The 59,963-nt window shown below is 32.5% G+C and overlaps 2 protein-coding genes and 2 long non-coding RNA genes across 5 annotated transcripts; 3 read left to right on the top strand and 1 right to left on the bottom strand.

The window, feature by feature from the left end:
• Positions 1-6,891: 6,891 nt before the first annotated feature.
• Positions 6,892-11,983, bottom strand: LOC128178380 (uncharacterized). Its single transcript, XR_008242948.1, has 3 exons — positions 11,915-11,983; positions 7,867-7,974; positions 6,892-7,545 (listed from the first exon to the last, which is right to left on the bottom strand). It is a non-coding gene; the product is annotated as an uncharacterized LOC128178380 (long non-coding RNA).
• LOC128178379 (insulinoma-associated protein 1a-like) lies at positions 8,992-11,576 on the top strand. Its single transcript, XM_052845498.1, has one exon. It carries the CDS (start codon positions 9,380-9,382, stop codon positions 10,601-10,603), a length of 1,224 nt encoding a protein of 407 aa, XP_052701458.1. The 5' UTR covers positions 8,992-9,379; the 3' UTR covers positions 10,604-11,576.
• A 183-nt stretch (positions 11,984-12,166) lies between the features above and the next one.
• On the top strand, positions 12,167-20,288 carry LOC128175351 (uncharacterized). Its single transcript, XR_008242669.1, has 3 exons — positions 12,167-13,274; positions 13,777-13,859; positions 18,175-20,288. It is a non-coding gene; the product is annotated as an uncharacterized LOC128175351 (long non-coding RNA).
• A 16,804-nt stretch (positions 20,289-37,092) lies between these two features.
• Positions 37,093-58,463, top strand: LOC128176506 (usherin-like). 2 transcript variants are annotated; one of them, XM_052842902.1, is made up of 11 exons: positions 37,093-37,287; positions 51,296-51,412; positions 52,256-52,321; positions 52,473-52,586; positions 52,751-52,855; positions 53,008-53,163; positions 53,512-53,853; positions 54,063-54,224; positions 54,656-55,046; positions 57,040-57,122; positions 57,401-58,463. In XM_052842902.1, exons 1-11 carry the CDS (start codon positions 37,221-37,223, stop codon positions 57,625-57,627), a joined length of 1,830 nt encoding a protein of 609 aa, XP_052698862.1. In that variant the 5' UTR covers positions 37,093-37,220; the 3' UTR covers positions 57,628-58,463. The 2 variants fall into 2 exon arrangements, with proteins under 2 accessions (XP_052698862.1, XP_052698861.1); XM_052842901.1 differs by having other exon boundaries at positions 37,097-37,287; positions 57,034-57,122.
• The last annotated feature ends 1,500 nt before the right edge of the window (positions 58,464-59,963 follow it).

Here is a 59,963-nt window from a genome sequence, read left to right on the forward strand (position 1 = left end):
GAAAGAAAAAGTATTTAAGATTATAATTGATTTTATTGTTTATTGGTAAAACTTAAACTAATAACTGACTTTAGAAAGAAAAATTATTTAAGATTATATTTGATTTTATTGCTTATTTCGATAGTACAAATATGTAGGTGTCCCATACCACCTTAATGCGCATGGACGTACAAAAATCATGTGATGCAAAATTAGTGGTATTTGCTGTTTTGTAGTTTATACTGAATCGTCATTTTAACGTCCTATAGGCTTTAGAGTAATTCTTACGAGATATGCTTCAAAAGGCGAGCTATGTGCCCAGAGGCAAGATTTTTCTCACTGCATATGTGTTTCTCATTGCAAAATCTGCACTTTTGGATTTTCTGTATACTCTGACTCATTATATACAGCACTGGAAACGAGGATAGTTATTGGTCGGTGCATATTACGTCATCGCTAGTCCTTTATTACGGCAGTAATACAGGGGATTAGAGGTTTTGGGTGATTGGAATTAGGATGTTGTCAATGCAACTACAAACTGGAAAAATAGGATTTAAATGTACTTTTAACTTGGCATGATAAACGCGTAGAACCGTTAAATGTCTTGGTCAAATATCGACAAAATATTGGAAAACAGTTTCGCTGTGCTACAATTTTCCTTTTAAAGACAAGGATTGTATTTTAAGTTTTACCCAAAGCTATTTTGCTAGAAATATGATTACAACTATTTGTTTCGCTTAAAATACGTTTACTTAAAAAACAGCCGTCATGGGTTGGGTTTTTATAACATTTTTTGTTTGAGAAGAGACTAAATTATAACCATTTTCAATTGGACATTGCAATTATTTCTTATAATATTGTCCAATTTATTGAAACGACGAACATCTGCATACTGAGAGAGGTGTTCCGAAGAGAGATCACCTATTCTCTTCACATAACGCACTCCACATAACGAGATGGATTGACGATTCGGTTAATAGAAAACGAAAATTTCAATATTATGGACACACAGGAATCGCAATGCATGTAATAAGGGATTAACCCTTAGATCTTTCAGAGTGCGATGTCCTCTTGTAGAATGAAAGCCACATATGTCGAAGAAATCGAGGTTCAAACGTTTACGCTTTAAAAACCGTTCGACGGAGAAGACAGCGGAGAGATAAGATATAACGTTTACTTTACTTTTTGCGCTTCATTTCGATGTGGATGAAAATTTGACAAACATCTGCCTGAATGGCCGTTTTTTAATTGTCTCACCATCTCTTTAAAAGATCGCCTTGAAGATTATTTTAATTATGCAAACACATGCAGTCGAGGCCAGGTAACTGCATGAGTGCACTCAGTTTGGGAGCAGTTTATTGATTATTTAACATTTAATTTATTATATAACTCAATTTCTTTTTATTATTGGCTTATTTTGTTGACGGGGGTGGGGGATGGGGTTAGGAAAAGAGAATGTTTGTTGGAAATTGACAATTTATAAAAGACTCGCTAATTTATTCACTAAACTTGTTAGCTATGCTAAACTAAGCCTTAAAATCTACTACTTTTTTAAAGAAGTTGTCTCTTATTAAAACGTTTTCAAATTCCTTAAATTTTGTAAAATTCAATATACATGTACTAGTAATAAACTCAACGATTGAATACTTTGAGCGTCTGATGTTGAGTTTTCAATTTCAATTTTAATTTTTTTTTCAAAAACCCAAATCAAAAAAAAAACAACAACAAGTGATATGAAAATCTGCGCTATATTAAGAAATGCAGAAACTATCCAAGTTGTCCATTGACGGAAGTCTTGTTTTTATACTTTCCAATTCGAAGTTCCATTCAAGTTCCATTCAAGTTTCATTCAAGTTTCGTGTCGTTACTCGGGACCAGTCAAATTTTCCACTTGGCCCTGCACTTTATCGCTGGAGAGGGGATGAAATGTTTTCCCTGTTTGGCGGATTCATTCCTTATCTGTCCCGGAGCGCTTGGCTTCCCGACATCTTGCACCATCTGTGGGGCATTAGCGCCTAATGGACCCGGAGCTTCTCGTTACACGTTATACGACCAACATCCCAGATACTCTCAGACACCAGCAATCTATCCAGCGCGGATTAAAAAAATACAGATGCAACTTTCATGATGTTATTTGCCACTTAGTCCTGATTTCCTTAATTGGCTTTTTTTTTAAATGAATAATAAAAAACATAAAGATTTGCTCGTATTGGTATCATGAGTCTTTAATATAGAAGATCAATTAAAGTGAAAATTAACGAAAAAGCTTAACAAATAAATTTCGAGATATTTAATGCACAATTCCTAACATGATGCTTTGTATCATTTTGATGATCTTTAAAGTGCCTTCACAAGAGTTGTGTTGTATAGTAATAAATTGCGCCATTACATGCAAGCTACGATGCCAGGGAAACCAGTATTTCAAGGGGTTGTTTGGACAGATGCCTGGGACAGAACTATATGACATTACCTGTATACAATAGATGCAGGTGTGGCACTGTCGTATTGATCAAAGTCAGGAATGAGATGTCGGCGGGAGGCAGCTTCTGTTACACGAAATGTACTTTAAACTGGAACAAATGACATGTTAATCTTCCTCAGAAACTTTGAGGTTTTTTGATGATAAAAAATAATATTTTAGGTAACTTTTTGTTTCGTTTAGTAATTAAGATTTTAGGTAATTAAAATATTTGTAATTTTTGTGTTTTGATATTATAGTTGTAAGTTTATTTCAAGAGAATAAAATTCTGCTAATGCAAAGTTTTATTTGTATTTTGTGCGTTTAGGCGTTAAATTCAAGAGAATAAAATAATCTCCAAAGCCCTTTTCATTAAATACGTGAATATGATAGATATATGTTCGTTCATTTTATTTTTCATTTATTAAAAATTTTTTCAGTTGCTGTACTTTGGGAGATCTAGATCATTAGCACAAAAGGAATAAAATGATCTCTAATTCTCTTTTCTGTTTTTTTTTTCAAACTAAAGTTTAGGAATTATAACTAATTGTTTTGAGCGTTTCAGTGCAATTATATTTTTACAATTTAATTGATAGATAGAACATCAGCTTGTATTTTATATGATAATTACTGCGTTATCCTATAGTAGTTTCCATTGCGATACAATTTTAATTTTTGTTGTTGTTTTAAATTATCTTGGTTGTACAACATATATTACACAGAGGAATTGAAAGATTTCTTTGGCCGCGTGAATCAGTCTCTGCAGAAATTTGTTTTCCATTAATTTTGAATTTTTTTTCGGGTATCTTGTTGTGGAATAAGTCCAAATTTAGAAAAAGAAATCGATCGACTCATGGCGAAAAATAGAAAATTCTTCGTTGAATCAAAGAATTCCTTCGAAGTCTGATAATTTACTGGAAGGGATCTTTTGTTTTTCTCCAACATCTGCCTCAAAACCAAGTTCTTCTAAACAAAAGAGAGTCGAGCAGACAATGGGCACACGCGATTCATATTGCACGCGTTCCCACCTGCACGGCCGATCGATCGGGGTAGGGTTTGAAAGCTCGCGCCATTTCGTTTGATAGGACAGATGTCTGATTAGATGGGGTGATCTCTTTCACTCTTACTGTGGGTCTACCGCTATCTTCTGTTTGTATTTCAGATAAATCACCACAATCACTCAAATAAAAAAAAAAATCAAATAAAAATCAAATATTGATCAATTTCAGATTTGTCAGAATTTTTATCACATTCAACAAAAAATTAAATCTTAAAGATTTGATGTTTGTTAAAAAATAAAATGGCTGAAGTCTATATCAGTTTGTTCGATTTAGACGAAAGGTTTCAAGAATAGCGACTTTGTTTTTCTTTAAAAAATCTGCTTTCGTGTTTTTTTTCACTGTGTCATTTTGTTACAATAAAAGTTGAAAATCGATTTCAGCTTATAGTGTAATAAGTTAAGAACTCTTGGATTTTAAAATTCTAATTAATTTTTTTGAATTTATATGGTTTTTGTAAATTTGTAAGATGTAATTTTGTCATTAATATAATATTTACACTCGCCCAGTAAATTTAAAATTTAGATTATAACGACAAAGTAAATAATAAAAGTGAATAATGTTTTTTAGTGAATGCTGTATTTCAAATGTACCAATAAATCACATAATTTGTCCATTATTTGGTAATTTCAAAAAGATACTTCAAAATTAAGACAGCAAAATTTACGGCGAGGGATTGAAAACAAAGAGACAGAAAGAATGTTCATGTCGTGTTGGGAAACCATTTACAAAGTGTTAAAAATGGTGTTTGGTTTCCTGAGTAATCTGGAGATGTAACGTTTAGGAGGGAGAGAGATCGCATCAGTAACGAGGGTCTTAATTAAATGTATAACACCCAACTCTGTGAAATTCTATGACAAAGGCTTCTTCTCCTGGGAAAGTCCCTGTTCGTGTCTGGAGACTCTGTAGAGTCTCTCCAAACACCAGCGCACGCTCTGCAGGATGAAAGTCAAAATTACCGACATTTTTAATTGATTTTTTTTTCTCTCCATATATGAAAAGTGCGAGCCGACGCACGCGTCTTTATATTTGAACAAAAATATAATGAAAAACAGTTTTGTGGATTCATTGTGTATTTATTCAGAATTATTTCTCCTGTGGGAAAATTTCAAACCAGAGAGATTGAACTTTTATTCTTTCATGCGAAAGCGTGTCGGTCGCGCGACCGCTTTAATCTAATTACATATGTTAATTCTCGTTTGAGCAAAATATATCGAGCATTAGTATGCTTCAAATTTTATTACAGATTTTGAAGAGTTTGAAGCGGAATAAAATGGCGTAGATTTGTATTTTTCCTTATTTAATAATATTATATGATCTTTTTTGTTGGTTGTTCGCTTCATTAAATCCCAATAAGCTCTTATATTCTAATAGCGGAGCGCGGGCACGCGCGCCAAACACCGTATCCCTCCGCCGGCGAACACCTGCCCCCGAATTTCATCTCCAGTAAAGAACTAACCGCCTCCTGCACGCGCGCATAATGACGGGGCAGGTGATGCCAAATTAAGCACAATACTGTTTGTCTGAAAATCTTATTCAATCGGGATTTTATATAACCGTAGCCCATTTCACCCTACTAGTCCTAAATTAAACCCATAAGTGTCTGGATTTTGAATAGATCCACTGATGGCTCGTTTCTATCCGATTCCTGCGGCAGACTTTTACTGCTAAAATGTTGGAAAGCGATTTCAAGTTTGGATTTTTCACATGCAGTTATTAATATATTTGAAATATCAAACTACAGCAAAAACCTATAAACTTCCAAATATTTGCATTTTTTTTTTTGAGATTTTAAAATATTAAAAAAAAATAATTAAGAAAATAGAATAAGACTAATCTAATCTGGTTATATTTAAATATTTTTTCAACATTAAATTAAATTTTTTTTCATTTGCGTTCTATAATATTTAGTTAACAATGTTGTATCAATATATATCTTTATTAAATCTAGTATTCCTTAGAACAATTAGTCAATGATATTTTGGTATATTGTCATTTTTATTTTATTTACAGAAATAATATCCTTTAAACCGATACTCTTGTCAGAAACCTCGGTGATAATTCTTGGCGCGCACCCTTTTCTTCATCGGCTTCCAGTGGATAAAGCCGCTGTTGCAATCGCGACAGGCCGCACTTAGAAGTCTGCCAGGAAACGGCGGCAGAAAATGAAATCTCGCACTGCGAGAATTGCTACAAATATTTGCCCATTTTTGACACTCGCGGCGGAATTTTGCTACTAATCATGTCGCGGTACTTGTTGGTTGAGACGAAGACCCGAGAACTGTTACTGATTGCCGGGAAATGACAAAGAACCAGTGACAGTGCTTTACTAGTGTTAGTATTCGATTAGTCCCTGCACAATCAGACATCCCTCCTCTTTGATAAATCACCGAGAGCTCTACAAGAACGCCGCGGATAACGCGGGTTTTCCGCTGATAGAGATTTTTTTCTGCCGGTGTTCCTTAGCTCTTTTATCGTCCCTGTTTCCTGTCCTTTGGAGCCCAGATGTTACAGAGCTACGCTCAACAACTGCTACCCCGGAACTTCAAGGACAATTGCAAACCTTTTGATCAGGAAAAAGTAAAATTATGTCGATAGCTACCTTTACAAACATCACCCATTATCAAGGCGTTTTTATTCAATCTTAGCGTTGCCCGTTATTACACGACATGTCAATATTATGATCATAATTTACATGCAGTCACATATTTGTTGGTTTTGGAGGCTTGGTCTTTATTTTCGGGAGTTGGATCTTTTTGGATGTAGTTTGTTTTATTTTATTTTCTTGTTCTCGTTTTGTTTCCAGAAATCTTGCCAAATGCCGTCCGCTGTATAATGTTATGATAAAATTGAAAAATCGAAAATATTTAATAATATTTCATACATTAAGCGTTGTGATAAATAGTCGTATTATGTAATTACAGTTCTGATTTGTTGCAAAAAGTGCAAAGTCGTTAAAAAGGAATTATTGTAATTAGTTAATTAAGTAGGAAAGATACAGATGGTAGTAAAGGTTTGTTTGTTGTTTTTTTGTTTGTTTTTTTGCTAAGACTAAGTCATTTCAAAAATTAGTTGTCAAGATTCTAACAAATGCTGTTTGTATAAAAGTAAAAAAGAAGTAAAGGGTTTTTTGAATTATTACAAATAAGAGCAATAATGAAATAGTATTATTTTATAAAATTGACTTAACTTTTAGTTAGGTAATGGTTATAACGAGAATTGAGTTGAAAGTCGTAATGCATATCCATGTACATGTAAATAAATACGAAACCGTAATAACGAACGATCAGTTTCTTATCATTGAATTACAATGTGAAACCATAATGAAAAAGTAAAGGATAATGACTATAATAATGTATTTGTGTACAAGTCGCAGAAAACAAATGTCGGCTCAGACGGGTGTAATTTTGGAACTACAGCATATTTAGATTTGAATTCCACAACTAACGTTTTTAACTCTAGGAGTTTTGATCAACAAAAAGTCAACAGCTGTCGATTTGTGTTTATTTTCACTTTTTAATGAATTTGTACCGCTATACGTGTCAATATTGTTAATGTATGATCTTTGGTGTTGAGATTAAACAAATTCGGTGTATTATATAGCTTTGTTCCCAGACGAAAATTCCACAAGTGTTGGGAATGGCGACATCGCAACCGCTAACTCCGTCACAATGGCCACCTTTATTCAAAGTCTTATGTACTTTACTGGTTTTGGGGAACGGTATCGCTTTATTTTCAAAAATCGCGGTGTGAATGAGGGGTAACAAGCCGTCTGTATGTACCCCCCTGAACTTTTTGTTTGTAGCTGGGAGAAAGTTTCGGGGCGGCACGTGCTCTCGACATCTGTCGCGTGCTTTTGGAGTTGTATCGTCTGCCGGCGATCTCCCGATTTGGGGTTACTATCCTCATCAGGAGAAATCTTCCTTTATCTTGTATTCACTTTTTTCTCTTTTATTGTCTCTCGGATGAACGCGGGGTTAACGAATTGGAATCTCATATAATGGAGGGATTCCAACGACACAGGCTCAGTCCTATATCTTTACAAGAGTCCTATAAAAATACTCTAATTAGTATTTAACAATTATTCTCATTTTCCAGTTTTAGAAGACAATAATTGAGAAATTATTGTCAACATAAACTTGGGATTCTAAGTAACCAAGGCCAATACATGTTCAGCAATATTAATTTTAAAAAAAGTTAGCTAATGAATTATCAAGCGCAAATTGAACTGATAACAATGAAAACATTACACTCATTTATGAACGTAATAAATAATTGAATTTGATCGTTTAATATTTATCAGAAATTCATTAAAGATGATCTGGCGGTCGGTACAGTACTAGGGGTATTATGACGGATTGTCAACTTTACATCTCGGCCTTCAATGATCGATCTCCGGATAGCGCCCCTCGACAACAGGTGGCAGAGCGAGCCTCTTCTGCGGGCGACACTAATCAAATATTGATGACAATTCCTTGTCTGAAAGAAAAAGTGCAAAATGGACAACTCAAGGCATCCGTGTAGTAAAATGCTTGCATGGCTTGTTTGCACATCAATTTTTGCGATAATTTGATATTTATTATTTAGTTTTCTTTCGAGATGAAAAAAAAATGAACTAGTTAACGAATTACATGTATTTCCTGTCATGAGAAGAAGAAAAATTTAAGGATAGAAAAAAGTCGCATGCATATAATTATATTTAAAAGAAACATAATAATTCTCTTAAAAGACAGATGTTTTATTTTGTTCATAACTCCAGTTTAAGAACTTTCAAACATTTGATTATTGAATTAAAAGTAATGAATTTAATATTTTTTAATTATAACTTATAGAGAATTGGTTTGAAAAGAAAATCGATTTATAAAATTTCTTTTTTTTACAATAAATTAAAGTTAAAGAATTAATATTGAACAGCCGGTACACAGTGTCGCGTGCGAGCTCCCTCCCAGCTCAGCTGTATGCAAATTAGCGCGCGCGATTTTATTTCCAAATTTTCTTGTAATTTTTGATATTTTTGGTGTAAAAGAAGTTATGGAAAATTGGCAAATAATTCTTTCGTTAATGATTGCACATATGTCTATGCTAAAAAAGTACATTCTTTCAGTTAGTTTAATTAGTAAGATATGCAGCTTTCAAAAATTAATGAAAGTAAAAGGAATTTGTTGTAGAGAAAAATTCTTTAAAAAAGCACAAAATGGCTTTTTTTTTAATGAATGAGTAATAATATCGACATAATCAAATTGCGTGTAGTTGATATCATTAAAGGACAGTTAGTCAATCTAGTCTCTATTGATTGCCCTTGTTCTGTAGAAGAATTTTACCGAGTTCTACAAACAGAAAAAGTTTACCGTTCATAACTGTTTTGATTAGAGAGATTCCTTTTTATTGATTCTTCTATAACTTTAATCATCGCCGCTTCACCTGTGCAAGTAAAACGCACACGCTATGGAACAATCGCAAGAGTCGTCTGTAGCGCCGTGAGAGGAAAAGCAGCGCACAATTAACAAAGAAAATTGGTATCAGAATTTGTGAAAAGAGAGCGCTTCAAAACAAAGAGGGTACCGCTCAATGGCTGGGTTTCGTTGGGGGCGTGTCTGGTGTATGAATATTCAGAGAAATTCTCTTGGTCTTAGCGTGCCTATAAAAGGCAATGTGATGCTATTTCTGCGGGTTTGGTCAATAACTATACAGACTGAGATGAACTGTAGTGATTTACATTACAGAACTTGAGAACAAAGCAAACAATATTTTTAACTTTTTGATACAACAAAGTTAAATTGGCCAAATCCCCCTTTCGATAACTTTTTTTCGCAATCAAACTTTGATGGTAACTTTGGAATTTTGAGGACTGTGAAGAAATAAGCCTCCTTCTCAGTTTCTCATCATGCCCCGGGGATTTCTCGTCAAAAGGACTAGCCATGGAGGAGCAGCATCGTACCGGGAGAGGAGAACGTCCGAGGAGGACCGGTTGGACCTGGAGGCGGACATGACAAGGTTCGGATCTCCGGACTCCGGATATTGCGCAAGTCCTATAAACTTCTCCAAGGATATAGAAAACAATAATTACGAGAAGCCGCGGTCCTCTCCCCTCTCTGTGAGTACTCAGCAACTTTATTTTTCAAGTTTTGAGCAACTGAGTGTTAATTCTCCAAATAACGAGAATTCGGCACCCAAACCTGTAGACCAAAGCAGTCCAAACAAGAGAAGAAACGAAAACAAGAACAAACCTATGAAAAAACCAAAGGCGGCCCGAAAAATCAACTTTGATGAGGACACGACGTCCCCTGTCTCGGGCTGTATCATTAAGCACGTTTCTCCCGAGGACGAGGGTACGGTTATTTACCACGGGGACATAGACAGCACGTACAACTTCGTAGAAGCAACTCCAGAGGCGCGAGCCGAGCTGGAAAGAATCGAGAACAAGATTGGCGACTACATCTGCCAGTTGTGCAAAGAATTTTACGAGGACGCGTTTCAGCTGGCCCAGCATCGGTGTTCCCGCATAGTGCACGTGGAGTACCGGTGTCCAGAGTGTGGCAAGGTGTTCAACTGCCCGGCAAATCTTGCGTCCCACCGAAGATGGCACAAACCGAGACCAAGCCCGGCAAGTTCCAGGCCGAGCGCTCCTGCCAAAATTCTTCCCTCAAACCAGAATGAAAACAACGCAAACACGATGGAACCCAAGAACGACAACTCCATGTTCTTGGTCCCGACGGATCTCAGTGTCTCCAACGCTGAGGGACAGTTCAAGTGTGAAACGTGCGGCAAAAAGTTCCGCCGCCAGGCTTACCTGAGGAAACACAGACAAGTTCACAACGATTCCGGACAGATCGCACGCAACGACAATTCTACACGACCCGAAATCCTGCACATTAGCAACATGAACGAGTTGTCCAACAAAGAGTCGCTGCGTCGCGATGTCGTCTCGCCACAGAACGCCTTTGAGAGTTTGCAGACGAGAGTTGCCGACATGTACGTGTGTAAGTACTGCGAGAGTTCGTTCAGCAGTTCCCCCGGGCTGACCCGTCACATCAACAAATGCCACCCCTCCGAGAACCGCCAGGTCATCCTACTCCAAATGCCCTCCACCCTCCCCCGCCACATGTAGATTAGGACCACGCGGTGCCTTGACTCACCGTCCGTGCCTGACCGCTAGAAAACGTATATATTTTTGATGATGATCTTTTGAATTGAACGTTTATGTGCAGATGTGCCTTCTTAAACGTTAAATGTGTGAGTGCTGGTTAAAACATTATTTTTTTAAAGAGAGATTTTTTTTATTTACAGGTATATGAATTTCTTGACAATTCTGCCATTTTAAAGCATTTAGATGTACTTATATTATACATTATAGTAATATTTTCCTTTATTATGCGAGTTTTTAATTTTATCCATTTTATTTCAGATATTTTATTTTTACACAAAGGTGTTTTGATTTGTGCAATGTTATATAAGAAGTGCAATATATAAGTGCAATATCTTATTTTCATGTCTTATAAGTGCAATAACCCTACAAGTGCAATATTACAGAGATACCTATTTTATTACATATTGAATGTTGTAATGAATTGTGATAGATTTATCTGGCTTGGCCGGGCAAGTGCAATATAACTTATTTATTTATTTCTGTCGTGTTTAGGTTTAGTTTTATTTATCATTTTAATGCTGTTTTCTCTAGACAAAAATAATTTCTGGCTTCAGACGGAGTTCGGACTATTTTTTTGTTGTTGAGATTATCGGCTTTTTGTGTTGTGATTTACTTTTGATTTGCTTTTATAATTTTATAGTCATTTTTATTTATTTACAAAGCAACCATTTTGGCATGTGATAACAGTTCAAGATTATATATTATTTTCTGTTATATTGAGTTCATATTATTTATTTTCTTGCCATACCTAAGATTACAGTTTATGTTTAGCTTTGTTATTTTGTGAGTTTTTTGTTTATAATTTAAAAAAAATGATTTTGAGAGAGAGAGAGAGAGAGAGAGAGAGATTGATTGCTTTTCATAATCATCCATTGTGACCTTTGTACCTTGTCAATGATGCGTTGTTACTTAATAAAGATTGATACTGACGAAAGTTACGGCTTTAGAATTAAAACGACCCATCGTCACTTTGTGGTTCATGGCGCGTGCCAGATTAAGGTTTACCTGAGTCGCGCGCCAGGTGAGACGACACACCTGATCCACAGCTCAGGATTATTTACACTCAATTTCTATAAATGTTTGCAACCAAGTACTGTTAAATTTGATTTAAGGCAGCCGGTTGTTCTGGAACACTGCAGGCTATTCAAGTGGGGCGACAATATACGGTACTTTTGTTCCCTTTCCTAGTTTCTTTGTTCGGGGGCCATTAACAACAGTAAAAACCGTAGGCCCCTTTCACTGATCTTACCCCTAGATATCAATGTGACGTACCGTCGATGATGGAGTTTAATTTCCACCTGGACCATGTGTCGCCTTTGACAGGACCCCGCCCACAGCGAGTTTGCAATCAAATGTAAATGTGTCGTCATACACTGAGCTTTTATTGTTCGTCGTTGAATACTATCAGACCCCCCCCCCCCCCCCCCCTTCTTTAAACGGAAAAATGAGTAGAGAAAATTGTGTATCTTTTCGGAAGAAAACTCGATGAAAACACGTCCCAATTTTGTTTCCATGTCCACTTCCCCCAAGACAACGATGCCTCGCGGGAAAACAGGATTGTTTATAAATTTACACTGTAAATAGCTAACAGCCAGTCTTTTATTACAAAATTTGCTTATTAAAACCTTCCGACCCAGAAAAGTTCTCAAATCAAACGCTATCGATCCGAAATCCTGTAACCAAAATTACGAAAGTATCAAACATGACTTTAGCATTATCATAATCTGTCACAGATGATAAATGACTCTCAAGCGCTATTGAGGTCCTTATACAGACCCGGCATAAAACCAGCCGATATCAACCAAATCTGGCAACGCCCACACCGGTAGATACTGATGCTGAGGCAGCCGGGGAGATGTTTACGGGCAAAGTATAAAAGTGGGGGCAGAAGATTGATAAGGGACAGAATATTAATCAAACTCAAAGGTAAACACCTAGTATAAATCCGAAGGAATGTCGATCGTTTCGGATTTCAGGATTAGAAAAATACTGAATATCGGACTCGAATGTTATCACGCGGCACGTGTTTCCGGCGGCCAGTTTTTGGCGCTTATCAAGCAATATCAAGACTAATTAACTGAATAAAATCTTATAAATCGATCTACCTCAGTCAACAAAAGCTATTTAAACGGTATTTTTGCAGTCAAACTCCGATCATTTGACTGTGATGAATTAAGAACATTGCAACCCATTAAACGACACTTCCTACTTTGAGCGGCTCGAATTCGTCGCGAGTCTGTCATCAGCCCTGCCGAGGCATTGTTTGATAATTGCCCTAATGGGTTTGATTAGTAGCATTACAACCCAATTGCTAATACATTTTTTGGTACGATAGTAAAATCACTATGCTTCAAGAAGTTTTTTAGCAAACAGCCCGAAGGATCAATTTCTGCTTGGAATTATTTTTCCAGAAGGACCCATTTTTATTACAGCCGAGATGAGTGGTAAATGATTTTAGGAATCAAAATGGTCATACATTTAATGACCAGAAAATGCAATCAAAAGATTATTTGTTGAAGATCACAGAGCTTGCTTTTCCTGCGACACGATGCCCGTCCCATCGGCGCCCGTTATCCCGGCATGTATTCCTCGGGGTGTTACGCCACAGCTATTCTCGTATTTTTGAAAAAAGGTAAATATTGGTCAGATCTAAGATATCACTGATTGCAAGACTCATAATCGTCATCATCATCATCATCATCATCGTCATCATCATCATCGTCATCATTATTAAAATCATCGTTAAATCGTCATTACCACGAACAACAACATGGTTGTTAAGAATCAAATCTATAAATAAACACGTATTGATTCTTTTCTTTAATACCTTAACATACGACAGCTATTAGCATTTATTTTTCCCCTAAATATCATTTACCCTTTAATATTAATTGCTTTCAACGTGTCTTGTAAAAAAATCAGCAAACAATTCTTATTTTCAAACAATTTGAATTATTTAAAAAGAAAAATGTAAAAATTTAAGGAAAAACCAAACATGATGAACAAATGACTGAACTTAAGGTGAACCGTACTTTGTTTTTACCTAGGAGAATAATTTGCTTAAACAAGAAGGTAATAATCTATTTCTAAAGTCGCCGTAAATCGTTTAATATAATGTCAGAAATTTATTTCAGATAGACGGATAGTGAATTTAATCACAATATATCTACACTTTCCGGAAATAAGCCTACAACAAGAAGAAGCAGCTGTCTCCCTTGTAAGTACAAAGGATGGAATTCTAACTTATTTATTGTAGCAATAACCTTAACTTTCCAGGGTAATCAAACGCTAACAAAAGTTTAGAGTTTAACCATGCTATCATGTAATTAATAATGAATTGTTTATTCAGATAAAACTGCCCGTTTTGTCATGAATGATGAGTGACATAAGCGGACTCGTGTCACATCGAACGTTTCTAAAATTTCCAGCGATCGGACACTTTGCGAGCCTTTTGTATCGGAGTCCGATATTCAATGTTTATTTCGAATCAGTTTTATTTGTAAATTGACTTTTTTGATTAAAATTGCATATCGAGCCTCGTAATAGATAACAGAGCGCAACTCATCAGCTGTTAGTTTGTCAATAAATGTTTCCCCGAATTTAATGAAAATCTATAAATAAGATCAGCTTACAGAGAACAGGTTCGGGTGCGGGATTCCAGAACGTAAGGAGATCAAAATATCTGCATTGAATATTTGACTGAATTTAAAAATTCAAGATATTTAATGTTACTAAAGTACGGATTGAAGAAGAGAATGACAGTGAACTGTTTAGTCTAAGTCCGCCATAAATTATAATTTATTGATTATTTAAAAAGTTAATATACGCAAGAAACTCAAGCTCGTCCTGAGTTAATGACAAAACCTCAGGATCGAAGTTAATATTATATTCTAGCACGTTTTATATTTATAACTAGAAAGAATGATATAATTTTTCGTATGATTAATAAAAAACCATTGAGTATTAGTAGTAACTAAAATCTTGACGAGATTGAATTATCATGATGTTAAATTCCGAAATGCAATAATTAACTGTATGTTCAGGTCGGCTTCTAAAATGTAATCGTTTAATTATGCTAAAAAATTCTCTATTTTGTTGCAAAGACGGAAAGAAGGTGAAAAAACCGGAAAAACTAACATTCAGATCAAACTTGACTGCCGGATTTCGTTGTCCCGTCGTCCATCTGTTCCTACAGAGCTGTTATTGTTTTAATCAATTTGTCCGCGCTACGGATCATAAAACCAAATGTTGACGGGCATGTTTTGGTATTTAACGATGGTTGTTCCTTACAGCAATCACAGCTGATGTTTGCCGGGCCCCGAGGTCCTCTCATGAAATTGCTCTTGTTCTCCGCGGACGTCAGAGAGGCTGGAAGAGATGTAGTCATTAAAACTTCTGTGCCTTACATGGTTAATAAACCCATAGATCATTTGGTTAGATTTGGCTTATATTTGAAGGGTTGTAAAAGGTTTTTCTCTGATAAAAAAAAGATTTGCAACATGTTACATATAAAACATATAAAATTATTACAAAAATATTATAGCATTTTCCCAAGATATGCAAAAAATATTTTCAATTAAACAAAATTAATTTATTTCCTTTATCATATTAGGTATTTGGTATTAATTCAAGAGATATAAAAAATTATATTTAGAGATTAATTCTTAAAAGATAAGAGCTTAAGGGGATGAAAAATCCAATCTTATAGATACTTCATTGGAAGGCAAAACAAAAGATATACATCGGGAAGAGAAACTTTTGAATTATTAAGATATCAACTCCCAACCAATTACCTATGGACGCAATAAGCTAACAGAAAGACTCCGGATCTAGCATGTTCCAATATTAATTTTCACTTAAAATATTTTTAATGAAAAGTATACCGCCAGGAGTATAGCACAGAAAGCTTGCCAGCAAATAAGAGAATGCCATGTCCTATTTACTGATAAATCTGTCTAACAAGCAGGCCATTCGCATCTTTTCAGTGCTTTGAATTTCTTACAGAAGAACTAAGTTTCTATTTTTGTATGTCTGCATTGTTCATTCCTGAAAAGGAATTAAAACCAATGTCTTTATATTTTTGTTGTTGTTCGACTTTCTCTCAGGTGTTGATCATTTCCACTGTAACTACAGCTGTATTGATATTCTTATCACTTTAAATCCAGTCCCTATCCACTTTCATGATAGTCTGTTGACTTAGACGTATAAAGAAGCCACAAAGACATAAACGTTTGAAAAAAAACCCAAAATCAAAAACCAAAACAATTGTCTTATTAGCATATGGTTATTAATAGAACATGCAAAAGTGCATACAAGTGTCATACTAGGCGAGAAAACCATACTATTACAGATTATCGTTAGGTTCTCGAAGCTCAAATGAACTCGTAAACAGACTGTTGTCGTTAATTAAACCAGTCACGACAGGTCTCTGTTTACTGCAGATGTATAATTGTCCATCCGAAGATTAAGAGCAACCTTTGATGATAACAACTTAACATCAACGTCCTCAACCAAACACAACAATATCCTTAACAATCAACAAACAAGAACATCATCATCCCCTAAGCCAGGTCCTCCAAAAAAAAAATCAACCCGAAAAATCCCTAAACCAAACAAAAGAAATCCAACACAAAAAAACCCACTAAAACAAACTGCGGAGAAAAAAGTCCATTTGTATAATTATGCAAAAAAAATTTAAACCGCGTTCAAAATCTTTTCTTCTTTGTGATTTTTAAGTTGTGTGTTGAGATAGGCATATCTGTCATCTGTCTTTAATGAGCGTAAAATAGTCAAAAGAAATAAAAACCTGATCTCCTGGTCTCTACTGTGAAGTGCTTTCTACACTCTATCGTGCGACCATACGGCAATCATATTTTAATGGCACTTTTTTAATAACCTTATTAAAGCATTCGTGTAAAAAAAAAAGATCAAAGACATTGGAAGACTGGTCTCCTCAAGTAAGAGTAAAATGGCGACATCAACTATCCATCATGTATCAACCGATCAAAGTACGTAATTCAGATAATTCAGACTCGTAGAAATGAACGGAGCATACGCAATTTCATATCAAATATCAAGACTACACATCTTTTTCTTTGTTTATAGAGGATAAGTGATATGTACTGACGACGCAGTAAGGTCCAGGAAGAGGGAACAGCAAACGATAATCTAATAAATGAATCTACCTTCTCTATATGGTTACACGGTAAACAAGAATCATAAACAAAGCGGAAAATGTTCAAAGACTTTAGGAAAACTTCTCTGATAAATGCATATTTGTAAATATTTGTACTTGAATAAACTACCTATCATTGTAAATTGACGCAGAAAGTCGTGTAAAGAAATTATAATAAATAAAATATTTAGCGCTAAATCTCGCTGGCAGAGAGCGCGCCGTTAATTGGGGATGTAAGCGACCCTCTGATTTGTTGACGGGTGTTCCATCCCCGCGGGACCCTGTAGTAACTCTCCCTGTGTTGGCCGACTTCTGCACTTTATTGTTTAGGAATAAATGTCAACATCTGTATGACTATTTTCCATAAAGCATTCTAACAAAAATCTATAAATTATTATTAACGAAGTAAAAGAAAAATAGTATTGGATTTCGCCTGCATTCCAAGGCTAGGAACGCTGCTGTAATGAATACCTGCAGGCCATTATTTTAATTCATATGATTTAGTCCTGATGCAGCGGTCGGTCCGAGATGGCGTGAAAATTCATTTCAGTCAGATAAGGTTTATGTAAACTTCATAATACTCATCATCACGCAAGCTGAGAAAAAAGCGCGGGGAACGATGTCGGATATTTCCTGCGCGAGGCGTCGCTCGTCTTGGCGGGCTTTGACGGGCCGATGTCAATCGCAGTTGTAATCAGAAATCGACGCTGCTGGTCCTTATCGCAGACAATGATGCTGGAAAAATGACAAACTTCTCGCTTAAAAAATCTTGTCATCTGAGAATCCATGCGATGTCCCGGGGTGACTGGTATTATTCTATAATAGCTTGCTAATTTTAGTCAGAAACGGTTATATATTGTGATGCAGATTTAGACTCCTGAGGCCATTGTTATAGTCTTTTCTGATATCGCAAAATATGAATTAAACAAGGATAATTTTAGAAATCTGAGGACAAATGAAGAATTGGCCCTCACTTTTTACCCAATCATTGTCTGAGTCATTCATGGCGAGGATAGTGACAATGAGCATTCCAAAACACGCGTCCCTGGAAACGTAAAAACGCGATATCATAAAAAAACCCTTATACATAAAGAAACAGTCAGAACGCAGCATTGTACTTCCTTCTGATAAATGACGGGATGTGATTCTAATGTAATATTAAAACATTGAAATCATAAAGTATATGTGCGCATACTACGTCAACCAGAATACATCATTTAACGCATAAATCTTTTGCAGATTGATTTATTCAACTATGGCAATGTAACATAGTAAAACGATTGATTATGTTTACGAAAGAACAAAAAACGCAATTTAAATGATGTTAGAATGTTATATAATTTACTGCATTTTTCAGGAAGAAAACCAAAGCAAACCACAGAGAAATCACCCAAAGACTAGAAACAACACTCTATTACCCAAGTCAACAAAATATCTGAATGCAAGAAACATGTTTATATGTATTTGTAATTACAGACTCGTTTCCTTCAAGTTACCGGACACGGTATTGTTCCAGACTCAATGTCCAGGTTACGGAAGAACATACTCGTGCTAGCCTAGGACCGACCACGTCGTCACTTCCGACAACCCTATGTAAACAGCGCTGACTCGAATTTAGAAATGTAAAAAAAAAAAAAGAAAAAAAGAAACAAAGCATGAAAATAAACATGGACAAGATAAATATTTAAATGATTGGCACGCTTTCGACTCAACTGAATTATTCTTGAAAAAGTTTCAAAAGTCTGTTAGAAGTATTTTGAATTATGAACAAATTCTTTCAAATATTTCATGGTTGTTTTATTAAAATGTGCACGCTTTTAGGAAGATAAAGAAAAAAAAATTAAATATTTTCACATTGCATCTTGTTTTGATCTGTTCAGAGGTTTTATGATTCAACAGAAAATATTATATTTAGCTGTGATAGGGCTTATTTTCAAATATGGCCCATTTCTAACATGAACTTGTTATCTGCAAGGGGTTAAGTGGCTTATTTAAAAAGAACGCTTATAACATTTAAATACTATTATGAAAGGTTTCCAGTACTTAACAGTTTTTAAAAGAACGCTTATAACATTTAAATACTATTATGAAAGGTTTCCGGTACTTAACAGTTTTTCAACATCTTAGTGGATTATTCTTTTAAACACAGTACATGTTGTTCAACAACAACGTATAAGAAGTTGGCTTCTACCTTGGTTGGAAGGTAAGTCTGGGATTAAACATGGCGGCAGGTAATGACACGTACGGGAACTCTTTTAAATGCAAAAGTCAACTTTTGAATAACCTCTTCGGCGATGAACGAACTTTAAAATTTCGAAACTTTGCAGCGATTGTAGAAAGGACAGTAACGTACAGTGTTGATGAACGCCACGTTTTTTTATGCACTGGACAAAACTTAAGTACGGACTCGGAATGGAACACTTGCCCAAGGCTGGTTTTGTTAACATTTAGTTGACACTGTGTTGAATTTTGTGAAACAATTAATTTATTCATTGTAAAAATTGCAACATATTCATGGATAGATTGTTTCTTTGATTATTATCATCAGCGGGCACAGAAGAAAAAAATAAACGTATAAATAAATAGCAATAATGGTACGGATCTTTATCAGTCTCGACAAACAACAGGACCATGCAGTCTCACCCAAGGGGTAGCAGCTTGCCTTCAGACGTACAAGGTCGTTCTAATACATCGCAAAGGACATCGTGTACGAAACAATTAACAGTGTTCCCGAGGAGCAGACAGCAGAACAACACCAATTGATTGATTGGTAGATGGTTAGTTGAGCAGAGTTACGTCCCCGACTGTAGTGAACATTGTATATTCCTCGCAGACTGCTGACGTTTCAAATATTTGTCAAAAAAATTTCAGCAAGTATTCATCGCAGATGATTGATATTTTAACACACTTTTTGTTTAGGTATTCCATATTTTAGGATTCATTTTTGTACCAATCAGACGTCAACTTCGTGTTTAATGACGCCTATTTATTCTTAGCCTAAATTTTCGAACGAAATTTAACACACTTTATGTTTAGGTATGTCTTTTTGATGGATCAATTTTTTAACAAATTTGATGTCAACTTCCTGTAAAATGACAACTTTTTGCTTATTTCGTATATTCACATCAGAGCTGGGGTATCACTGGGGGATCAGATTGCAGGGAGCACACATTGTAAAGATAGTTAGTCTTTTATTGAATGTCTAAGAGACAAAACTTCAATAAAAATGGAGACCATGTCACATCTTTATTGCTCTGATTGGTGGAGAAATCATCGCTTAATCTCCTCTTTCAGCTCTATGAAACAGTTATCTCCTCGCATCCGATTAGGCGTCAGCCTACTCGTTCACCCCATTGTTCCTCCCAAAGGAACTCAGATTTTTTTTGGTGTTCGTTTTATCAAAGATGTGAATCATTATTAGTCATGCATATTCATTATAACCATGATTGCATTAAATTGCTTAATTCTCTAGATTTTAATGTTTGATATTACCCCCAAACTGCCTCTATCTTTCCATTATAAAATCTGAATGAGAAAAGATGCTTCTTTTTTTGTTTAGAAAAAAAAACCAACACGTGATGTAAATATTACTATGAATATTTTTATTGTTGATATTCAAATTATAACATTTCACAAAGTTACACAGAACGAAAATGAATTACGTTATAGAACCATCACTCTTCCTACATTCCTCCCCGCATTATTATCCGGGCCTTTAGATAACAGACGGTGCCTCTTCAAGTCACCATCAACTCCGATGGCCGAGTGACTGGTCGCTGGATCTTGATGACAACAAGAGGCGATGACTCGGTTTATGGCTTAATAAACAATCAATTTTAGCGGATAATGCCGTAATTTCCGTGGTATCATACTACTATCGACCTGTAATCGGCCCGGATATCACCAGGACGACATGGCCATTCTTGAACAGACAAGCACTTCAACTCCCAACTTTCGTATAAAGTTGTTAATTGGCGACTGCATGTACTCGATGTGAGAACATATTTTCTGGGAAGGGTGTCTGGTACACAAGAGATAATTATAACTGAATAAGGAGACAAGGACTTGTTATCATAAACGAGATTAGATTCTTAGTATTCTTGTCCGTTGCATTTTGTATGAAAAAGTATTAATATATGATATCAAGAAACACTGGTATTAAAATCCCAAGTCAATCCAGGATTGCGAATTTCAAATAACTCTGGACCAATGACATCGTACGTAAGCATCAGAAAAAACCTTAAGATATAGAGACCCATGGGTCGCATAGCTCACCTCTGCAACGGTGTTAGATTCTGACCAATCTTCAATTTGTTAAAAGCATTACGAGGTATTCTTTGTATCCAAACATGATGGCAAGATAAGGAAGAAACATTTCTTATTCTTTATAGATTTCATGTACATCTTATTGTAATAACTTGAATCATGTTCATTAAAAAAGTTTCATCCGACCCCCCCCCCTTTTTTTTTTGCCAGAAAGTTATATATTTATGTAAATTATTGTGGCTGTTTTAACAACCAAACTTTCCATTTTGTTTAGGTGTAATTTTGTGGATTTGTACTATAATAATAATAATTATTTACGAGTAACTAAAAATGGTTTGTGGCAAATGACATGTTATTGGTTATTAGCCGGTAAATATGTGTTAAAACATCTAAAAATTGTATACCTGTTCTTAAATCACACAGAAAGTTAATGATCTTTTAATATCAAGAAAAAAAAATGAGAGAAAAAACATACATTAACGTGGTCATATAAGTAGCACAAGAAATCATATGTGTTGAAATTCATATCTCGCCAGATGTAAAAAAGTAACACAAAATCGTGAAATGAAATGATAATTTACTAACTTTACAAGCTGAGAACCTTGTTGTTGATTCTCTATGAACTTTAATGATTATTGACATTAGATAATTTCTGCCAGGGGAATATCCGAGGAAACAAAAATTTTCTACAGGTTTAAATAGAAACAGTAATAAGTCTATGTAGGATGGACTTCCAATCTAGGGATTGATAAAATTCAACTAATGTAAATCCAAGAAAGGAAAATCTTGTGTATACATCAATTATTATGGTCCTTTTTAAATCTTTCTGCCCAGATATCCAAAATGTCACCCAGAATATTTCACCATCCTCTACTACTACTATTCACCAGAAGAATGTACAATTTTATTTATTTAATTGTAAACATTTGCCGTTGAATTAAAATATACCAATGTGAACATTATTTTCGCCTTTCATTTCTGAATTAATACTTTACCTGGATAAAGAACAATAACTTGAATAAATATATCGTTTAATTTTTTTTCCCATGAAATTTAATAATAATAGATTGAAATGAGTCATTAGTAGTGAATCATTCGTCACGTGACGATTATGTAACCAAAGGATGACGCTTTCCTTAATTTCTCATCAAATACATGCACGCTGCGACTAATCACCGGACTGTCGCTTCACAATGCCATAGCGCTATTCATTAATAAAATGTTCGCGTTAAACAATGTCGAATTGCTTCATCAGAATTATATTGGTGACAATGTCGGCATGGAGACGGTCGCGCGCTCGGTAGCGGTATCTCTGGGACAGATGTGGCCGGGAAACCCCACCTCTGACGGGGAGCAATGACAAATGTCCCCCCAGATTCAAATAGCGATGTGTCAGACTCCGGATCGATCTCAAAGGATTAGTTTGTAAACCAAGAAGAAATCCGAACTTAAACACCCTTTCTGAAATAATATTAAAATTTCTTTGTATGAAACTTTGTTTTTTATGTACTTTTTATTTGAAAAAAACCCCAAACAACTTTTGACAGAATTGATTAATCAGGAAATACATTTTGTTTTTTTTTACAAGTTATAGTATCCCAACACATTGAAAAAATTAAGGTTATTGCTTGCATGACAAGGTACAATGTATATTGCATGCATTTGAACATGCTCAAAAGTTGTGTTTACAAATACTAGTATATATGCTATATGTATTATTAAACATAAAAGTATTGAATATTAATGTACTCAAATTTTTTCTTGAAATGTCCAATTAATAGCAAAGTTTTTATATAATAATACAAAGTTTAAAGCATGACTATCATTGTTAATATTACGAAGTCTTTCTCGACAAATCTAATCATCTTTATCGGTATAATTGTATTTATCATTTGCTAAATTTCGCATGTAGGAAATAATTTAATTTGGAATCGTTCTTTCCAACTGGTATTTCCTTCCCGGTACATTAATAAAATATAACATTTGACATAACAATAGATGATATCTATGTTACTAGCTTGTACATGGAGACACCATATACATCACAGGATGTGACGAATGGCATTTGGGGTTTTTAGCAACGTGCAATATCAAGGTCCGTGGGTCTTTGCTAATTGATATGCAGCCCTCAATCATTTGAAATCAATAATTCTAAATGTATCCAAATATTAATAGTTCATCATTGCACTATTTTAGGTCTAAACAAAGAGTGCAGGTAGAGGGATGAATTAGAAATTCAAATAACCTACATGTATACCAGCTCTGACACCTTTAGTAAATAAACAACAGAAATTCGAACTCAACCTTCATAAAGTTTGTACTTTACTAAGCCTGGCCTCAGGATCTTGAAGCAGTTTTATTCTTACTAAGTCAATTTTTTTTAATCACATCATTTATTATGTCATATCTATTTTCTCTCATTTTTCTACAAAAACTGCAACATTCGTATATTCAGCTTTTATATGTAGACAATCTATCCTATATAAAAATGACAATGCGTAAACTTATCATTATTATTTGTATATTCATGTTCATAAAGTGACATATAGGTCCGATGGGCGGGGCGTTCATTCATCGTTATTATATACATGTAATATACATGTCTCTATATTTGTTTATAAAACACATGTCACTATAAAAAATCATTTACTTACATTTACTTACTCACACAATGCAATTTAGAATTGTTTCTCTGTCTTGAATGCTACACATTTTGAGTGTCAATCTTAGGCTACTATAAGTATTTGATGAATGACTGAAATTTTGACTTACCATTATGACGTCATAATTGATTTGATGAATCTTTTCCCGTATTTTACGACTTTAAAGGAATTTTGTAGAAAATAAAACAAAATTTTGACATTCTATATTTAATCACGGGAAAAGGAATCCCGGTACCTATATTCAATTTGACATCATTTTAAAGAGGAGGTCATGAGCTTCTTTAATGCCGTTTTTGGAGAGACTATAGGCAACCTAGATATATTTCATTAGTCAAAAATGGACAAACTCCGAGATTTGTCACTTTTATCCTTCATATTTCGTAGAAAATTGTTGTTTAAAACATGAGTTTTCGTTGTTTCTACCAAAAATTTAAGTCCATGGTACACCCTATGAAACAAATACATTGTTATGAAGCATCATTAAAAGAATTTATATCTTGATTATCATAAACCTGTAGGCACCTTTCATTTACTAGATCTTGACCTTAAGTCTAAAATCTGTCATAAATCTAGATCATGTGATCCTCAGATCAAAAGAGGCCAACGTATTTAGTTTTATCACACAAGTAAACGTTTGGAGTTTAAGAGTACAATGTATAAATAGCACTACATATATGTTTTATATTGCTCCAACAGGTACTCGTCCATTGGACCGCACCCCTCTCCCAAACACCTATTAACTCATTGGATTTTAAGATTATTAATCTCTAAATCTGGTAAAATAAGTAAAATATAGGACCTATGATACCTTCATGTTGCAAATCTCCAAATTCATCAGGGTTCTAAATTTTCACAATACTTGTATGTTTTAGCAAAGAGCTCTAATAAACGTTTTTATTTTTAATTCATTGACTTTGACCTTCCAAATTTTAGCGTATTACTAACATCTTCTGTAAACAGAAATATAATTGTCAGATGACCTTGACATTAACGAAACTTTTTAGTACAATCAATACCCTATATTACCCGAATAATTACATGATTCCTATATGGCCTATTATCTTCACATTTCCAAATTTTAATTTAGATTCCAAACATAATTTTTACAGCATTAATTATTTTTGAGCAATGATCAGCAGAACTTGCAAGGGAATCAGGTGACCTACATATGCAGGACGTGTATCAAACAAACACATTTAAAGTAAGATCCTGGTGACCTATATTTTGATTTATTAAAACATGCTGACCTACATAGGGTTTTAAGGTATACACTTTTGTGAAATTAATATGTATGCTGGTACCCATTAAGAAGAGTTGTGCAGTTTGAGTTGATTACATATTGAGGTAAGCAGAGTAATACTCTACCATTTGTTATCAAAACAACCACTTTGCTGAAGTTATTTTTAAAATGCAAGTACATGCATGTATAACTAAAACACTTGTACCGAGATTGTTATCGCTCTGTTTGTGTAATACGTAAAACATCAACGGAACGCCGAAAGAACGCAAACCGAAATACCTTTATGATGACATCGAGACTATCTAAAATCTTGAATGACGAGTTCATTTAAAGAATTTAGAATTTGGTCTAGATATAGATATATGTACTATTTTGACATTTTTCACTAAGTAACAGCATCCGTGGAATGTATGATCCGACTAAAATGGCAGAATTCCAAAAGGTGTTATTGAACATGTATATACAAATCAAATGTTTAACACACCATGACACGGTATATTTAGAAAATGAAAACACAATAATTATTTAAGAATCATTTTAAGAAATGTGAAAAAACGTTTTCTGAAAAGTAAAAAATGTTTGGGTTTTAAATTTTTGAAGTATAACTTTATTGCTAAGGACCTTTTGAAGGTTAATTTACAGTAAACTTTCTCTTCATGTTCTACTTTTATTGCTGCGTTTATATCTTTCTTATGTTCATGATATTTTTGTCAAGATTGCCGCTGGAATACGAACAATATATATTTGGTCACAATAGAGAAATGACTGAAAGAGAAGAACGAAACACCACCGGAATGGTTTTTAAGTTTTAATATAAGATTCTCGTAGATAAAGCATACCTAAATTTGTTCGAATTTGCATTTTATTATTCAAAATGATCAATTTTACTCAAAATCTTTTGAAGTCAGTCCCAATTCACAAGAGTGTTGAAATTTCATTTATTCAGATTTTTTGTTTTATTTTTAACATCGCTAATATTAGAGTAAAGGCATTTCCAAAACCCAATTATAACGCCACATAACTAAAGAAGTTCGCCAGATCGGGTCACAGAGGTTTGAACAAATACTGGACCTAAAAATTGGAAATATCTTATCTGAGCCAATGTTTTTTTGGTCAAATACGTTCGGTCTCGTATTCGTCAATAGCATTTTATATTTACATCCCATGAACGATGTGGCCATTTTAAAATAGATTTTTGGAATTTACTCGGGAAATCTCTCCCTTATTAATATAAATATCTATCAAGTTTGTGTTAATTCATGTTTTTACATATGTAAAATATATATTAATATTGGTAACCGGGATCGATATTTAAAAAATAAACCTGTTCCTAAATAAACGTTAACGTAATATTTTCTTTACATTTACTCACACTTATAATGTGTAAATGTATTGCGAAATCAAATCCCAGTTTCCAGATCTGAATCTGGGAAGAAGCAATAATTATAGGGTATAGTATTAAAAAAGAAATCCAAAGCTGTAACTGTGAACAAAATATGAAAGCAACCCAGCATAAAAAAAATCTGTGAAAATAATAATATTCAAAGCTGAAATGGGCCAGTATAGATTATTCATAAATTTACATTACAAATTAGCTAAAGATTTTCTCCAAAAGTTGTAAAGATAACACATATTTGAAGAGGGCAGGGTGATTGTGTTTTTAGAAGCACTCTAGATAACGATGTAGAAAATATTTGATTTTATGCCTAAATATTTTGAGTTAATTATTACTAATTAATATCTCAAGGCATAAACAATCATCTGAAAATGGAGGTACATGTCTATCGGATAGTAATTTGTCGACCACACAGACAGCCCTATTCAGGAAAGTTTGAAGTTATTTGTTTTATGTAATGATGAAACACGCTTTAATTCGAAAAGATTTAGTTATAGACATTTTGTAAACTGTCCATCGGGCCAGACACTAGATGTTCTAACGACATGCATTCAAATACCTTCACTTCAAGAATCATCTTTTAATTACTCCAATCATAATACATATAACAACAGTGCTATTTTACTCCTTTATGAACCTGATTGAGAGAGATATTTACGATTTTTTTTTCATAAAACAGAATAAGATAGGAATTAAATGAGAAAATAAAGAAATTTCAAACACCATCATTTAATACAAAGCTAATTTCAAATATCTTAACATTATGATAAAATGCCTAATTACTTGTACTTATTACAAATTCATAATTGATTTTGTCAAGTTCTATTATTAGTACCAGGAACCACCTAGATGTTCGTAGAATAATGACGCTACCATACAAGGAAGATTTGTTTCAAAGAAAATGAATAGGAAGTATTTTAAAAGATCTGATAATAAAGTAGTGCTATAGGATACAACAGTGGAAAGTAGAACCAGAGAGCCTTTAGACGTAGTAGTAGCAGGGTACTCTTGGAGAGTCAACACAAGGGTGAGTACGAATTAGTTTTAATAATAGATATAGAACCCATTTACTTCAGAAATTCCATCCATAGTTTGCTTCAATCAGAGCTTCTAAATAGCTTTTCCCCATAAGATACTCCTTGCACAAACCATTATTTTATTCGTCATTTAGGAATTTAATAACAATTTTATATTAAAAACTGACATAAAAATAGCGGCTCATTGCTTTACCATTTTTTTAAAATTATGAAACACGTAGACTTATATCGAATAAATGATAAGATATCATAAAACCACATCTTTTCCATTGATTTTAATGTAAAATTCGACATTTTATGAAATGGGCGATAAAAGTAAAATAATTGTAACTTTTATCCAAATTCAACTGCATTCAACTTTTTAGAACTAACCAAATTTTATTGATTACATGTATAGCATCAGTGAATTTATTTAGTACCCTATGGAAAGATAAACTTTATCATATTATCTTTTAACATATCCTTTGGAAATATGATATGTTGTATGGTTTTTTTTGGGTTTTTTTTTTTACAAATTTGATAGTTTAATATTTCTTTTTAATATCTTTATCATTTCTGAAAGACTCCCCCCCCCAAAAAAAAACCCACCAAAAAACAAAAAACAAACCCAAAACAAAACAAAACAAAAAACCCAAACAAACAAAAAGGAACAACATATTTTTAGTTAAAGTTATTCTTACAATCGGCAATTCATCAATGATTGAGATAATTGTTGCTTATTTAAGCAAACGTAGAAATACATAAGTGTTTCTGGTAAATGTCTTTCAAGTAATATGAACCTAATTGCACAAACAATTGCCAATAAAAAAAATCTGAAAAATTTTTCATTTTCTTTAAAATAAACATTTTTCTTTAAAATTAAAATTGTATATAAACAAAATATATATAAAATGTTTAATACTATTCATGAAAATGTATAAACATTTACTTATTTTAATAGATTATAAATTTTTGCGTAAATAATTGTAAACTACAACGCTTTATAAGACAGACATATCAGTATAAAAACGACACCAAATACGTAAGAATTGTGAGTACACACCTCAAAATAAGGATTTTTGTTAATATCAATCGACTTTGTACACACCAAGGCCATATTTCAGGGCTCAGTTGATATATTGTAACCATAAGCAGTGCTTTGGCAATTGTTTTGTTAATTAGCCATCATTGTTTCATCCTGGTGAAGAATATAACCAACAAATGCCTTTTATGAACGAATGAAGGCTATAAACATATAACTGTATAAGCCAGCAATGAGGTTGAAATGACAATAAGATCCTTGTAATAATGCTGATTGATAAATTGCTAACCAAATATACATTATTCTTTGGTGGAATGTTTTGGGAAAACTATTGAAACTGATCACAACCGTCAACCCACTTCTTATAATGACAATACTTTACAGAGACTAATACATTCATTGCAAAAGCAGACCAAATAAATCTTGCCTTTATATACATGTATCACTAAACTATCAAACATGAACTGTCTTTTATATATGATAACTCATTTTGAGATGAAAAACTTGTTCCATCCTTTCCTCACACATTTCATCGACAAAAAATATTGAACAAGTGTTTTTCTTATCATCTATTCCCAGAGAGACATATTAACTTAAATAACCAAATCCTAAAAATGGTACTCAAATTTGGATTTGAAAACTACTCACTTGAGACAGTTGTGTTGGATACAGGTAAATTTGCCAGAGGGAATAATTTTACCAATCACCACTGAAGCTGTGGATAAAGTTGCCCTTCTTTTGAATTTGATAAGATAATTTTTTTTTTTTAAAGATAATCTTGATCTTATGATAATTAACCCAGAGTAGATGCAAAAATACACATAGACGCACAAAAAGTTCATATATTCGTGTGAAACACGTACTAAGTATGTTGTTAACTTTCCCTTACCCTTGCTTCGCTCGGCATCATATTTCAGAAAACTTGATAAAAGTTTACCAAAATATTCTTGTTATTGACTCAAGACTTTTCATTCCTGGTCTTTCACTATATAAAATGGCATCTTAAATAAGTGATTCATAAAAATAGACATATTACTTTTCATGATAAACTATACAGAAATTGCTAGAAAATCTTATCTTGCCACAAATTCTGAAACCATAAACAATTAAAATGATATTTTGAGCTGCGAAATATTTGTTGTAATTTAGATGCTGATCTAAATTAAGATCACAGGGTAACATTGGTAAAGATGACACTTTATAACTGGAGTAACATGAATATACCGGTGTTATATAGTGCCTTTTCTCCCTAGCCATCTTTCCCCCCGGAAAAATGGCTATATAGCAGTTCTTCCCCCCGGAAAAATGGCTATATAGCAGTTTTCTCCCAAGGAAAGCTGACTATATAGTGGGCTTTCCCCCTTTTTATAGCCAGATTACCCCCACGGAAAACCTACTATATAGTGGATTTTCCCCCTTTTTTTACATTCCGGCCATGTATATGGTGGACCATTCGTGGCAATAATTTGCAATAATTGATATGATATTAATTTCTCATAAAAAACGATAACTATGGCATTTATTAATACATAGAATAAAATAGTATTACATGGTTTTTTAACCCCAAATATGAACTAAGGCACGCGCCTCCATAACATTCATGAGTCATCATCGTTTATTTCACCTGTTATTACACCTTTTTGGAACACCTTTTACACGGATTTCGGAATACCTCGAATCTTTTTCATCTAATCGATGCTTATCTACAGTTTCGACTTCGACGTTAAGAACACGTGAGAACACATTTGAGTAAAAATACGCTGGTTTGGAACTTTAATTTTCCAATGTATTAACATCTCTGTATAAGCTTCTCCGAGGGAACTAACTGTACAATCTTGACTTAATTTTGTAGAGGAAGGGGGAAAAAATTGGAAATTAATTGCTCCCTTCGTCCAAAAGGCTATCAATTTTAAAGTAATACCGTTCGAATTGACGATCTTAAAAACAATTATATATTTCTTCTTCTAAATATCAAACGGGAGACATGGTGCAATGATATGATGAGAACTAAAATGTTTTAGTTTTATTTTGATTGATGGGGCTCTAAATCATGGGTAAGGGGTATTTTAATTGATTATATATTAAAATCCTGTGAAAAGTTAGTGTTTACAATTTGGTTTTAAAGTTACGCATATTCATATTTTTTACCACATTTTTTACGAAACGCGAGATTTTATGATGTAAACATTTTGTTTAAAAAAAGGAAATGTCTTCACAACCAGAACAATGTCGGTATCTTTGCTGGTTACTTTGGAAAATGTGAAATGGAGCCTGAACTTACCTTATGTATATATTTACACTCAGTATTTGCTAATTTTCCACTTTTAAGTTTGCAACGTGATTTATAAATATACAATTTTGAAAACGATGCCATATAAATCAAGATATACGATTCACTTACCTAAAAATCGTATATTACTATTTGTTTCATATTTTTGCAATAAAGATTTACTTGTGTACCATATTATTTCTTCGAACAATGAAACAAGGGTAATTAAAAGAAAAACCAAACCCCCCCCCCAAAAAAAAAAAAAAACCAACACATCTATTGTGATGAGCTGACTTATTTTTTTTTTTTATATAAGCTTGGTCTTCTAATCAACTAACAAGTTGAAAAAAGTCGTATACATGTATGCGCTTAGGTTGGTTATTTATTTTTGATTTTCGGTTGCTCCTTTTATGAATAAAAATTTATTGATTTATTTATCTAGTTATTTATTATATCATAAGTCATCTTATGACTTGATTAAATGTTTTGAAGAATAATGAATTTACCTGCGTACCTTTTCAAAAAAATTAGTTCGTAAACTTTCGACTATATATGATATGGGCGCCTTAGATGGCCCCCTAAAATGAACATCGTCTTTTTACTTCAATTCTTTTTTTTCTTTGTATAGATATATATGTGATGTTTATACATAATGTTCATTATGATTCAAGTGCTCACATTTAAGAAATATGACATCGTAAAGACAACCTTTCCCCGCCATTTTTGCAATTTTAGCATAAAACAGCTTGTTTTCAAGCAGTTTTTCTTTCAGAAAACATAGAGCGCATGCTTGAACAAACAAAATATTTTAATTAGAGATATAAATAGCCAAGACTAATAAGTAACAAAAAAATATCTTTGTTCAAGCATGCGCTCTATATTTCCCATTCGTAAACGGATAAGAAAAATGTCCATTTTTTTCCGATTTTGATTGAATTGTAGTAATAGCGTTACTTCTGACGTCATATACTGCAAGTGAGTGCAAATAAATCAAATGAATAGGTAAACAATATATTTTAAATCAACTCTTCTAAAAAATAACATAACATTTTACTGTACCCGAAACACTTTTAAAAATTGCGATTTATGGGGGCCAAATTTAAATCATATTAAGAAAAGCAGAATCGTAATTTTCAATCATTTTGATAAGGAAATATATGAGCGATTGTGTATTTTTAAATGATGTTTTTACTTTTAAATGACCGTAAAAATATGTTCATGTGGTCATCTTTAGTTTTTGAGATATGGGGCCCTAAAAAATACATTTTCTTTATAATTGGATTTCAAACATCGGGCTCGAAAACAACAAAGGCCCCTACCCTGCATGGGGGGCTAACATTTTCAGTGTCATCTACTAGTGGTATAACACTATCACTGTGAAAATATGGTTAAGTGGTCATCTCTAGAATATGAGATTCGGATCCCCACTTATAGAACACTTATAGAACACTATTCAATCATTATAATGGGGTTTTAAACATCGGGCCCTGAAACATCAATGGCCCCTACCCTGAGGGCTGAAATTTTCAGTGTCATCTACAAGTGGTAAACCACTGCCACTGTGAAAATATGGTGATATGATCATATCTAGTTTATGAGACATTGGACCCTTAAGAATATGCACTATAATCATTATAATAGGATTTTAAAAATCGGGCTCTGAAACATTGGCAACAAAATCTCCTTAAAACAGAGGTTTAGCCTGGATGAAATTTTCAAAAACAGACAGACAGTCTGATAGATTTATCAAAAAATTCTTAAAACATTCTCGCTTAGTACAATTTCAGAACACAGAATTATGCATATAAGTGTGTAACTTAAACAAGAGGCCCATGGGCCACATCGCTCACCTGAGCAACAATGGCGAACTACATTGGCGTAACACTTTACGATCAGACGCAACCTATCTTCCATTATTTTCTATTTTTTCCTATCTCCAAAATGTGAAGATTTCCACCAGGTAATTCCATAATTATATTTTCCTGTTATATCATTATGATACTTTTTTTATTTAGATATAACGTGTTCATTTGAAAATATATGTCTATGACTTTATTTATAAGCATTCAAATGCATTTTACATGCTATTTTAAGGAAAATTCTAAATATTATAGCTCTAAAAATAGCCTGGTAATAAACCTTGAATTTTTGGGAATTAACAGGTTTAAATGTTAATAAACAAGAGATGTTTGTGAAACACATATGCCCCCTCCCTTGGAAACATCCACAAAGAAAATGAACGTAAACTTAAATACCTAGATTTTTTCTAAGTCCAAGGGCCATAACTCTGTCGAAAATTGCTCGATCTTACCCAATATCGAACTTGGCCTAGATATTATCATGATAAACCTGTATATTAAATTTCATTTCAATATGTTCATCCTCTGCATAGAAAATGAGCGGAAACTCAGAAAAACTAGAATTTTTCTAAGTCCAAGGGCCATAACTCTGTCGAAAATTGCTCAATCGTACCCAATATCGAACTTGACCTAGATATTATCATGATAAACCTGTATATAAAATTTCATTTCAATATGTTCATCCTCTGCGTAGAAAATGAGCGGAAACTCAGAAAAACTAGAATTTTTCTACGTCAAAGGGCCAAAACTCTGTCAAAAATTGCTCGATCGTACCCAATATCGAACTTGACCTAGATATTATCATGATAAATCTGTATATTAAATTTCATTTCAATATGTTCATCCCCTGCGAAGAAAATGAACGGAAACTGTTGGTGGACCGACCGACAGACCGACGGACCGACCGACAAAAAGCAGCAAAGCAATATGCCCTCCCTTCTTCGAAGGGGGGCATAATAAGGAATAATTTATCAAGGAAAATTATATAAAATTGAGGAACGTCTCGTGTGTCCTTAAATATAGCAAAGTTAAGTACCATGATAAATTTTTGACCTAAAACTCAATATTTTATAAAGGGGTAGGGGTGAAAATATATTGTGATATATTAATTATATATAACACCGGTATATTATTTCCTACAGTTTTTGCACATATGTGAACAATATTAGCTCATTTAAGATAAAAAAAAAAATCATACATTTCCTAAGACGTATATCAGTTAAAAAATCAGCACCCATTGTGGGTCAACCTTATTGTGTGTAATCATAATTTGAACATTTTGAATCTACACAATTAAAGGATGCCAATATTTTATTTCATTAAAATGTTGTCTTCGAGGCCATGCAATGCATATTTATTTCATTTGATGAAAATACTGGAAAAGGTAGTTACCATTTACCTGCAATATTTCTTGTTTGGTATATTGGTATTTATGAAAAAAAATATCGAACTTAAATTAGTGTAATTTTCTTTTTCCACATCTAAGTGAATATTTTTAGTGTGTTTATTTAAGATGCCAAGCTCTATGAATATACCATGCAGATGAGATACATTTCATTTTCACAGCTGATATCTCATATGTGAAAGTTAACAAAGATTGACGGACAGAGAATCGCCAGCTAGTCTGGAAGGCAGTACGCAGTGTTTGAACTCTGTGGCAAAAGTTGCTAAGGCTACAGTAAAAAAACTTGATTGAATTACCTGATGTAAACTTGTGTGACGTTTTATATCCTTACTCACTTGATCGATGAAAACATTTGACTGGAAAATGATGTCACATGATGTGTTAAAAAGCTATATAATTTAATGTATTGTCAGGCATACAGGTATCAGTTTTGTACTAAGGCCCATTAATTATTTCATATTCCCTCAAAAACAACAAACGGCTACAAACCAAGATGATTTTCTGCTGCAATATTTTCTTTAAAATAATGATAATGCACGGATATCATCATAATTATAATGTGTCAGAACTGTTTAAAAGAAGTTTTTATGTACTCGTTTGAAAAATACCAAAATTGTTGCAGATTTCAAATAATTTATCAAATGAGAAAGGACCCCAGAAAGTAGTTATAGCATACATCCTTTTGATTTTTCTGTACACAAGTATATAATGTTTAACAAGACAATTCCAATGATCAACAAACATTTCAGCGTCAGTCGTAGAATGATAGGCAACTTTTAAAAACTTATCCAATTTGTTTAATTTCATTTTTTTAATGCATTCATACATTATATAGATAAAATGATTTCTAATTGAGTTAGCCAGGTGACACAAAATCAGTTTATGCACTGTGTATTTTGGAGAAATTAGTCCTACCCTATGACCCAATTTCAACAGTTTAATTTTAGTTTTGAAGATAACTGTAAACAAACGGTTTTGCATTAATTTGGCAGAGTTATTAAATAATTACAAGTTACCTTCTAATTGTAGTACATGTATCAACAAGAAATGTAATGATTATCGATTGTAATTTTCAATGCATGGTATATGTGTTTGCATCACCCGTATTTATAACCTCTAAAGATAAGACAGTCGCGGATGATTAATCACAACAGGGTTTAACTGAGGCTGTGAAAACGTCTTTTCAAATTCATAAACATCTTTTTATTGTCTTTGGATTTAATTTACACGATTATGAACTCGGAATACATGGCTACTTCAAATTCTCTTTCGGAGGAAATTCCGGCGAAGTTACCGATCAAATATCGATTATTTCAACCAAAGTCGCTCCCTTGTTTGATCCTTGTTGACACAATTAGAAATTAATAAACAATAAAAACAGAGGGAAATGCACTTTAGTACAGTGTTAATGCATCAGATTTTATCATTTTCGCAGGTAAACAATCAACTGCCTATTTACCGAAGTCTATGTTCCAAATACAAGGCGATTGTTTCCCAAGTTAAAAAGCAAAATGAAACGAAAAAATCAAAACAAGCTAAAACCACCCTCACAAGTGAAAATGACAACGCGTTGAAATATTTAACCTCAATTTACTTCACAATAATCGGTACCAATGTTATTTCCATGTTTCATAGATTTTAATCGCACGTGAACTGTTGCACAACAAACTGCCAGCTTCAAACAAAGAACCTCGTTCTCGAGATGCGGTAGACTGGCTATGCCTGTCATAAGACCCAGTCTATCGCAATGAATTGCCAGTCTACGATATATGGAATAACGAGCCATTCTTTATTAGTATTTTCCCAATTATCTCAAATTTGGAACAGTATTCGCCTTTAATTTTTGCAATTTATATTTTCCTTTCCCTAAGGATAATTTATGCTAAATTACGTTAAGATTAACTCAGTAGTTCTTGAGAAGAAGATTTTTTAAAATGCACTCCCCTTTTTTTTACAGTTTCGAGGTTTTCTCCGCTTTGAATACAACCTGGCCTTTTATTTTTGCAATTTATATTCACCTTCTTATAAGGATGATTTGTGCCAAATTTGGTTAAATTTGGCCAAGTGGTTTTAGAGAAGAAGATCAAAATGTAAAAAGTTTACAGACGGACAGACAGACGGACGGACAGACGGACGGACGGACGGACAGACGGACGACGGACAATAGGTGATCAGAAAAGCTCACTTGAGCTTTCAGCTCAGGTGAGTTAAAAACCAAGTATTTTTTTTTCAATTAATTACCTAAATTAAGTTTTATGTGTAATTCCATTACACACATGTTCAATTTTCAGCATAGTCTATAAAAATAATAAATCGGCAAAACGAAACTTAGCCTTTATAGATGAATGCAGTTGTACATGTATGCAACCTGGGAGTGTAGAAACATTAATTTTAATCCTTTCTGGATTTCCATCAATATTGTTTATAAAATCTGAACCAAAAACGTTAGGGAGAAACCCTACTATGGGGGAAAAGCTACTATATAGTAGCTTTTCCCCCCAGGGGGAAAGGCTACTATATAGTAGGTTTTCCGGGGGGAGAAGCTACTATGGGGGAAAAACTGCTATACAACACCGGTCACATTTATACATTTATACATTTATAATCTGCTATATGGATATATGAAAGGAAAATCTTAACATTAAAAGATACTTTTGATTTATTGTTCTTTGTTATAGTTCTTTTAATTTAAGTACAGAAAGTGTCTACTAATTGCATAATCTTTACACCAATTTTCTCACTAAACTTTTATTTGTCCTTATTCTTGCCTAATCCAATTTTCCCTTCCTTCTCCTTATTTTATCCTGTTACTCTAGTCTTAATTTGTAAATAAACATATAAGAAAATACTACATAAAACATTATAATAATTTTGTAAAACAGTAGAATTACGCATGACAATAGAATGTTCATTTTTCAATGCTAAATGCACCTATAGATGGTTATTTAATTAAAAACAAATGCATATTTCAATAGATGAATTTTAACAAAATATGTTAAATTGTGGGATGTACTTCCTTAAACTTCTGACATAATCAACACATTTGATTATGGGGCGGAATGGGTGTCTTTTTTCCGGTAACGTCTTACCTCGGTTGGAATAAAAACAGAATAATACGTTTAAATGACATCCGCGTCCAAAATTACGGGGTTATCTATATATATCAAGTTGGTATTCCAAAACCTTATATATATATATAAAAGATACAGCGCCATGCTAATGTAGAATCTATTAATCCACTTAACCGATGTTGAATCCGACTATGAGACTTTTGAGTATTTTTGTTCTGGCATTACTGGTGATGTTTGATTTAGGTAAGTTGTTCCTTAGTTAGTTTCTGTTTGTTTGGTTATGATTTTTCCGCGATAAACATCATTCATAGAGATTAATCATTCATTTGATAATGGAGGACTTACTGTGAATGAAAGATTGTACACATTTGTAAATATTCATATGTTATACAAACTGTGTCATGTAATATTTTATTTCATTTTCAAATTGTCTTTCCTTATTATATTGAAAATAGCAAATGATAACAAATCTATATTTATCTCAAAATGAAATGAGACAAAATGATGTGATATTTATATGTACAGTATACGTACCGATTATTTTAGTGATGAATATAATCTCAATCACTCGCTTCATGTTAGTAAGCTAACGGGCTGATTTTATTTTCCAATTTCAAATGTGCTCTCGTACTTTGGAGTTATGGAAAAATTAAAGACACATAGTTGAAAGCCATTCGTTTCAGGTATGCCAGGTTTTGGTCAAGCAGATTGATTTGTCACTCTCGTTAAAGTTCTAAGATTTACCATGAACACTATAGTGATTCATGTTAGGTTTATTATAATTGGATCGATCAAATACTTCAAATATTGTACATGATCTTTATTTAATAAAAAGGGTAGAGAATGAAGACAGAATATCGGGTTGATAAACGAATAAACGCTGAAAAGTATCTTGTCAATTTTGTAGACATATAGAATGCATACAAAATAACTAAAGAGGGTGTGGCCATTTCAAGACTATAACAATCGTCTTCAGAAAAAGAGTTTTGCAAAAAGATAGAGATAATATTTAAGTAATAAGCAATCATTCTTTGAGTTTTATGATGTGATAATTTCGGTCAAGGCGTGGTCCAACAAAGCCGAAATTATCTCATCACAATTTTCAAAGAATGATTCCTTCTAATTTTCAGCAATTGCACGATTAAATAAGAGAATATTGACAATTTATGTGATTTTCTTAGATTTTAATTTTGCTTATCCTGCTTGCGCCCCAACAATACGTCATTTGAATTTATTGGACTGTACATTACAAAAAGACACTGAAAATTGAAAATCTTCAATTTTAAAGCTTAAGTATTTGAAATATTTCTTTTCTAAAGAACAGTTTATTGCCAAAAAATCATCTCTGAAATATTAAGGTAGGTCTGATGGAAAAGAAGATGGGGGAATAAGATGGCGCATATGCCCATTCGGTTTAGTGGTGAAATACAATTTTGAATTTATTTTTTCCCAAATAAATCTATTCTTTGCAACTTTGCAATGCAAAATTTCTATCTATAATTTGATAAGATAATTTTTTTTAAAGATAATCTTGATCTTATGATAATTAACCCAAAGTAGATGCAAAAATACACATACACGCACAAAAAGTTTATATTTTCGTGTGAAACACGTACTAAGTATGTTGTTAACTTTCCCTTACCCTTGCTTCGCTCGGCATCATATTTCAGAAAACTTGATAAAAGTTTACCAAAATATTCTTGTTATTGACTCAAGACTTTTCATTCCTGGTCTTTCACTATATAAAATGGCATCTTAAATAAGTGATTCATAAAAATAGACATATTACTTTTCATGATAAACTATACAGAAATTGTTAGAAAATCTTATTTTGCCACAAATTCTGAAACCATAAACAATTAAAATGATATTTTGAACTGCGAAATATTTGTTGTAATTTAGATGCTGATCTAAATTAAGATCACCGGGTAACATTGGTAAAGATGACACTTTATAACTGGAGTAACATGAATATACCGGTCACATTTATACATTTATACATTTATAATCTGCTATATGGATATATGAAAGAAAAATCTTAACATTACAAGATACTTTTGATTTATTGTTCTTTGTTATAGTTCTTTTAATTTTAGTACAGAAAGTGTCTGCTTATTGCATAATCTTTACAACAATATTCTCACTAAACTTTCATTTGTCCTTATTCTTGCCTAATCCAATTTTCCCTTCCTTCTCCTTATTTTATCCTGTTACTCTAGTCTTAATTTGTAAATATACATATAAGAAAATACTACATCAAACATTATAATAATTTTGTAAATCAAATTAGAATTACGCATGACAATAGAATGTTCATTTTTCAGTGCTAAATGCACCTCTGTAATAGGAAAGGACACATACAGGAATATTTTCTGCTATTAATCACTTTTAAATGTACGTAGGTTGTTCGGAAATTATTGAGACATTTACTCTTATTTCCTTGGGGAAAAAGAAAAATCCTTAAAATTGCACCAAAACTTACACCATGTCCATGGCATGATTAGATCACAAACTTACCGCAACGTCATTTTAACGCTTCTCGTTGATGTTTTAAACACCTAACAAACAAAGGGAAATAAGAATTAATTCTTCATGTCTCACCATTTGTTTACATTTCAAGATATCAACATTTGCATATTCTCTCCATTCTTGGTTTTTGTGAAGAAAAAAAAATCGGGTTAATTCTAACCGAAAGTCAGATTACTGTGAAATGTCTCTAACAGTAATTCTGTGTACATATTTTAGAATTGTTGTATTTTTGAATTGGTGTAGTTAGTGTGTAAAAAGTACGTAATATTTAGTCATTTTGTCGGAATTCTAGCAAAGAAATTTATGAAAAAAGACAATAAACTGAAGCTCTTTATCCCTTGCCATCGTATATTTTTTTCTTAAAGCAATTAGATGACCTGAAAAGGTTCTTTTTCCGAAATTTACACAAATTTGATGTATATTCGCTGCACCGCGTCAAAATTCAATATACCGTCGTTGTCAGATTTCTATTGCTTAGTAAATATATCTGTACCATATCCATATTTCAACTCGAACACTAGTGAAACTTAATCCAAAATTAGTCACAATAAATAGCAATATGAACATATATAATCTGATTTCTTTCATTACAAGAGGCCCATGGGCCACATCGCTCACCTGAGGAACAATAGGTATGATAAAATCAGCTTAATGGAGTCATAATACAAACTATCTGGACAATGTTCAATAATACATGTAGATCCTGTATAAATAAAATCCATTTTCCCCTGGATATTCTTATGTTTATAATCATTAGTCCCCTTTCTGACAGGATGATTTTATAGTCATGTCATATGTTGAGTATTGCAGTTCTCAAAAAGATCCTTAACAATAGTTTATACATCGGATATAAACGTACATCAAACTCTGAACCTTCTCGTGAGGCCAAAGAATTGTCCTGGGGCCAAAGTCTTAATAATTATAAAGAATCATCTGGCTGATTAGTTTCTGAGAAGATTTTTAAAGATTTACCCTATATATTCCTTTGTTAAACTTTGACCCCCCATTGTGGCCCCACCCTACCCCTGAGGATCATGATTTTCACAACCTTGAATCTACACAACCTGAGGATGCTTTCACACAAGTTTCAGCTTTCCTGGCTGATTAGTTTTTGAGAAGATTTTTAAATATTTACTCTGTTTATTCCTATGTAAAATATCGACCTCCCATTGTGGCCCAAACCTATCCCCAGGGGTCATGATTTTCACAAATTTGAATCTACACTACTTGAGGATGCTTCCACACAAGTGCCAGCTTTCCTGGCTAATTAGTTTCTGAGAAGAAGATTTTTAAAGATTTACTCTATATAATCATATGTTAAACTTCGATCCCCCATTGTGGCCCCAACCTACCCCCAGGGGTTATTATTTTCACAACTTTGAATCTACACTACTTGAGGATGCTTCCACACAAGTTTCAGCTTTGCCGGCTGATTAGTTTCTGAGAAGAAGATTTTTAAAGATTTACTCTATATATTCATATGTTAAACTTCGATCCCCCATTGTGGCCCCACCCTACCCCCGGGGGTAATGATTTTCACAACTTTGAATTTACACTACCTGAGGATGCATCCACACAAGTGTCAGCTTTTCTGGCTGATTTGTTTCTGAGAAGCAGATTTTTAAAGATATACTGTATATATTCCTATGTAAAACTTCGATCCCCCATTGTGGCCCCACCCTACCCCAGGGGGTCATGATTTTCATAACTATGAATCTACACTACCTGAGGATGCATCCACACAAGTGTCAGCTTTCCTGGCTGATTAGTTTCTGAGAAGAAGATTTTTAAAGATATACTGTATATATTCCTATATAAAACTTCCACCCCCCCCCCCCATTGTGGCCCCACCCTCAGGTGAGCTAAAAAGATTAAGTTTACAATACAATAAGTTGTTAAAGTTGGTTTCTGGAAGAACAGACTTTGAACATTTTCTTAATAAATATTGACAATTTTTTCACTTTTTTAATCTTTAGTTTTTAAGATCTGTGTACAAACATAGAATTGTGAGCAAATCTTTGTATCTTGCTTATAATTCGAAGCTTAACACTCAAATATGGTTAGTAAATAGAAATTGTAAACAATTATAAACACAAGAAACATGCACTATAACAAATAAAGAACACAATTTATTTTTTCGAAATGAATCATATATATATACATGTATATACCTACATATTTCCGTCAGCGATATCAAAAGAAAATGCCGAATTACCGATAGTAGGAATTGTATTTCAGTACCCCTACATCAGATTTTGCTTAATTTGCGCAGGTAAACAGTTAACTGTTTGATTTACCGAAGTATCTGTTTGAATTGATACGTAAAAATCACGAAATACCTGTAGACGATAGTTTCCAGGTTTAAAAGCGTAAATAATGAAAACGAAACGAAAATCCGAACAAGCTAACACCAACACACTTGTTTGATCCTTGTTGGAACAATTAGAAAATTAATCAATAAACAATAAAAACAGAGGGAAATGCACTTTAGTAAGTTGTTAATGCATCAGATTTAATCATTTTCGCAGGTAAACATTTACCAAAGTCTATGTTCCAAATACAAGGCGATTGTTTCCCAAGTTAAAAAGCAAAATGAAACGAAAAAATGAAAACAAACTAAAACCAACATCACAAGTGAAAATGACAACGCGTTGAAATATTTAACCTCAATTTACTTCACAATAATCGGCACCAATGTTATTTCCATGTTTCATAGATTATATTCGCACGTGAACTGTTGCACAACAAACTGCCAGCTTCAAACAAAGAACCTCGTTTTCGAGATGCGGTAGACTGGCGATGCCTGTCATAAGACCAGTCTATCGCAATGAATTGCCAGTCTACGATATATGGAATAACGAGCCATTCTTTATAAGTATTTTCGCAATTATCTCAAATTTGGAACAGAAATCGCCTATAATTTTTGCAATTTATATTTTCCTTTCCCTAAGGATGATTTATGCTAAATTACGTTAAGATTAACTCGGTAGTTCTTGAGAAGAAGATTTTTAAAAATGCACCCCCCTTTTTCTACAGTTTCAAGGTTTTCTCCGCTTTGAATACAGATCTGACTTTTATTTCTGCAATTTATATTCGCCCTCCCATAAGGATGCTTTGTGCCAAATTTGGTTGAAATTGGATAAGCGGTTTTAGAGAAGAAGTTCAAAATGTAAAAAGTTTACAGACGGACAGACGGACAGACAGACGGACGGACAGACGGACGACGGACAAAATGTGATCAGAATAGCTCACTTGAGCTTTCAGCTCAGGTGAGCTAATAAACTGTAAGTTTTCAGACACTTAGATAGACAATGGTTTAGTTTTCTTATTCTTCGAGTTTATGCTTGCGCCGGGTACCCGACCACCGATTTGTTTATCTACCGTTGTAAACAAAATATTAAACATTTTCTAAATATTACTTTGTTTAATTATTTGTTATGGTTTATTTAATGTTCATGCCAATTTTTACCCTAATTCGTCACTTAGAAAGGGAAATATCCATGTTGTTTCAATAATTTCCGAACAACCCTCGTATTCATATATTTCAATAAATAAAACTAGTTGTCAAATTAGACACAAAGTGAACAATGCTCAAACTTATCAAATATCACTCTAGTTTTATAGATGGTTATTTAATTAAAAACAAAAGCATATTTCAATAGATGAATTTTAACAAAATATGTTTAATTGTGGGATGTACTTCCTTAAACTCCTGACATAATCAACACATTTGATTATGGGGCGGAATGGGTGTCTTTTTTCCGGTAACGTCTTACCTCGGTTGGAATAAAAACAGAATATATTACGTTTAAATGACACCCGCGTCCAAAATGACGGGGTTATCTCTATATACCAAGTTGGTATTCCAAAACCTTATATATATATATAAAAGATACAGCGCCATGCTAATGTAGAATCTATTAATCCACTTAACCGATGTTGAATCCGACTATGAGACTTTTGAGTATTTTTGCCCTGGCATTACTGGTGATGTTTGATTTAGGTAAGTTGTTCCTTAGTTAGTTTCTGTTTGTTTGGTTATGATTTTTCCGCGATAAACATCATTCATAGAGATTAATCATTCATTTGATAATAGAGGACTTACTGTGAATGAAAGATTGTACACATTTGTAAATATTCATATTTTATACAAACTGTGTCATGTAATATTTTATTTCATTTTCAAATTGTCTTTCCTTATTATATTGAAAATAACAAATGATAACAAATCTATATTTATCTCAAAATGAAATGAGACAAAATGATGTGATATTTATATGTACAGTATACGTACCGATTATTTTAGTGATGAATATAATCTCAATCACTCGCTTCATGTTAGTAAGCTAACGGGCTGATTTTATTTTCCAATTTCAAATGTGCTCTCGTACTTTGGAGTTATGGAAAAATTAAAGACACATAGTTGAAAGCCATTCGTTTCAGGTATGCCAGGTTTTGGTCAAGCAGATTGATTTGTCACTCTCGTTAAAGTTCTAAGATTTACCATGAACACTATAGTGATTCATGTTAAGTTTATTATAATTGGATCGATCAAATACTTCAAATATTGTACATGATCTTTATTTAATAAAAAGGGTAGAGAATGAAGACAGAATATCGGGTTGATAAACGAATAAACGCTGAAAAGTATCTTGTCAATTTTGTAGACATATAGAATGCATACAAAATAACTAAAGAGGGTGTGGCCATTTCAAGACTATAACAATCGTCTTCAGAAAAAGAGTTTTGCAAAAAGATAGAGATAATATTTAAGTAATAAGCAATCATTCTTTGAGTTTTATGATGTGATAATTTCGGTCAAGGCGTGGTCCAACAAAGCCGAAATTATCTCATCACAATTTTCAAAGAATGATTCCTTCTAATTTTCAGCAATTGCACGATTAAATAAGAGAATATTGACAATTTATGTGATTTTCTTAGATTTTAATTTTGCTTATCCTTCTTGCGCCCCAACAATACGTCATTTGAATTTATTGGACTGTACATTACAAAAAGACACTGAAAATTGAAAATCTTCAATTTTAAAGCTTAAGTATTTGAAATATTTCTTTTCTAAAGAACAGTTTATTGCCAAAAAATCATCTCTGAAATATTAAGGTAGGTCTGATGGAAAAGAAGATGGGGGAATAAGATGGCGCAAATGCCCATTCGGTTTAGTGGTGAAATACAATTTTGAATTTATTTTTTCCCAAATAAATCTATTCTTTGCAACTTTGCAATGCAAAATTTCTATCTATAGTCAGTTTTTAATATATTTAACAAAAAATAAGAAAAAAAATTGTCGGAAATTTTGGTGGTATCGAACCCGTAACATAAAAACCCTAGATATATAAGGTTAGCATATGCCAGGTACTCTAACCACTGAGCCATTTCAGACACAACAAAATGGGCTTTTAAAATATTATGTGTGACTAAAGCCACGAACTACCGGACTTGTATTATTTTTTCAAAACGTTCAATTGTTGGGATACAAAATGATATTTTTAATGTATAGTTGGTCATCTCTCCACGTTTTTGTTGATTGAAATCGGTTTGTTTTCCAGTAGACCTTCAATAGATTATGAGAAAAATATGGAGCACAGACCCACTCTATAAAAGAAAATGCCTTGAAGTTTCTAAAAAATGACAGTATTTGCAGGTTTTGATACGCCTGTTTGAGTCAACATATTCCAAGTATTGAACACACCTACAGGTTGAAACCCAATGATTCGTTAAATATTATATTGTTTTAAATGATTTTTAAAAAACCCATCAGATTTATTGATACTTTAATTTTTCAGTAGCCTGTCCGACCACGTATGGGCATTTTACACGCCTTATCCACCCATCTTCTTTGTTGACAACCCAGCTTTCTTAATATAATTTTCATATTTAGTAATCCGTCAATAATCTTCTGTTTTAAAGTCAAAATTTAAAAGATAATGTTCATAACATTTGATGTGAAGTTAAGACTTTTTTCAAGCATAATGAAAACACACAAGAAATCGCCAAAAATATTTCAATGGCTGACTTTAAAATTGTTAGAATTAACTTTGTATATAGATTTTGAGGTAGGACAAACATAAAGGATAAACATGTATATCCTTTGAAATATTTTCCGTTACAGATGGTATTTGTGAACATAAACTTATCTGTCTAACAAATTATTTATCACAGAATGACACTAAAGAGAGGAAGGAAGAAGTTTAAATGATGTGTAGATGTTACTTTTGCTAGATTAATTTGATTGTAATACAATCCAATTAAAAAAGGGCAGGGTCAAAGAATAGCCGCTCTCCATTTATCAGTATAACTCTTAGTTAATCCACTTTATTACCTACTTGTTTTAATGTTTTTCAAATAGAATATTCTCTCTAATATGTTCATTATATCTTTTTTTAAGTGAAAAAAGATAATAAATGTAATGAGAGAGAGAAAACGAAGGAGTGTTCAATCTCGATTAAAAATCAAGAGTATTGTTCAGTTTCACGGCTGTGTTTTACAAAAAGCTTGCGAAAAGTCGTAAGAACATAAATTTACAGATATACATGGAATAACTAAGAACATATTACATTTAATATAAATAAAAACGATTATTTCACATCTGTATCAATTTCTGTAATGACATTTTACTGAAATGAACTTAAAAAATAACGAGTATTTTTCCCAATTTAGTCGCAAACACAAGGTCTTTAATTACACAGGACCCATAAAGGTAATATTAACTGTTAAAAGAAATTGAAAAATAAAATGTTGATATTTGTTTTCATTTATACTTCAGTAAGTTTAACTATTGCTATCACAATTTGGAGTGATTTTATTTGAAATAAAAATGAATCCAAAATGTATTGTAAGAGGTATTTCATTAGTATGTTTGTAAAACAGCATTTATGCATTTAAATGATTCTTAAAAATAAACTCTATAGTATTTTTCATGAGGAAAAAATCAGAACAGACACTGCCCTTGTGTGCCATTTTATGTTACGTTACAAACAAATAACATAACTTAAGATAACATCAGCACGTTTTGATTCCAAATAATACATATCATACAAGAGACAATAGGGATTCCAAATAATACATATCATACAAGAGACAATAGGCTATCAGTTCCTTCTTACTGCACAATAATTATTGCATATACGGATTTACCTTGGAAAAAAATGAGTGGTGATCAAATGTGAAAATTTAAAACGCTGTTATTTTTACCGATTGCCAAGTTTAGATATTTTCATCCGACCCAATTAAATATGAAAAATTATCCTACGCTAGGGAAAGATCAACTTAAAACTAGATTTGCAGCAGGAAATAATCACTGAAATTCTTTATGATAAAGTCACGATTTGTTTTAGAATGCAATATTCTATGTGATAATATAAAATCACGTTTTCATTCAATAATTTGAAACTCGACATTTATCTGTTTATATGTAAATTTTTTGAAATTAAAAAAGAATATTTGTTATCTCTAAATTGTCTTGTTTGTTCTTTTTAAAATAAGTTAAAATTTTTGAATTATTTTTTGTTTTGTTTGTTTTGTTATTTTTTATACTAAAATGTGATTGTCTTGTTTATTTCTTATACAAACTACATTATATATCTACAAATGTTATTTTTAGACTAAAAAAGATCTTTCATTTCAATTCCTGACTTAAACCCTCTACTGCTTGTACTTGAAATGATAAAGACATTTATTCAATATATGAAATCGAACCAAATTATTCTTAAATCGAAAAGTGCTCAATTGCAGTCTAATTAAAAAATATTGATGAAAAAATACTCAAAAATATCACGATTTCATTTTAAACTAACATCGGACAACAACAAAATACATATACCCATCGTTAAAACTATAAAATCATAGAAGTGAAGATATACATAAACGACCCAACATATACATTTTGTACGCAGACAGTGGAAGTTGATTTTTGGAAATCATATGAAGGAAATTATTTGAAAATAATCTTTTATTTTGTCTTTTAGATAGTATACATTCTATCATGAAAAAAACCTTTTTTGGGCCACCTGAGTCATTCAGGTGACCCAGTAAAAGTGGTTTTTGTTCCTACATGGCCAATTCTCTCTCAATTAAATATGCATCATCTTTGGGGTAAGGGGGACATAAATTATAAATTTTATGACTTCTGCAAAAATGGTCAAAACTTGACAGACAGTGATTAGTTGGTATTACTTTATAAAGAATGTTAATCGGACTTTGTGGAATTGGCATATAGTGTGGCCTTAAAAGAATGTTTAACAAATTTTATTCCATTCGCAGCTGTAAACTTTTCTCTCTTAACTTTTTATCTTATCTGACAGTGGTTTTTCCGATCTCTTTTATATGTTAAAATTTAATTGATGTTTTACATATTAGTTATTCAGTGTTATAGTAGTTTAAATTTTTTTTTATATTTTACAATTGCCCAAAGTTTCAAAAAAAGTAATCTGACTAAGTGTAAGTTAGATCTTTTGTTTCGATATAATTATTGATCTTATTTGAATCACAATGCTTCCTATTGTTGTTAGATTGTTAACCTTCTTATCAATTTTGGAGTATAAATGTTTTGTAACTTAAGATCAATCATTTTCTCGAGGTATAAGATTGTATTGATCTAATCTAGCTTGTTCGCTTAAAGACTCTTAAAAAAACTCTGATTATTCTAAAGCTATAATGTAGCTTGTTTGTTTCCATATTCCAACAACACAGAAAAAAGTGTTGTAATGAAATTTACAATCAAATCCATATAAAGTTCAGAAGAGAAGAAAATTATATAAGTACAAGCAACCAATCAAACAAAAGAGGATAATATCCAGTAAGGATGATTTTAAAATGATACATATAGACCTATAAAAAACTACACAAACCATATTGCAAACAAAAGAACTGCATAAAAAAGCTAACACGTGAACAGTTAATTACTTAAAATGTTGAATAAATCTTGAAATTCCCAAAGAAATGATTATCGTACTTTATAGATAAAAGTTGTAATCTTTTAAGAGTCTTAGTCTCTGTTTTGTGAAACATATTTAAAAAGAAGATTCTTTATCGATACATAAAAATTGTTTTCATGTGTCAAAGCACCGTATTATTTTTATTAAGTACGTAAATTATCGTTGTTGTCGATCGGTAACATATACATGTATATCAGATCAGTCATTTTTTCCTTTATATACATGTAGATGAAATGTTGCTAGAAAATTTTAAACATCCGATGTCAATCAGTGCAGCCCGTACTCTTAATGAAACTTATATTGTCAATTTTAATCAACTTAACACTGCTAAATAATTAAGGAATAGTATCTATTCATACAAAATTTATTGAAAGTACTTTAAAAAAAAACCCTGTATTAACGGATGTCAGATTTCTTTAAGATAAATACAATACCTTTGGAATTTTAATCTGTGCATATGCTTTCACGGTTTAATGTTGGAAATTGATATCCTAGTTTTTCATGTGTATATTTCTGATAGGGGAAAAGTTGGTTTCATACTACATTCATTGTCCTTGTTTGAGTTTGGGTATATCATAACGCCGTTACAATCCATCGATAGTTAAAATATTGAGATGTTGCAGTCATAGGTATAGTACACCCCCCCCCCCCCCCCGGATTAGGAATTTCAAGATTTCGGGGGGAAAAATTTGGGAATTTTTTTTTTTTATGGCTTGTTAAGATATCTGAGGATTAGTCTACCCCCCCCCCCCACTTTCAATTTGGTTCCGACGCCACTGTATTGAATATATGCGCGATGAGCGAGGTAACAAAACCATGATCAATACAAACGAAAACAATGAATGATATATCGAGGTACTGTCTCAAGCTGTTGCAATTAAAAAAGCAGGGCATGCATCCAAAATTTTCAGAAAAACACATGCTTTAAATTATACAGGTTATATTTATGACACCTCGCAGATATTTTAAAATAGCCAGAATACGTGTCCCTAAATTAAGATAAGTATTTATCTACTATGACTTTCTGTATTCGATGGAGTTGGTGACACACATTGAATAAGATAATTTTAAAATGGCTTTAGTATGGATTATATACTTACAAGTATATACAGGTAAGTCATATATTTACAATTTTATAAAGGTTTCAAATTCGTACAAATAGGTTTATCAGTTTAAGTTGTACTTTTAAAATTGATAAATGATATTAAAACTGTTACCTCAACATCGCATTTAATCATGAATACATTAAAATAACAAAATCAAGATTTTTGTATCAATTTTAGTGCAATTATGATATTTCGTTTTTTAAATATCATATCACAAATCGGTTTCCCAAAAAAGAGACTGAATCAAGTAATTATAGATATATTAAAGCTATAGGGATGGATTTTGTCTAGGAAAATGGAAATAAATAAGTAAATGGTCGATGTATATATTGTAAACCGAGAGAATTGTGTACGTTTAGGTTGAACGAAATTAATCAAAACAACGGCAAACAGCAGATGGCGAGAATTACATTTGTTTCAATGCTTGAAGCCATTTTCATGACCGATAAATCAATTAAAAAAAAAATTTACAAATCAAAACTATGATATCACGACAAAGGATTTAAGAACAATTGATGATTTCATTTTCTATTAATTCAAAACATTACAAATATTTCTTTGTCTTTTGTTCCATAGAAGTTTAAATAAATTTATAATAATAAATAATGGTCAAGTAAACATTTTTTCAGCGTCACGTTGATGAATGTACCTTTTAACTTTTTTTCATGAACTGTAGGGTTTTACCGGTATTAATAGGAATAAAAATCCCATGTCTATTATTAGACTATTAGTTCATTATTTATTAATGGTACATGTATATTACAGCAGGGATCGTTCAAATTGATAAAATCAAATGTTACAGGTGTTATAATAAGGACATAAAAAGTCATGTCTTATCTCAAATAAAAAACATCATACATTTTCATTGCCATACTTCTTTTTTCACATGATTTAAAAGACAAAGTAGCACTGTTGTGTTGAGTCCAGTGGATAAGAATTAAGAATTAAGGAATCATTCTTTGAGTATTATGAGGCAATAATTTCCGTCGGGATGTGGTCAAATCCAATAAAGCCCGAAGGGCCTTTTGATAGATTTGACCACGCTCCGACCAAAATTATCACCTTATAATATTCAGCGAATGATTCCTTATTACTTATATTTATATCATTCCCAACATTTACAGTTTAAAACAACATTTTAAAACCACTATTGTTTATGTAGCACATGCTATGTATTACTACGCTGCGCAGCCAATACCGTTTATCGGTTATGCTATAAGACACGTCCATTTCGTGTCACTCATCTTTAATGAAATTATTGGGTTAAAGGCTTCAAAACTGATTCGAATTGTTATCACAGACAAAGACAGTTGAAAATGTAATTATTATCACAGATAGACAAGTTCATCTTATTTTGCCTCTATTCCGCTGACTAAACTGCCACTTGTCAAAACTTCTAAGCTGTTATTTTCATGAGCTTAACAGTTATTTTTCAATGTTAAAACGAACTTTACATGAAGCAGTTAATAATTTCTAAAAGAAATAGAGATAAATTTTTTTCACAAATAACGTAAGCGTTAGTTGACCTTAAAACGATTCAAGTAAACACACACAGTGGCGAATGTAGACAGTGGAATAATAAACCATGCAACATGTTTATATTAGGTTTGTATGAATTTATCAGTGCCTGCTATATTTTTAATTTTATCATTATTTTATTCATAGCCTTTGCCTTAATCTGTGGAAATAAAGAATACGACAACTCAACAGAAACATGTTGTAACGGAACTGTGACGTCAAAACTCAATTTAGATAACTTATATTCAATTGAGTGTTGTAAAGGTAAGAATTCACACATGGATACCATAACGGGCAAGAAATTAATAAGGTGGCACGGGACAGTTCATTGTAGGCAAGGGATGCATGTCTTCGGAACTCTGTAACTAGAATTTCCTCAGTTCCAATTCAGCACAAATACCTTTAATTTACTCTTTATAAGGCCAATCACCAATTTCTGAAAAAAATTACTAGTCAAAACTAGTCAAAAATTCTCTACATACTGGTCTTTATGAGATTTTGACCCTTTCATATATTGCTAATTTTTCATGATTTTTCAGCTTTTGAGACCTATCCCAGCTAATTCCCTGCAGAGGGTTGACCTTCCGTACCGCGTCAAGTTGCACTATCACATGTCATAAACTTACCAGTGTATAGTTTACAATGTCCCATCCACCTACTTTTTGTGTTATTTTACCTCCAGTCTGTAATTTGCAATTTCACTGTGTAAAGTCAACACAACAGTCATAACCGCAGGTTTCGCATTTTACTTCTGATTCTCATGTATCTAACATATGGGGCCTACATATTGCATATCAATTTCAAACAGAGACACCCCTCTACCTAATGATAATCATTAAAAATTATTTCATGAATTTTAGCAACACTCATAAGCCTTCAAGTACAGCAACTCTCAATTTTACAAAAATATTGAAAATTTATCCGAAACTGCCCCTTGCTACCTTAGAAGTGAAAAATATTAATGGCAGTTCAAAGGTTTAAAGTTTAATTGTTGTTTTTTTTCACAATGTTTAGTATGCTAGATTTAAAATACGTAATCATTATATGTTACTTTTATACTATACAATTTATGTGGTTAAAAAGCAGACATATTTCTACAAAACTTAGATCAGACTTATGACACGAGATGGAGTCTTTGCTGTGATGGTGTCCTCCACACTGACAAAAGTCCCGGTAAGGATATACACGTATCTGTTTTGTCATTTCTTTTAAACTTTTTAATTTCTAAAAGTAAGCACATAATTAAAAAAAAGAAGTTAATTTTAATTTATTTCTATTTAATATAAAATGCCTAAATTAGTACATCTCTGAAAAAAAATTGCAGACACGCATAACTGCAGTGGGACGAATGTGTACCGTCTAAAACAGGAGAATGGTAACTTATTAACTAACAGTCATTTGGACAGAACAACAGTTTCAGATGACACTAAAGCAAAACGTGAGTGTTATACGATTACTCTCGATATTTCTCCAAGAATTTTTACAAACTTTTCACATTATATCTCAAATTCTGAATATCAAATCGCTTATAAACCTAGAAAATTGCGTGTGAGATTTTGTTGGACAGATGATTGATAGATCAAACATTTTTTGAAAATGTAGGGTTTCTGAGAGTATGCGGTGTTGCAAACAAATATGACCCTAAACAAAACATGTGCTGCAACGGAACCTTGTATCCATTTAATGTTGACATTTCATGTTGCGACAGTAAGTGGAAAATACATCTCGAAATACTTTGAGAAATCAAATGATTAATGAATGATGGTTATGTTTTAATCAAACAAGAAATACTTAGATGAAACGTTAATTAGTATAGAAATATTTTATATCATTAAAATAAATCCATATTTGTATTTTAGACGCTGTCTACAATAAAAGAACCCAATTATGCTGTGGAGGACAACTAAGACCTAGATCTGTGCTCAATGAATCAGTGGAGTGTTGTGGTACCAGTCCATACAATAGTAAAGAGAGTTTGTGCTGCAATGGCTGTCTCTACGAAAACAAAAATCCAGGTATAACATATTTTTAAAAGGGGATATTCAAACTTTTCTTAGAATGCCCTCTAGCATAAAAGAACAGAAAAACCAAAATGCTAATCTCTACCTCAATTTTATATAAAAATATTTTTAATACTATGTATAATGCGGGTAGAAATAAAATTTATTATCTTAGATACAATGGCAATTAATTGTTATTAAATCTCAAATATTTTACAAGGGGGTTAAAAACCTCCTTGCTTTGTCTAATGATTTAATTGAAAATGATGCACAATAGAATACAATACCTATGTAACTAACAATCTGTTTAATACAATTCCTGAACATAAAACGAATTCATCAGTTTAATAAAATTAATTTCAGAAAAATACCACTGTTGTGGATCGAAGCCGTACACATTTTATAAAGACATGTGCTGCAAATCCGAAGTGTACGAATGGTCCGATAAATCTCTCTGCTGTGGAAATCGTACGTACAATAGAGATTTACAGTATTGTTTTAACAAGCAAGAGATTTTGGACATACACGAGAGTAAATGTAATGGAGTCAAATATGACACCAGAGAGAGTGTATGCTGTGGAGACACCACCTTACATCCGTACAGCAACAATCAGCGATGTTGTGGTTTTGAGATATTCGATAGAAGGTCGCATGACTGTGTATATCACCACATAGTGACAAAAGGCAACTCGTGGTGTAATACCGGTATGTCGTAACACAGTTTACGTTAGTGTTATATATATATATATATATATATATATATATTTTTTTTTAAATGATGTTCATATTTAGGAAGAAAAACAAAGATTAAAATAAACTTATTTTCATCACTTTTGAGTCCTTTTATTTGTTGCTGCTGCTACACACATAACACAATAGTATATAAATGTTGGTCCTTGTCTTGTATTTTGTAGAGGGGGAATATAATACCACGACACATGCTTGTTGTGAAGGTCATCGTAAAGAAAAAACCGGGAAATCGTGGCTTTGCTGTGGAAAGGACATGATAAACTATAATGTAGAAGACTGTTGTGGAGGAAAGATCTTCAACATAAGGAACCACCAATGTTGCAGTGGTGACTATTCCGTTCTTCATATTAGTACTTCTACATTCATATTTTGTATATGCCTGTCAAATCTCTGTAATTTTGGAGAAATTATTTTCTCGGCTGATATAAAAGCGTTAATCTTCAAATGAAATTGATTTTTTATAAGCTTGATTTAAGATTTTCTCCTCACGATTCAATTTTCATCAGACTATTTGTGTACCTATATAGCAAAGGAATGTCCAAAATTAAAACCTTGTTTTACTTTATGGAAATAGAAAACGTTTCAGACATAATATATTTTTAAGTAGCAAAAATAGTTTGTACGTTGTAAACTAATTTGCTTAGCAAATAAAATTCATTACAAATATAGCGTTATTTGAAATTTTATTTCCAATATAAAGTTCGTGTGCAGCGTTAAAAGTAAAAAAAAAATAGCAATTGTCGTTGATTTGTTATAGGCCAAATTTTAAAAATGGAGGACGTGTGCTGTTCGGGACAAAGATTAAATCAAACTACACAAGTATGCTGCGGTAAAACCCTTTTCAGAAAGCAGGAAATTGTACAAAAGAGTGCTTCTTATCATGACAAGTGTTGTCCAACCCTTGGAGGTGGGGTGTCCTACGACTCTGTGAACTTTGTTTGTAATTATAACGACACAGTTGTAAACAAGTCGCTGCTGGATCCATTATGTAAAGGACAGAGATATGACCCTAAAAAAGATCTTTGTTGCAACTCCAAATTGTTTAAAAATGCGTTAAAAAAAGGATGGTCATGCTGCCATCCAAGTGCTTCTATCTACAATTCAAAAAAGCATGTGTGTTGTTCTGGTGTTCGAAAAAAGGGAAAGAGGTAACAGAAAACATTTGTTGTATTAATTTTTTTTTAGATTAAATCATACAGCAAGGGAAATAAAACTGTAAACCTAATTATACTTTTACTCAGAATAATAACGTAATATAATTAATCCGGTAGCAACTATTCAGTTGGTTAATGGTTAATTATGACAAAGGATGGCTTTTGGAAAATCACCTATACTAATTTTTTTAACCGGGTTTTCCAACGGAAAAATCCGGTTATTGAAATGGTGAAAATGGCGAGTCGGCGGTCGGCTGACAAAATGATACCCTCATTGTACGGATAGCTCCTCCTACAGTTTTTTGAAGAGAGGAAGTTGTTCTTTTGCATATCAATTGTACATATATCAGAGGTGTGCATATTGGTAGGAAAATATTGCTAGAAAAAATACCAGCTTGTGAACGTAGTCATTTTTTTGGGCAAAATATTGCATATAGGACACCCTTATTGTACGGATAACTCCTCGCACAGTTTTCAAGACAGGAAGTTGTTCTTTTGCAGATCAACAGAGGTGTGCATATTGCTAGGATTTTTATTTCTTATAATTTATGAAAAAATAGAAGCATTTGAACTTAGTCATTTTTTGGCAAAATATTGCATATAGGTTACTCCATTTCACTGGATCGGTAGGTAGTGTTTATCAATTCAGGGTTGAGATGGATTATGGATACAGTCCACATAAGGGAAAACCCGGTTTGCTGTCACATTTTCAGCTTTTTACTTGTTCATTTAAACTATTTTTGAAATTGTTAAACATAAAGGTAACATTGATTTAATGGTTTAAAATACATATTAAGGACGTTGTTTACTCAGGGTTTGAGTTCTCAAATCCGGATTGTGAAAAAGTTCTATCTCATGAGTAAAATTTGTTCTAAACACAAAAGGTATTTATGAATTATTATTGAAATAACATTAAATATTTTTACTTAGTTATGGAATTAGGCTCAAGGAAAGTTTGACATTTAGCAAAACAGAGGAAATTCGGACTAAATTTTTCAGATTTTGTTTTCCACTAAATTTGTTTTGCTCGTACTTTAATATACCTTAAAGTTAAGATTTTATTTGTTAGTCAACATAATTTTGCATATTTTCTGTTGGTTTTATCTCACTTTTTCGTTTAGATAATAGTATGGCATATATTACAAAGATATTGAAAAATGCTTAAAAATGATAAAAGACACCATAACTCAAAATTTTGATCATTGACCTAATATAAACTTTATGCAAGCAGAGAAAGGTCAATATACTTAGTTTAATACTATAAATATTTTAGCCTTATCATCATTCAGTTTTTTGTTATACTGAATCAAACATGGGTAGGGATTTGAAAACTGATAGAGGAAATTCGGACTTGAATATCTTTTAAAATTGTGAATGAAAACTTAATACTTTAGATCTATTTAATGTCACTAACATTCATAAACTGTATTTCATTTGTTAAAGAGGTGAGCAATTTGTATTATTTTCACAATTAAGAAAATCTCAATCATAGTGTAAAATTTTTAGAGATTTTTTTAAAATTTTCCAAAAATATTCAACGGCCATTAACTCAAAAAGTAGGTCATTGACCTACTTTTTTGAAGTGAAGAATAACACTACCATGTAAGGTCTACAACACATAATAGATGGTTTTTCATTATCATCAGTGGAATTTTTTATCATTCTGAGTAAACGTCATCCTTAAGGAAAACTCTGAACAGTTTTCCCTATTGTGAGCTGGCGTTAATCTTTTAGATTTGGCATTTAATCTTTCAGAAATGAACGAAATTACAATACGATTTTTTGCTCGATCTTAAAAGCAAAAGTTTTGCATTTTAAGTAAATCAATGATACATATTTTAGTACAGAGAATTTTGAAAATAAAATTATCGTGTCATTTAAGTACTCGAAAATCGACTATGGCTCATATAATATTATTATTGACTTGGAAGCTTTTTGAAAATTAAGTTTAATTGGTACATTAAATAACAATGGTTTACAGTTGCAGGAAGCCAAGGAATCGTATACGATGTCCGCGTAGATGCAAGCTCAAGAAATTGAATTTGAAGAGATATTGCAAAAGATTTCTAAGTAAGCGTATTTTAAAGTTGCAGCTAGATGTAGGAAAATAAAAAGAGTTTTTAAATTCATTATTGCTTTAGTACATCAATTCGTCTTTAACCCTGTTAAATTGCTCTGTGTTGTATGGGTTATATAAAAGCATTAGAAAGGAGCTGCTAAATAAAAAAAATATTTTAAATGATCGCCAAAAAAAAAATCTTAATCTTTTTCTAAATTCTAATTGCTAGGGTAAATTTGAGACAGCAGAGCATATAACTAATGTAATTTCTTAAATTGTTACATTTCAGGTAACACAGGTCGTTTTGAAGTAATACGAAATATAAGAAGACTGATAAAGCGCAGTAAGTCATGCCGCTGTGTGTACGCTGAGAGACAGAAAAAAGCATGTAAAGGCAAACAATGTGTTTCAATTAAAAAAGTCATTGGAATTTCAGTGGAAGAAGAAAATACTACTACCCTTTATATCAAAAGGAAAAAGGAAAATTTCGTTAAACGTGTTTGCAAACAGGTGTAGTCAACAAAAAAAAGAGCAGAACTCTTTAAAATATCTTTCTAACTAGAGTATTGCAATGCAATATTTGAATTCTGTGTCGTTGCATTTAGTAAGGTTTTTTTTATATGTTAGATATGATACACTTTATTTAAAGTCAGCACGTAGATAAAAAAAAACCCACAAGCTCTATTGAGCTTTTGACTGAAATTATTAACAAACAATGTAATTAACAGTATATAAGCATGCAGCACTATAAACATAAAATGACATCACAATATTGCAGCATAAAATTACATGAATAAGACAGCATATACAGGTACCTGCAAGACACGTGTCAGATGGTGGCACAGTCATATTTAAACGATATATCTGAAGAAAGGTCATGTATAATTTGAGAACCTTTTTCTGACCTCCATGGATGGCAGTTTTGCTTTGTGTAATTATGATTCAAAATATAAAGGGGCTTTAGAAATTATTAGGAATAAAATGAAAGGCTCTTTTACAAATATTTTTTGGGATTTTTTCTTTTAGCAAAATTGCCACACGAGAGGACAGAAGTTAAAATTTGACGGAATAAAACTATAAAATAGGATGGTTGTGTTTGCCCGAGTTAGTACTGAACCGATACGTTTTAAAACATTTATTTTAATTGTCAGGCAGCTTTTTTGCAAATATTGCAATATGAACATAGCATTTAAGCATAGAATCAATATCAATACCTAATAATTTAACGGATTTTTCATTGTGTAAGATATTAATAGAAGTGTTAAAATCCGTTTGCTGGCAGGCCAAAGTATTGCTTTTTCATAATGGTCCAATGACCACTTTATAAAATCAAAAATGTGATTATAAAAACATTTAAAAGTAATGGCCCAAGACAAAAGTTAGAAACATAACTTTTTTGTAGAGGTTGGACAGCACTTTTTAAAAAAAATGTAACGTTCAATAATTAATATTGTTCAATTTATAATTTTGTTATTCATTATTGTGTGTGTGTTATTGTTTGTGTGCTTGTGGTGGATGAAAGGGAAAGGTGTTTTGACAAGAAGTAAATTTAAAGATGTTTGAATAAGTGTCAAGTTTATTTTTATTTTGACATTGTTTGTAATATTTATTTATTTAATTGATGTCATGTAATCTCATTATCAAAGCATTTGTCACCTATTTTCTTATGGTTTTTATTAACATTGAGATATTTATTTTGTTTTGTTTTTTTATGAAAATGATGTTCTAAATGTGACTAATTAAAAATTGAAAAGAAAAAAGTGTCATATCTGTATGATGAACAACACAAAAACAGCCTTGCAAGTAAATTGTTATCTGTACCGTTTATGTCTGTATACACCGTTAACAAATACATGTTGTTCTTCATGAATAACTTAAAGCAATATGAGCTGTATTTTTTAGAATTTTATTTTGCTGCAAAAACCTGCTAGTATGATAAGTCTGCATATAACTTAAACTTTTGTGATAAATAAGGTTTGAAAAAATCATTAATTTTTGTCAAAGGAAATATTTCTCTTATAAGGAATATATAGCAAATAAATTTTTGTACAGGACGACAATAATTCAATTTTGCTCCAAATAAGGCTTCTTAACGGCCTTTTCCACAAAAATATGGCTAACAGAAATTTAAAAACCATGATATTTTTGTCATTTAAGTAGAAAAGAACATTTTAGTAAAAAAAAAATTCAACATGAAAAATGCAGCTCATATTGCTTTAAAAGACAAAAATCTTCTATTTTTAGCTCACCTGAGCTGAAAGCTCAAGTGAGCTATTCTGATCACATTTTGTCCGTCGTCCGTCTGTCCGTCTGTCCGTCTGTCCGTCCGTCCGTCTGTCCGTCTGTCCGTCTGTAAACTTTTTACATTTTGAACTTCTTCTCTAAAACTGCTTATCCAATTTCAACCAAATTTGGCACAAAGCATCCTTGTGGGAGGGCGAATATAAATTGCAGAAATAAAAGTCCGATCTGTATTCAAAGCGGAGAAAACCTTGAAACTGTAGAAAAAGGGGGGTGCATTTTTAAAAATCTTCTTCTCAAGAACTACCGAGGCAAATTCAACGTAGTTTAGCATAAATTATCCTTATGGGAAGGAAAATATAAATTGCAAAAATTAAGTGGTAATTTTGTTTCAAATCGAAGTTATTACGAAAATAATAATAAAGGAAAGGCGTATTTCAATCGGGCTCGGCATCCGGTAAAATGGGTAGGCAAGACTTGGCCTGGGCAAAACAAAAGATTGGCAGTTATTAATCTGTCAATCTCATTAAAATTTCAGGATATTTGATGGACTAGTATATTTGTATTCGCTGTAGATATTGCTGCAAAATAATGCGTATTTGGAATTGACA

Source organism: Crassostrea angulata, chromosome 3, assembly GCF_025612915.1.
Source record: "Crassostrea angulata isolate pt1a10 chromosome 3, ASM2561291v2, whole genome shotgun sequence".
In the NCBI taxonomy this organism is placed as follows: Eukaryota; Metazoa; Mollusca; class Bivalvia; order Ostreida; family Ostreidae; genus Magallana; species Magallana angulata.

Coding starts and splice junctions, on each gene's coding strand:
- LOC128178379 (XM_052845498.1), top strand. CDS start 9,380: ATGCCCCGGGGATTTCTCGTCAAAAGGACTAGCCATGGAGGAGCAGCA.
- LOC128176506 (XM_052842901.1), top strand. CDS start 37,221: ATGTTGAATCCGACTATGAGACTTTTGAGTATTTTTGTTCTGGCATTA. Junction 52,587..52,750: donor AGATGACACTAAAGCAAAAC/GTGAGTGTTATA, acceptor TTGAAAATGTAG/GGTTTCTGAGAGTATGCGGT. Junction 53,854..54,062: donor CAACTCGTGGTGTAATACCG/GTATGTCGTAAC, acceptor TGTATTTTGTAG/AGGGGGAATATAATACCACG.